Source organism: Salvia splendens, chromosome 20, assembly GCF_004379255.2.
Source record: "Salvia splendens isolate huo1 chromosome 20, SspV2, whole genome shotgun sequence".
In the NCBI taxonomy this organism is placed as follows: Eukaryota; Viridiplantae; Streptophyta; class Magnoliopsida; order Lamiales; family Lamiaceae; genus Salvia; species Salvia splendens.
The window spans coordinates 16,705,486-16,777,574 of NC_056051.1; the positions used below are offsets into that span (position 1 = coordinate 16,705,486).

Genomic DNA, 72,089 nt, shown 5'->3' on the forward strand with positions numbered 1-72,089 from the left:
CGGCTGTGCGCGGGGCTTCCCGTCGGGCAGCGGCATCAGAAGTGAGGGAACCGTGAGACTCTTTAGGGCTCAAATAATATTGTATTTCATTGATTGCATAAAATGATAACAATCTATCCTATATATAATACTAGAATTACTACCCTAACTTATTGACCAAGAAAACAATATATGAAAAAAAATATTGATTGCCCAACATCTCGTTGATATCTTGTGAAATAACCTACGAACTTGATTGCCTGACGGGAAAGTCTCCCGCACACAATCCGTTCGTGCCGCCGCCGACCCTGAAATTGGGCGTCGGGAAGTTTGATTGCCGCCGAGAGAGAGATCGGGGCTGTTGAGGGAGGAAGCCCTTAACATCTGGTATCCTATATATAATACTAGAATTACTACCCTAACTTATTGACCAAGAAAACAATATATGGAAAGATATAGTGAATCAAAAGATAACTAAATACTAAGATATAGGGATCGTATCAGAGGCGCAACTTGGGATTAATTTCCCTTGGGGTTCTATTCTCGATCCCTGCCGACAAGGATTGGTCAATTCATCAATTTGATGTGACAAATGCCTTTCTACATGGGGAATTGCCGAAACCAGTCTTTATGGAGCCCCCGCCTGGGTTCACTGACGAGTTCTAGGGAGGAGAAGTGTGTAGACTACAGATTGCCGAAACCAGTCTTTATGGAGTCCCCGCCTGGGTTCACTGACGAGTTCCAGGGAGGAGAAGTGTGTAGACTACAGAAGACCTATATGGACTGAAACAGTACCCGAGAGCCTGGTTTGACTCACGTGTCTGATCATATATGTGGATGACATGATTCTTACCGGGGATGACACCGAAGAAATTGCGGAGTTGAGGAAAAATCTATTCAGCGAATTCGAAATGAAGATTTGGGGTCGTTGAAGTATTTTTTGGGGATAGAAGTACTGCGATCGAGGAAGGGAATCTTTATAAATCAGAAGAAATATGTGCTGGATTTACTTGCTGAAGTTGGGATGATAGATTGTAAACCCGCAGATACTCTAATGGTTCAAAACCACGGGCTACAGAGAAAGGAAAAGGCAAAGCAGACTGACAGAGGAAGATACCAACGATTGGTCAGGAAGTTGATCTATCTATCACATACAAGACCAGATATTGCTTATGTTGTGGGTGTTGTAAGCCAATTCATGCACGCACCCCAAGAGGAGCACTGGGAGGCAGTTTTACGGATTATTCGGTACTTGAAAGGGACAGCCGAACACGGGATCCTTTTTGAGAAGCATGAGCACCTACAGATACATGGGTTCACTGATGCTGATTGGGCCGGAAACCCAAATGATAGGAAGTCTACAGCAGGGTACTTTACTTTTGTAGGAGGTAACCTTGTGACGTGGAGGAGTAAGAAACATAAGGTGGTGGTACTGTCTAGCGCAGAAGCAAAATTTAGGGGTATTAAGAGTGGACTGACCTAGCTACTGTGGCTACAGAACCTTATGAAGGAGTTGGAACTTTTTTCATCCTAAACGTGCAAACTGTTCTGTGATAATAAGACGGCGATAAGCATTTCGGAAAATCCAGTCCAACATGATCGTACAAAACATGTGGAAGTTGATAGGCACTTCATAAAAGACAACATTGAAGCTAAGATCGTTGAGATGCCTTATGTCAAATCCGAAGATCAACTGGCAGACATATTGACAAAGGCAGTGAACTCGAAGTCCTTTCGGGAAGTATTGTGCAAGTTAAGTATCGGGAATCCCATTACTTAAATTGAGGGGGAGTGTTGGAGAAGATCACGAAGATCACAGAGGATATCCTCCTAATTACCGAAGATATGGGGGATCATTCTCTACTAAACATAGAAGATACCAAATCAATGTAATTAATTGTCTTCTTCCTTGTATAGTCTTCCCTAATCCTATATATAAGTGCTAATGTATAATGAACATATGAATGAATAAGAGGACTTCTTTATCGATCCAATTTACCGTTTGACACATAATGCTTCATGACTATACAACCTTTCATTTTCATGAGTATAAATAGAGAAAAGAGAGAAAAAGTTTTAATGGACATTGGTTGTGCATCGCACCTTTAATTTTCATGAGTATAAAATAGAGAAAAGAGCATGGTTGTTTAATAGAAAATGAATGAGACATATTTAATAGATGAACCAAAACAGAATAAGAAGTGTAATTATGTAATGCTTCATTTTGGACAAATTTAGTAAAATATAAAACTTAGATCTTAATTATGGTTCAATTGCCCATATTAGAGATAAGTTCAGATAAACTTAGTGACTAAAATTATGTAATTTTATTTTAGAGAAGGGGTGACCGCCACTACAATGGCGTCATTTTACTTATTGCATTATACTACATCAAATTATCGTGTATCCATATTACTTTGAATATTGATCAAAATTATTTACTTTTGATACCAAAAACTAGAAATTCACACTAGATTTGCAAAATAGAGATATTTGAATATTGATCAAATTTATTTACTTTTGATACCAAAAACTAGAAATCCGCACTAGATTTGCAAAATAGAAATATTAGAAATTTGTACGGTATTGGAAAAACTAGAAATTCGCACTTGCCTTAAGATGTACTCCCCCGTCCCACAATAGGAATCACATTTGGTGTGGACACGGGTTTTAAAAAATATAAAGAATAGTGGGTTGGTAAAATTAGTGGATTATGTAGTCCATTTTTTTTATATTGATTTTATAATAGAAGGTGAGTGACGTGATGTAGTGAAATGTATGACCTACTTACTATTTATGGTAAAAATGAAATGTGACTCTTATTGTGGAATGGATCAAAATGACAAAATGTGACTTTTATTGTTTCACGGATGGAGTATAAACTATGAAGTTGATCCATTGAGGACAAAAACATGTATTGAAATAACTAGAAATTCAAACTGAGCTTGCATGTTTCATTAGAAATTTCGCACTTTTATGTTAGTACTCCACTAAATTATAACGTGGGAAAAGTTAGTGAAATATAAATTTTATTATACTCCACTAAATTATAATATGAGTAATAAATAACATTAGTAAAAGATAAATGTGATAAGTATTCATAGACAAAGTTGACAAATTGATCTAGTTAATAACAGATGAAGGGAGTATATTTTTAAAATGTGAATTAGAAAAACCAGATTTATGCATATTTAGGTCTGAGTTTCTTAGTTTTTAACTTAGATTGTACTAATAAATTTATAATAATAAATTGAGGTGGAAATGTAATTCAAAAATTACAATTATAGTTTGTGTTAAGCAGAGAATTTTAATCAACAAAAATCCCTTTTTCTAGTACTGACAGCGGCACAAGTCTGTAGCAAAAAAAAATTAATGAATAATCCATTCCGTCAGATTTATAGACTCATGTCCATGAGTGCTTCCCTTATTCTCAGAGCAATAAGTCACACGGCGGATCCGGGAATTTTAATTTGGGAGTGAAAAAATAAAATATTTTAATCACATTTAATAGTTATTTTTTTTAGAGTGAACTGCATCAAATGGCCCTAACTTTTCGCTGTATAACGGCAGAGACCCCTAACTTTTAAAAATCCCACCAGAGGGATCTAACAAAATATGTAATCACAAATCGTGTATTTTCGGACCATAATACCCTCAGGGCTTGGAGGGCAAAACCGGCCTTTTGTATGGCCGCCACTGCTGCATGGACTGTTGATGGGACCTGCGAAAAGATTTGATGTGACTGCAAAGCATGGTTCTTGTCCCCTATTATTTTCAAACCCTCGTGGCTCGGACCTGCATTGTAATTTCCAATTTTGTAGCCATTTCGCCAAAACAATTAGGCGGTAGTTTCTCTTTCATTTTTCCCTCCAATCCACTTTAACTGCATCATTTTCGTCTACATAACCGTATCTCACCACAATTTTCTACTAATTCTCGGAAAACGCTGCTACCTTTCACGCCATTTTCATCAATGCCTCCAAAACGGAGACGAAGTTCCGGCCGTAGTTCTTCAAGGGGCAAAAAGAAGCCGCCAACGCCATCTTCTGCGTCACCATCACCTCCGGCATCACCTGGATACGGTAGAAGGGGTCGACCGGAGATAATCGACGTAGACCCAGAAACGTGGAGCCTTCGCGATCCTCGGTTGGATTTCTTTGTTCCGGAAGACGAATATAGTAAGGTCAAATTTAAAATTCCAAGCAAGCGATTTTGACTGTGATTTAGGGCTCCGAAAATTGGTTGTTTTGTGAAATTGTTTTGATGTCGTCGCGTTTGGGAAATTAGGACTTTATATGTGAAATTGTTTGGTTTAAATTTGGAAGTTTTCTAATTCTATACAAACCCCCTAACAGGGGACCATGTCGGGATGTTTTCTGTCGCTTTTCATCACGGAGGGTCAATCTTCGAAATCAATGGACAGAAGAAGTATGTTGGGGGGCAATTGACATTCTTCGACTATTGCTGGATTCGCCAATTCGAGCTCTTAGATCTTTCCGCAATGGTGTTGCGGTTGGGGTACAATAGGAAAACCATCTGTGAGTTCTATTACGTTCATCCAATGTACAGTTATGGTTGTATGGGCGTGGACATAGGAGGTCCATTGCTGCCCATTACGGACGATCCACATCTGGCCCCTTTTCTCGAAGTCGTAGCTACTAGCACAAAGCTTGTTCACATTTATCTCGTGGAGCTAACAGAGGCGGCCGCCTTGCTCAAGAAGCGAAGGGAAGAAGATGAGGAGCTTCTAAAATTTGTGAACGCTTGTAAAAAAACCAATGTGGTCATTGAAGAGCTTGACGAACCGGACCCAATTGTGCCGAAGAGTAAGAGTAAACTGAAAAGGAAGAAACATCAGCACGAGGAGCAGAGGAAACCATCGGCACCATTATTGATGCTTGGGTGGTACCCTAGGGATATCGAGTTTGAAGGGTATTTGACCAAAAGCTTAGAAGACAAACGTCGCGAATGGAAGAGGGAAGAGGATGCAGCAAGTAAGAATTTGATGGATGCATTTGCATTATATAGTGCAGACCAAGCAGAAGCTGTTGTGGTGGAGGTTGAAGAGAATGATGCAGTCGATGGAGTTATTGGACAGGGAGATGTCCATGAATGCGAAGATGGAGATGAGACTGAGGTAGAAGATGGAGATGAAGGTAGCAAAGGTGAACACGTTAAACAACATGAGGTTGAGGTTGAAGCAGTTATAGACCATGCAGAGGTTAGTACACCACTGTGGAATATGTTTGTGATTTATTGTTTATGTTTGGTATTCATATGTGATTCATCTTTTGGTCAGATTCTCCTGCATGAAGATGAAGCAATTGTAAACCCTGATAGCGTGGCAGAGGTTAGTGCACACCTTTTGTAATATAGTTGTGATTTATGCTTGTATGTATGGTGTTCATTTGTGATTTTATGTTAAATCAGATGGGGCAATCTATTCATAGTGAAGATGTTCAGCATGTTGACGATAGTGTGTACAACCCGACCCTGGATTTTTCAGCCGAACCGCAATGTCAACTGCAGGCGGAAGTTCCCATTATACTGGAGATTCCGGATGAATTGCTAATGCCCGGACTTGAACGTAGTGTGGAACAAGATGGACAGGAAGTGCATGATGGGCCTGAAGTGCATGTTGGACTGGAAGTGCAAGCTGGACCCGAGGTACAAGGTATTCCGGAAGTACATGATGTTCCGGGAGTAGAACCTCAAGAGGAGGTATACATTCCATCGTTTGAGTACGTTCCGGACGGCTGCCATCTACATAACGAGGGACCGCCGACTGATGATGAAGATGATGAGATGGACCATTTTATCTCGTTGGCACACATGTGCCGAGATGAGCAGCTTTTCACCTCATATTACGAATCCGTTTTCCAACAACAGGCGAGACAGGAGCCAGAGAATGCAGACCAGCCGGGGTCAGGGGGTCAGGGGATAAACGGCGGAGGAAGTATTCGCCTTATGTGAACAAGAGGAACATGACAGACAACCCACTTTTCGAGGAATAAGCTGTGGACGAGTTACAAGATGTTGATGACCTCGAGGATTTGGAGGGTTTGGAGGGTTTGAAGAAGAGCGGCATAAAGTTTACCCCGTTCAAGCTCGAGAGTAATGAGCTTCCGGTGTGGAAGCCGGGTGATGTTTTTAAGCATAGGGATTTCTTCTATGACGTGTTGAGACAGTACGCAATAATGACCAGAAGACGGGTGCACGTGAAAAGAAATGACGGCGACAAGCTTCGAGCCATTTGTAAAGGGCAAGGGTGTGAGTGATATGTATAGTTGAGGAAGCACGAAATACACAACGGTCATGATTACGTTGTGATGAATATGCAATGCGATCACGCGCACACATGCTCTCAGGTGTTGGATTCGAAGTGGCTGACGGCAAAGTGGCTAGGTGAGCGTTATATGGAGAAGATCAAAGCCAACCCTCACATTCCACTTGCAGCTATACGGCAGTGTGTCGATGAAGATTTTGGCCTGAAGATAGGTAGGATGAAGGCATATCGGGCCAGAGAGCACGCACTGGACGACATATTCGGCTCTGCGGCAACCCAATACAGAAACTTGTTCTACTACAAAGCCGAATTGGAGCGGATACACCCTGATTCCAGCATTCATATACATTATGAGAATACAAGGGATTCTGGCGCCGTGGGCCCGAGATTCCTGAGGTTCTACTGCTGCCTAGGACCATTGAAAAAGGGATGGATGCAATTATGTCGGCCAATTATCTTCTTCGACGCTTGTTTCTTGCGAGGGATGTACAGAGGACAGCTCATAACAGCAATGGGGATTGATCCCAACAATGGCTGGTGGCCGATTGCTTGGGCTGTGACTGAAGCCGGGAGTTATATCCAGTGGAAGTGGTTCGTGGAGTACTTGTCTGATGACCTAAACTTGCATGCAAATGGGCCACGATATGTGTTTATGTCTGACCAACAAAAGGTATGGTCGCTGTGATTTCAATATTGCATAATGTACGTGGTATGTGATTTTATTTTATCTGTGATTTGATCAATACATGATGTACTTGAACTGTGATTTTGTGATAATGTTTTGTTGTGTTGCATCAGGGGCTTGCAAAATTGATTGCTGAGGAATTCCCACCAACCGAGCATCGCTTTTGTGTGCAGCACATATACAACAATTTCAAGAAGAGATTTGTTGGAGAAAATTTCAAAGAACGTTTGTGGGAGATTGCCTCGAGTACCACCATCGAACATTATGTGGACAAGATGGATGCTTTGCAGACCGAGTATCCCCAAGCACATCAGTGGCTTTCTGGAGTTGCTCCCAAAGAAAACTGGGTTAAGACATTTTTCTCTCCACACACTTGTTGTGATGTGCTCCTGAACAACATTTGTGAGATATTCAATTCGAAGATTACATTGGCTCGAGAGAAAGCAATTATCAACATGTTGGAGGAGATTCGAACAAGTCAAATGGAAAGAATTCAGATCAGAGGCCAGTGGATCAAAAGTTACGATCACGCGGTCCCTCCTGTTATCAAGGAGATTGTTGACAAGTGGTACGCGAGGGCGTCATCGTAGAGGGCTACATGGAACGAACAGTCTTCGTACCAAGTAACTGGGCCGTCTGGCCAATATGTAGTCAACATGCGTGATTTCACATGCTCCTGCAGATTGTGGCAGCTAACCGGAATCCCATGCACGCATGCTATCGCAACAATCAACAAGAATGGCGACGACGTGACGCGATTCGTCTCTCGATATTATTTGAAGTCCACAATGATCATGTTGTATGAGAACGTCCTTTACCCCATCAATGGGGTGAACAATTGGCCCAAGTCTACTTGTGCTGGTGCGTTGGAACTGGCGCCCCCGCGGACAAAGCGACAGCGTGGTAGGCCGAAGAAACGGAGACGTGAGGAGCCCCAGATTCGTCTTCATGCGGACGGAGGTGAGTCATTGCGTTGCACCTTCGTGATGAAATGTCGTCGATGCGGTCAAGAAGGTCATAATAGGAGGACATGCAGCAATGATCCTCGGACAGATGCCCGTTCTCAGGTTGGGGAGACTTCGCAGCCCAACGGGTTGCGTGAACGTGGTGAGAGTACTTTGCCAGAATCGTCAAATAGTTGCCGAGAGGTAATATGCAATAAACATATATTCTCTAATTGTACACAGTGCTTTCTCGTATATACTTATTATGCTGTTAAGTGTTGCAGCCAAATGTTTCGAATCCGGGACCAAGCACTCGGACCAGGACTCAGCCTCAGAGATGCGGCCGCCGCGGTGATCAAGATTGACGGGCTTTACTTAATCTTAAAACTTTGTGTTTGTTTGGGATGGGTGAACAATTTACAGTGGCAGTGTTGATATGATGTGTATGGTAACTACGAGTTTGTATATTTTGGTGGCAGTCATGATATGATATGTATGTTATGTATGTTACAGACTAGTTTGTAACAAATTACTCTAGTATTTTGGTAGAAATGATATCATGACATATTTTGGTGGTATTTGATAAGAGTACTTTGTCGGTTTGTATCCATTTTTTACATAGTATGTGATTGTGATTTCAATCATAGTTGGGTAACTTCATTCGTGATTTCAGGCATAAAGAAAACAATCATTATCAGACATTTGTGATTTCGGTCATATTTTACTAACCTCAGTTGTGATTTCAGTCATAGTTGAGTAAGAGTAACCTCATTCGTAATTTCAGGCATAGATTAAAACAAAGCTTTGCAAAGCGTAATCAATCCACAACAGAAGATAACGACGGAGTGAACACGACATAGCTATGTTATAACAGTAGAAAAATTACAATACATAAGAACAAGATAGTGATTTTTAACCGTCGGAGAGTTTTTGCCGTTTTATCAATTGTTAGCGCCAAATCGTCACACTCTTCAGTTTTCATGCCCAGTTGTAACTTCAAGGTTTCAACCTCCTCAGTTTTCATGCACAATTTCTCCTGCAGAACACCTTCAAGTACCGATTTGGCTCGAACTTCAGATTCGAATTGGTCTCGCTCAAGTTTCACTATCTGAAAGTAACTGTCTTGACTTGGGGATAGACTCGCATCAACCCATCGAAAAAACTTGCAATCATCTTCCTGCATAATACTTCCTCATTAATCTTTATGCCAAGAAAATTAATGGAAAAATGACCAAAATACATGGTTTTAACCTTCCATATTGGGCAGCGATAGTAACGTCTACCCGGGTTAGCAGCCGTCCTAGATGTCACAAGCTCAGCATCAAGATCGTGATTACATTTCACAATTTCGGGACGATGCCAATTCCAATTGAAGCTTGAGCCGAAAGATTGAGAAGAAGAAGAAGAAGACATTGCAACACTACCTGAATTCAATTTGACAATATAAAATTCAAATCAGCAATGCAAGAATTCAACACGGCCTGAATTCAATTTCGTCGAAAAGATAGCACATAGCACATAGCACAAAAACTAAAATTTCCTCCCAACTGTAAACTTCAACCAAGAACAACAAAATTTTCCACATGCCCCGACTGTAACCCTACAACCATTAAATTCGACCAAGAATTGCAAATTAGTTTTTCATATGCTAACCCTACAACAAAAAAATTAACCACCAATTGCAAAATAAAATTCCAGCTGAAATCGCTTAAACCCTTGTGGATATCTTAAATTCAGCGAAATCCAGATGAAAACCCGTAATTTTCAGATGCCGAACAGATGCCGAACCAGATGCCGAACAAAATATAATCGCCTATTATGTTAGAGAGGGAAATATGAAAGACGAAACGGATAGGGAGGGAAAGGAGAAAGAAAATAGGAGAATGGAATTATGACGACTATACTGTTTGACAAGACAGCCCCAGCACATGCAGACTATGTGCAGGCATAGGGAGTAGGTGTAGTACGTAAAAGGTCTAAACTGCCCTTCAGCCCATTTGGGCATTTTCGTCCGAAAAATGACAAAATATACACGTTTTGTGATTACATATTTTGTTAGATCCCTCTGGTGAGATTTTTAAAAGTTAGGGCCTCTGCCGTTACACAGCGAAAAGTTAGGGCCATTTGGTGCAGTTCACTCTTTTTTTTTATAATAAACGTCATTGTATATAAAAAATTAAAAATGAAGATTGTTATCTTTATATTCTATAGATGATTATTTACACGTGATAGAGAAATAATAAAGATAAAATAAATGCATTATAAGATAATCAAACAATGTTTTATAAGAATAAATTAAATATATTAGAAGTTATGGATGTGTACGAAACAAAAAGATAAAATAATTAAATGCTTTCAAAAATTAAAATACATTTGTTAAATAATTATACTAGATGCATTATAAATCGAATAGGAAAAATTAAAATAAAAGAACATATTGGTACAAGAAAATAATGAACAGAGAAAATAGGCTAAAGAGAATAACAATATTGATGAAAACTAACATCTAACGGTACTGAAAAGAGAAAATAAATGAATAGATTGGTTCTAGAAAATAATAAACAGATGCACTCCCTCCATCCGCCCCAAAATAAGAGCCACATTTTTCTTCAATGTCAAACTATAAATGGGACAACCTAATACGTTTCATTTTGTTTCATTTTTAATGCAACAGGAGTATATTCTTTGTAATACTCCTATGGTTTTAACTAAAAAAATCAGTGAGACAATAAAATTGCAGAGATGCACAAACAGAATTGAGTGATTGACAATAGTCTAATGATGAATACAATTTTACATACAACACCAGACTATTGAGATAATTTGATACAGAGGCATATTCATGTGTAGCCGAGGGCAGCAGAGACTTTACACAACTTAGTTTCTCAAAAACAGATGATTTCATTTCTTGCAGTCACCATGTATCTCTTCCTCCATGTTTGTCTACAACAGAGCACAAGAACTGTGGGGGGAGTTTGGTCCAACACAGCCCCCATCTTGATTTCCCACATCCAATCAGCAGCGCATCTGTCACTCGTCACTTCACTGGTGGCGTTGGCACATCTCGCAGACAGTTGAAGACCTTACATTGGCGTAGGTGCAATGTTCACATGACCAATGGCCGGAATCATCCATATCTCTGGAACTACTTGATTTGGATGTACTTCCCTTGCCCTTACCGGATCTTCCTTTGCCACTGCCTCCTCCCTCAGTCTGCGAGCTGCCTGCCCAGCTGCTTACAGTGTGAGAGTCCACATCGGATAGACCGTTTTCCAAAGCTCGGACCAGGTTCTCAAAGTAATTCTTGGTTACACTGCAGCATAAGAATTGAAGTAGTCATATAGGGGCTCTCACAAGCCACTGCATTATTTTAACAAAACTTAACGAATTTAAATTACACGTGTAAGTAATGGTCAGATTTACAAGATCATAGAATTTGCAATGGTGTTGAAGGTTATCCAATCATTTTGATGGGAGTCAGCTGGAAGGAGATTTTTGTATCTGAAACTTTCTTTCATAATTCCAGTTTGAAATAAAGCCCATAAACACAAAGTTCGCAGAACTTGCATACTATCCCTATTCTCCTCCTTGCAAATCAGAGACTAATTGTTCACTATATGCTTTGAACTAGAACTTGAACTTGAACTAGAACTGAACTAGAACTAGAACTAGAACTAGAACTAGAACTAGAACTATACTCTCCAAAAGTTGCCCAATTTGTTAGTAATGAGCTTTAAATTTGTAATACTATTTAAAAGTACCAGACAGTAATTGTTCAGCACAAGTTGTACTCAAAGCTTATTCTCAAGGGGCGGCTATAGGTTTCCCTCATCACCAAAAAGACAATTTCTATAAACCATAAGTAGTTGGGATACACAAATTATCTAACAAAGAGGCAAGAACTCAATTTTAATTGCAATTCCTGAGCCCTAAGCAAGCACTCCAAACAGGCATAAGGCATATAAAAGGGTTCAGAACTGTTTGGAATAACCCAGTGGTAGTAACTTATGGTCCAATGGAGGGTAGGGGAGGGGACGGAGGAAGGGAAGTAGGCTGATTGTTTTTTATCGTTTTCTTATTTCGTTGACAAGGTCAAACAAGGAAATACTACAAAGCCCCAAACAGGATACTATTTCAAAGCACTACAAATTAAATAGACCAATTAGGGGGTAGATAAATGAATAATCAGTGTCAGTGTCAGTGTCAGTGCCAGGTAATCACCTGGTCAACCCAGCCAACTTTGTTCTAAATTCATTGAACTCTTGTGAAGGACCTTCAGAGTTGAGGTATCCCTGAAATTCCTTCTCTGCACACTGGTGAAGCCGTTCCAAACCAGACTCCGCCTCGCCTAAGGAACCCAGAAATAAATGTCACACAAGCACATGGAAAACATGCAAAAAAAAGTTCTGATTTACAAACCTTGTAGATACTCAAAGAACTGCTTCCTAGCAATTTCCTGCTCATTTAAATAAAATCCATATGCATAGGTCCATTTTAGGACTCGTCTACATTCAACAATCTGCAGAATGCAAAATGCAAGCAGTTAAAGAGAAGATATGTCTTCCTTACATGAAAGTATATTTTTGAATTCTACATGACCACTTCATTAATATGTTCAGACTGAACTAATGAAACTAGACCAGCAATTACAAAGAAACACAAAAAAACATGAGGTGCATCAAAATGCAATATTAACCCATGAGTGGGCATTGACTTTTGAGGATTACCTAGATAGATAAAAAGAGTGCTGAATTCATAGGATAAAAAAAGATTTTGATAACAGCACTGCTGTGCTGAATACATCAAATTTTATCTTTTTCAAGTCCAGTACACATATACCTTTTAGGCTTCTACTTCCAAAATGTAAATTTCAAAAATATGCTGCATGCATGTGTACACACTTTTGTAATAAAATAACATAATTGACAATATTAATGATCACAGTACTGAAGCTCTTACCTGTTGCCAAGCCTCTATAATGAACTTAAGTTGGGACTCAGGCTGGCGCTGCTTATCACTTAGCTTCTCTAACTGCAAAATACAGATTCGTCAATCATCTTAATCAGACCTTAAACCTTATTATTAAATGCAGACAGCCACTGAATAGTTGTATGCACTTCCACATAAAGAACCAAGCCTACTTCTCTGACCGCAGTATAATATAACTAGCATTCACCTCTCAATCAATATATATGCTTAGGGTCCAAAAGATAGATCAGAGAGATTCCTTACATGTACTGTTTGCATCTGATGTAGATTCTCAATTGCACGTTGCCTAGACTGCAGAAAGTAAAAATGTAAATTTAGACTTAACTCGTGCAATAGATAGAAATTGAAATATACCAACATTCAAAGCAGAGAAAAGCCCCAGAATTCTATTAATAAATAAATAAATAATAAAAACCTGAACATGAAAAATTACATAAGCATTTATAATGACCGAACACTAGAGAAATTAATCAACACCTACCGATTGGTTGGTAGCCCATCTTTCATAATAATGTGTATATCTTTCTAAAGAATTTTTAGCCATCTCTCTTCGTTTTTCAGCTTCATCGTACTGTAACAACGAAGCCCAGTTAATTGGATAGCATATAGGCTTGTATATTCTAGTGATAAGACTAACCAAATAACCTTACCACTCCTTCTTGCTTGGCTACTTCATAACGATTGCATGCATAGAAGCCACCAGTCCTTTCACCGTGTTCTGACCATGCGCCAAGGCATAACCTACAAGTATATGAATCAGATTGCAAACTGACCGTTACCACACACTTATAGAATATAATGAATTGCCAGATGGAGATAATTATAGCAGCAGTTGTTTTGAGTTTTTATCACTCATAAAAGGAGAGATTGAGAAGAAGACAAAGACAGCACATGGATGACAAATCATAAGTATGTGCACATCAAGCAGAAGGTGAACCACCAAAGTGTAGTGATCATCATGAAAAAGAGAATAAATAAAAATAACTAGTCTATTCAGTTTTTATCTCACTCAAAACTGCAAGTTGACAGGGAAAAGAAGGCAGACAACTACATGGATGATACAACAATATGTGCATATGCAAATAGAAGGTAGAAGATTCAGAAACACAAAAAATTTAGACTTCCAAGGTTCCCAAAAAGAACTCTTTTTTAGCCATTTTGGTACATGACAAAAATTAGCCCCTTCCCATTTATAGATACTACCCCAATACATCAATTTATTTACAATTTGTACCAACAAGGTCATCCATTTTCTCCACTCAGTATCACTCATAAGGTGGGAACCTTTCTCCACTCACAATAAACCAAATAACAACTACTTTAACTAAAACCAGTGTTACACCACCCCATTAGGACTATTTTTTGGGGCGGGGGATTTTAAATAAATAAGTTGATGACGTAAACAGAAAATGGGAAGAGGACATACCAACAAAACTCAAATTTACATGGTGGTGTGCATGTAATGTGCATGCAGCCTTGATTCTTCTCAATTGGCCGCTTGCACTTGGGACAAGGTTTAGAATTAGCCAATATCCTGCGATACAATCATATATACATAAGAGTAGAACTTGGACCATAGAAAAACACCATGTCAACAATATACTCCCTCCGTCCCACTCTAAGTGGAGCATTTCTTATTCAGCACATGATTTAGCACATGATTTTATGTAGTGTTGTTTTGTGAGTTAAGTGTAGAGAGAATAAAGAGAAGGAAAAATTAGAGAGAGTGATATTTCTATTTTAAGAAATGTGTCATTTAGAGTTGGACATCTCAAAAAGAAAAATGTGTCACTTAGAGTGGAACGGAAGGAGTATTAGTAAGATCTAAATATACTTATTGAGTTTAGATGACATAAGCATATGAGTAGTATCTAATCCTAGCAAAACCAGCGCACCAATTCATATTCTCAGACTCAGCACTATTCTTCATTATCCACTTGGACACAGTTCCACAATCAACTGGACGATGGGCTTCCTCAACACACTGCAAGGGTATACAAGAGCCCTTTAGAATTTATAATGCAATAACAATTCTCTATTTAAAGAGAGAAAAAAAAGCAAAATCTAAGGGAGAAGAAAATGGAGAAAGAACTAAGAAGGTGATGAAACTCACGTTCCAGCAAAAACTGTGTGCACAATGGCAAGTGACATCAAAGTTTCCACCATCAACAGTAAAATCCACAGCATAATCACAGCCTGGTGCTGGGCACCACTTTGTCTGTCAGCAAACAATGAGAATAAGCAAAGTTTCTAAGATATAAGGCATGTGAACAACATTTTAACCAAGACACACACAATTAAATTGAATTTCTTAGACTTCTAGTTCATGTTAAGAAAAATGACACCACCAAAGCAAAAGGAATATTTTGCAGAACGGAGAAAAAGAATGGAAAACAGATCATTCTGTGCCATTCATGTAAGACTTTATAAACAACTTTGCTTCTTTTGAATGAAGATCATCTTACGAATGTTACTACACTTTTGTACCTTCCTACTATCTTCAATAAATGATCTCAAAACGTAGCGCTTATATTTCTGTTCGTCATCTTTTGAAGCCAACTCATTCACCATATCATGGCCAACAGCTGCACCACAAGATGGATCAGGACACCGCAGATTCAAACATCCAGGTCCATCATTAATGGATGTTCTAATATAGCCTGTTGCACAGATGTAAAGTATTATTGATATATTCAGAATCATATATCTTCTAGGTAGAGGAAGGGACTCTTTCAACATACGAGATCATTAATGACCCTTATAATCCACCAGCCCCCTCACCCAATGCCCAATTGTTGCACCAAACAAAAAAACAAGGAAACTTTTAGGAAGTGAACGAATTAAACCTTGCCAACACCCAAAGCAAAAGGGATGGCCACAGGCAACAGCTCTCATTCTATTACGCGGGTAATTTTCAAAGCAGATCCCACAAGTTAGCTGCAGGAAGATTTAAAATTAAGTTGCATAAATATGATCATACAAAGAAACTCAATTGACAATTATAAGTACAATTTTCCAATATATTTTGATTCCAGGTGAAAACACAATAGATTATGGTTACCTCTTGATCACCAGGAAGGGGAGTATCACTCTCCAACAAACCAACAGTTTTGCGGACCTTTTCTTCATCTGCAAACCATTCATCATTCACTTTACTAACACTCCTGTGAGTCAAGAACATATCAAGAAATCTTTCAGATGGTCCATTAGTTTAACCCTTTAAGCTCATCCATTAGTTCAGCAAGAGAGAACAACATAAATATCATCAGGGAAACAGCCAATATTGCTTCACGTAAAAGGAGAAACTTGCATCTTGTAAAGTCAAAGGCTATTAAGCTATACTGATCTGTGCATGATTAGCCTTTGAAATGATATATGAAGCTATACTGAGCTGTGCATGGTTAGCCTTTGAAATGATACACAGAGGATGATATAGACTGAAAGGAAAATCAGCTATTCAGAAACAAGTTACCAGTTATAATGGCGGAGCAAAATGCTAGCATAAACCCTTGAAATTGAGAGGACAGTAGAAATTTGAGTGATACTTTCTTCTTGCCGTTGCCGTATATCATCTTCATTTAAAATGATGAAATTCTAGAAGCAAAGAGTATAAAAAATTCATATCCATTAGTAATAACTTAGAAAGAACAAATTCAACTGAAGAAGATAGATAAAACACTAAAACGCATTGTAAGTTAAAACGTCTATAGGGGCATATAATTGGAATTACAAAACAATGACTTTTGACCAAAATAATACTCCGCAAAATCAGCACTTCAACTTTGAGCCATAAGAAGAACACAAGACAACACAAATAAAAATTGCAAAGTTGCAATGCCCCTAAGAGTCACCAGAGAAATCTAACATCGCATTAGCTTAACTCTAAACATTAGCTATAAACCCACAAAAGAGCACAAAGAAGATTATCTCCAATTACTGAATTCAACAGCCATGGCCGTTCTAACACCCCACTTGAACTTCAAAACATAAAAAAAAATCACTTCAATTTCTCCGAAATTAACAATACTATTATCATTGACACATCGGTTTTCAAATAAAACCAGCTTAAGCACGTCTTACAGAAGAGCATCTTATCTCTAAAATGTTAAAGAGAAAAAATAAATCAGTGAAAAGATACAGCAAGAGCTCAAATTAACTCCTAATACCCACCATTCCCCAATCCAGCTCCAAGACAAAACATAAAAATAGCGTATTTACTAAACCCAGCCTAGCAGCAAATTGATTTCATAAGAACCTAGCTCAATCATGAATCTATTTCGGGAAAGAAGTATCCGAATAAGGAAAAAAATTACTCCGCTGTATTAATTGAGGGAAACATTGAAAATAACCTGTGACCTATGATAGTATACGGGGTGAGAGGAGGAGAGATCATCGAAATCGTCCGAGTCGTGGTCCATCAAGCCGTCGTAACTAACAACGACGCTATCCGGGTCGGTATCTCCGTCGCCGTCGTAGAAATCCTCGTCGTCGCACGAATCTTCCATCATCGCCGTTTCCATCTCATCATCTGATTCCATTCCTATCTTCTTCATTTAAATTAATCTGTATACAAGCAAATTTACAATGATAATCGAGCAAAATTAGCTCAAATTTGCAATTCCCGATTTGTAGATAGATTGAGGGGTGAGAGGGAGAGGGAGAGGGAGAGAGAGAGAGAGAGAGGGGTGAAAAGGAATACAATGGCGAATAGTGGTGGTGATTCCATGCTTTTTGTGTGAGTTGGAGGGGAAAAGTGATGGTACGATCGAGTGTGCGTTAGGTACAACATAATTATGCTGGGCTGATTAAAACTGTGTTAATTATATACAGTATTGAATTATTAATGTTAAGACTTATTGCTTACGAATCTTTCCAAAGCTGTTTTCAGTTTAATAATATTAGAGCATCCGCAACGGTGGCGCCGTAATCCGCGTCTGTCCGCGCCACTGGCACGGACGTGTCTCACCGCCGCAGCACTCGCGCCGCTGGCACGGCGCTGCTCGATGCTGTTTTCAGTTTAATAATATTAGAGCATCCGCAACGGTGGCGCCGTAACCCGCGTCCGTCCGCGCCACTGGCACGGACGTGTCTCGCCGCCGCTGCGCTCGCGCCGCTCGATGCATCGAGCAGCGCCGTGCCAGCGAGCAGGTGACGTGGCGGCACGCGATTGGGCAACGGCAAAACCGTTGCCTTTGAATATTTTTTATTTATTTATTTAAAATTCGTTATTTAATTATAAATAACGATAAAAAATAAAATAAAAAATTATTTTCCAAATCCCAAAAATATTACCGTTTTTTTGCCCATTTTTCTGAATTTTTTGGAATTTATTTTTATTTTTTCCCTCAAAATCATCTATAAATACACACATTCATCATCCATTTATCATCTCTCATTCATCTCTCATTCATAATTCTCATACAAACTATCAACACATTCATCTCTCACTCAAAACATCAAATAGATTTCACCCATCTCATGGCGGAAGCGGAGCGCGAAGAACAAGAATACTACGCCGAGGATGAAGTCGGAAGCTCAACAACGAGGTCTCCCCCACGCCGAGGTGAGCATACGACGGTTGGCCACAAGATCGAGACAAGGCACACAATGCGCGATACCCGAACCCACATTCAGCTACAAGAAGACCTAATCAAACACATGTGGGCGAAATTCGGCAACGAGTAGTGGTTTTTTTAATTTTTAGTATTTTAATTATGTGATTTTTAATTTTTATGATTTTAATTATGTCGTTTTTATTTTATTTGTCATTTGTAATATTATTTAGGTTTTTTTAATGAATTTTAGTATTATGGAAATGTTTTTGTTTAATTGAATTTTAAATTAATTGTGCTCGTCCTTGCGGAAGAGCACATCTGTGGGTGTTGTGCTCTTGCCAGAGAGCAGACAGAAAAAGTGGGGCCGGACCCACAACCGTACCGTTGGCAAGAGCACGGTTGTGGATGCTCTTATGCAATTGAGAGGCTAAATATTCTGAAACATTGAATTTTTCTAATGATATTAGCGGGAAAATATCTATGTATACATATATAAAAATAAAGTTTTAGAAAAATAACATAAGTGTTATTATGAATATTTTAATAAAATAAAATAAAAAATACTTGATAATAATAAAAGAAATACATCTCTTAATCTTCTCACCATTCTACAATCAAAATGGTAATTAATGCTACAAAAAATTGTCAATAGAATCGAAGAGACTGTTAAGTCAATTTTATTATCGTATATGAAACAATATGGATCTAAGCAAATTTCTATAAATACACATTCACAAAATAACTTTCAAACAAAATTCCAACAATAAAAAATGAAATGAATGTGGGTCTTGTTATGTGTATCATTGAATTTGGAACTGATAGCATAAAATAATGCAATGATTTAAGTCACTAATTGTATTATTAATAGCCCTATATTAAGGGATTGTATCAATCCTTGATTTATCTATTTTCTTGTTTAGTTTAGAAAATCCTTGTATATATTGTGCAGTGTGTGATGAATATTCTGAAGGCAAATACAATATTTACATTCACATGGTATCAGCCTAGGATACTGAAACCTAAATCTCTTCTCGTTCTACATCTCTGCTGCTCTCCCTCAATTCATAGGCCTTAAGCCATGGCTGCTTCTTCAAACCCCTCTTCTGATACATTGCCATATGGTACTTTGATCCATATGCTCACTATTAAATTATCATCGACAAACTACTTGTTGTGGAGAAGCCAAATCTACCCACTTCTCATTGGTCAAGGGCTTATTAGCCTAGTTGATGGATCACATCCAGCACCACCGACTGACGTGGTCGCTGACGGAAACTCAACACCAAATCCAGCATACTAATCTTGGCGTATTGATGATCAGAGACTTGTCAGTCTCATATTCTCTTCCTTGTCCGAGGAAGCAATGTCTGTGGTGGTAGGCTTCACCACTGCTCGTACTGTTTGGCTCGCACTAGAGCACACTTTTAGTCATCAATCTAAGGCTCGAGAACTCTGTCTAAAAGGACAACTTTAGTCCATCAAGAAAGGAGGTCGTTCGGTCTCTAAATTTGGATGAGATTTCAAACTCGTTTGCGATCAATTATCTGCAATTGGGCGATCCATTGATGAAACAGACAAAATCCATCTATCTATGAAAGGACTTGGCTCTGACTTCTCCAGCTTCTCAGCAACTCAAATGGCTAAGTCCCCATTACCATCCTTTTCTAATCTTCTCAACAATGCTGAAGCTTGGGACATGTTTCAACAAACACTTGAATCAAACATGTCGTCCCCAGCTGCTTTCACCGCGCACACATACTCTCGGTCTTCTAATAACCAAATGTCTCGTGGTCGCGGTTCTAGTCCGGAAAAGAGTGGTCGTGGTGGTTTTAGCCAAAAGCGCCAGCTTCACTGTCAAATATGCAGGACAACCGGCCATTATGCCAATGTTTGTCCCGATCGATTCAATCGTGAGATTGGTACTACCACACCTGTGGCCAACATTGCTGAGGCTTTCTCCGCATCGAGTATTGCATCTGATCCTCCCATCTCTGACTGGTACTTAGACACGGGTGCATCAGCGCACATGACTCCACTCATCTACGTCATACGCAGGTTCAGATTCAGTTGTAGTCGATAATGGTGCCTTATTACCTATCTCTCATATTGGCACTTGTTATTTGAATAACTCTATTCATCTGCCTGAGGTGTTAGTTGTTCCCGGACTCACTAAAAACTTGCTTTTAGTGAGCAAATTAACTACTGATTTACCTCTTGATGTGGTTTTTACTGATAATTGCTTCAAAATTCAGCATCGGGAAAATCAACACATTTTGGCTCAAGGCAGTCGTATGGATGGTCTGTACGTGTTGGATGATACTAAGTCAGCTCTGGTTGCAGCTCGTACGCCTAAAGCATCTTTTGAACTGTGGCACTCTCGGCTTGGTCATGTTGCATTTGATGTAATTTCTTTTTTACATAAAATTGGGAGCATATCTGTTACTGCTTTGTTACCCAAACCGATGATTTGCGACGCTTGTGAGAAAGCTAAAAGTCATCGATTACCTTTTGTTCGTGACGAAAAACGATCGTCTTCTATTTTAGACATTGTGCATTGTGATTTATGGGGCCCTGCGCCGGTTAACTCTGAATCTGGTTTTCGCTATTATGTTATTTTTGTGGATGATTATTCTAGATTTACATGGCTATATCCATTGAGACATAAATCTGATTTCTATGAAGTGTTGCTTTTTTGTTGAAAATCAGTTGTCTAGTCGTATTAAAACTTTTCACAGTGATGGGGGCACAGAGTTTACCAATAAAAAGGTGCAGATGTTATTCCGGGAGTCGGGCATACACCATATATTTTCATCTCCATATACGCTTGCTCAGAATGGACGAGTGGAACGTAAACATAGGCACGTTACTGAAACAGGTCTTACAATGTTATTTCATTCCTTTACTCCTATGAAATTTTGGATGGAAGCTTTTAGTAGGTGTTAGATGGAAAATCACCCTTTGAGTTATTATTCTCAACTGTTCCAAACTTTGCACACTTTCATTCGTTTGGCTGTAGGGTTTATCCGTGTATGAGAGACTACAGTACAAACAAGTTTGAGCCACGGAGTAGAGCTTGTATTTTTTTGGGTTACAGTAGCTCGCACAAAGGGTTTCGTTGCTACGATCCTTCTACTTTCCGCATCTATATATCTCGTCATGCTAAATTTGATGAGTCATCTTTTCCATTCTCTAAGTCTCATGACAGGCACAATTCTCAATTTCTTCCTATCTCAGAATTTACTGAACCAATGTGATTGGATGGTCCATTGAAATTGCAGCTCCCAAATGTAAATCCTGATTCGGCTCGTCAACCAAGTTCTTGCAATCTATGTGATGAGCCTCCTCTACTTTCTGGATTACAGTCACACACCAACCAAGATGAGCATACTATAAACACTCACGAGATACCCACTATTCCACACGAGACACAGTCACAACCCAACCAAGAAGAGCCCAATATCAAAAATCAACAAGTTAATGAGTCGTCTCTCGATCCTATCATTGAGCCCGCTCCACAAATTGAGATGAATCCACTTGTTCCTCCACCAATTAAGATGAATCCAATTGTTCCTTTTCCAAGAGTATCTTCTACTCATCCTATGCAAACTCGATCACGAGCAGGTATCATCAAGCCAAAGTACATACCAAATTATGCATGTACTCGTTTATTTCAGGCTCTCATTACTGTGATTACACCTCGTGGAATCAAGTCTGCCTTAAAAAGACCAGAATGGGTTGATGTACCAAAGTAGGAACTTTCTGCCATGGCTCTTAAGGACAGTTGGGATCTTATTCCTCGTCCTAAAGACGTAAATGTTGCGGGATCCAAATGGGTTTTTCGAACGAAATTCAAGGTTGATGGCTCACTTGATCGCTATAAAGCCCGTCTTGTTGCACAAGGCTTCACACAACTTCCGGGTTTTGATTACTGCCATACTTTCAGTCCAGTTGTTGGAGCTTCTACAATTCGAGTCATGTTATCCATTACTGTTTCCAATAATTGGCCTCTACATCAGTTAGATGTCCAAAATGCCTTGCTGAACGGTGTTCTATCCAAGCCAGTATATATGGAACAACCCCCTAGCTTTATTGATCCTCAATTTCCAAATCATGTATGCCGTCTTAAAAAGGTGATATATGGCCTAAAGAAAGCTCCTCTTGCGTGGTATCAACGACTCAGTGATTTTCTCGTACAAGTTGGATTTTTCTGTAGTCGTCCTGATCCCTCACTGTTCATCTATAATCGTGGCTCGTCCACTATATATCTCTTGATATATGTTGATGATATAATTCTGACAGGAAATTCTTACGATGACTTGAAATCTTTCATCTCTCGCCTTCATCAAGAATTTGCCCTCACCGACCTTGGAAAACTTGGTTATTTTTTGGGTCTTGAAGTCACTTATACTTCTTCTGGCATTTTCTTGAATCAGGCTAAATATGCTCGTGATATCCTTCAACGAGCATCTCTTGAAGAGTCAAAACCTGTCTCTACACCCTTGGTTGCAGGTTGCCAACTTTCAACGGACGGCCAACCATTTGAGGATCCTACTTTATATCGGTCATTAGTTGGATCGCTACAGTACCTGACAATTACACGTCCTAATTTGTCCTTTGCTGTAAATCTTGTTAGTCAGCATCTTCAACATCCTACCATTGCTCATTTTCAAGCGGTAAAACGAATTCTTCGCTATGTAAAACACACTCCAGCTTTTGGCTTAAGTTTTACACGTAGCTCTTCATTTTCTCTTGTTGCATATTCTGATGCCGACTGGGCTCGTTGTGTTGAAACTAGACGATCTACTTATGGCTATTCTATTTTCCTTGGCGGTAATCTAGTATCTTGGAGTGCCAAGAAACAACCCACGGTCTCTCGCTCTAGCTGTGAATCCGAGTATCGAGCTCTTGCAAATACAGCTTCTGAAATGGTGTGTGTGCTCCAACTTCTTCGTGAGCTTCAAGTCCAGTTGTCTTCTTGCCCGACTCTTTATTCAGATAACAATAGTGCTATCTTTCTCAGTCAGAATCCGAGTTCTCATAAACGAGCTAAGCACATTGATATTGACTTCCACTTTGTTAGGGAGCTTGTTTCCAATGGTCAGCTAGAGACTCAATTCGTATCATCAGACTTACAGGTTGCAAAATGCTAAGATTTTTCCAAATTCGACCAAGTCTGGATTTTGGCAAATCCAGATCTCTGAAAAGGATAGATATAAAACAGCCTTCACAGTTCCTTTCGGACATTATGAATGGAATGTCATGCCTTTTGGGCTAAAAAATGCCCCCTCCGAATTTCAAAAAATCATGAATGATATCATGAATCCTCTTAGTCATTTTAGTATTGTCTATATCGACGATATTTTAATCTTTTCCCAAGATATTGATCAACATATCAAACATTTAGACACTCTCTTAAAAATCATAGAAAAAAATGGATTAGCTATTTCCACCCCCAAATTAAAACTATTTCAAACCAATATTAGATTTTTAGGACATGAGTTTAGCAAAGGAACTTTAAAACCTATCAGCAGGTCGATTTCTTTTACAGACAAATTCCCCGATGAAATAAAAGATAAAAATCAATTACAAAGATTCTTGGGATGCCTGAATTACATTTTAGACTTCTTTCCTAATCTTAGGGAGACTTGTAAACTTATTTATCAAAGGCTTAGGAAAGACCCCCCTAATTGAACAGAGGAACACACTAATATTATCAAAACCATAAAACAAGAGGTAAAAACTCTTCTATGCTTAGGCATCCCTAATCCAGAAGCCTTTATGATCATAGAAACAGATGCCTCAAATCTAGGTTATGGAGGAATTTTAAAACAAAAAATTAATTCAAAAGAACAATTAGTTAGATACCACTCTGGAATCTGGAATAATACACAGATGAATTATTCCGTTATCAAAAAAGAAATTTTATCCATAGTTTTATGTATCTCAAAATTTCAAGATGACCTTTACAATATTATTTCAAAAACAAATATTTGCCAGGTGGCAAGCTATTCTTTCTGTTTTTTATTTTGAAATTGAATTTATAAAAGGAGAAAACAATTCTCTACCTGATTCTCTAACTAGAGAATTTTTACAAGGAACAGTGATGGACTCAACAAGGAAGAAAATACAAAGTGCTAAAGACTATGAAGTCTTCTCTTCAAAACTTACCTCAAAAGCCCTTGTTTCACCCTCAACTCCTGTCACTCCTCAAAAATCCAATCAAATTATCCCAAACCGATTCTCTCCAATCCAAAATATACCGGAAATTCCTTATAAAACAGTCCTTGCTTCAAACCTATCAAAACCCACTAATATCCAAATCCCAAACACTCCTGAAGTATACAAATATACTGCCAAAGATTGGCATGATGATTGTGGGATGACTACTTTTTCTGAATATCCAGCGAGTCTTTCTCAAAAAGATTTTATCAGAAATCACTTTCCAAATCCTTCCCAACTTTGGGAATCCGATGATCGTTTTAAAGATCAAAAGTATTATGAGTTCATTCTAGTGGACTCTGATTCAGTGGAAATAACTCACAATTACGATAGATCTAAAGAGATTGAATACTCAAAATGTGTTATCAAAAGAGTTCATACTCCTACCACTTTTGGTGGTCAAAGTGAATACAAAATGTTCCCAGTTAACCACCCAGCTCAGGGGTATAATTACATTGATTATAAGAATGCTTGGTTTAGAGCTTTTTTAGTTAGACCCTTCAACCACTCTTGGTTCATAACTTTCCTAGGAATTTTGAATTCAGCGTGGAAGATGATGAGCTTTTGATAATTTTTTAGAGTCGAAAACTCTGCAAAGACATTAAAACCTTCTTGAATTTGAAGAGGAAGAATTTGGATAGAAGACCCCATTTTTCTCCACCAATCAACAAACCAGACGGGAGGTTGTTTATCACAGTTGTGGTGGAAAGTTATGAACCTAAAGTGGTTGAAGGGTCTAACTAAAAAAGCTCTAAACCAAGCATTTTTATAATCAATGTAATTATACCCCTGAGCTGGGTGGTTAACTGGGAACATTTTGAATTCATTTTGACCACCAAAAGTGGTAGGAGTATGAACTCTTTTGATAACACATTTTGAGTATTCAATCTCTTTAGATCTATCGTAATTGTGAGTTATTTCCACTGAATCAGAGTCCACTAGAATGAACTCATAATACTTTTGATCTTTAAAACGATCATCGGATTCCCAAAGTTGGGAAGGAATTGGAAAGTGATTTCTGATAAAATCTTTTTGAGAAAGACTCGCTGGATATTCAGAAAAAGTAGTCATCCCACAATCATCGTGCCAATCTTTGGCAATATATTTGTATACTTCAGGAGTGTTTGGGATTTGGATATTGGTGGGTTTTGGTAGGTTTGAAGCAAGGACTGTTTTATAAGGAATTTCCGGCATATTTTGGATTGGAGAGAATCTGTTTGGGATAATTTGATTGGATTTTTGAGGAGTGACAGGAGTTGAGGGTGAAACAAGGGCTTTTGAGGTATGTTTTGAAGAGAAGACTTCATAGTCTTTAGCACTTTGTATTTTCTTCCTTGTTGAGTCCATCACTGTTCCCTTGTAAAAATTCTCTAGTTAGAGAATCAGGTAGAGAATTGTTTTCTCCTTTTATAAATTCAATTTCAAAATAAAAAACAGAAAGAATAGCTCGCCACCTGGCAAATATTTGTTTTGAAACAATATTTTTAACATCTTTTGTAAGAACTTCTTTTCCTGATTTGCAATCTATTCTGAGTAAGAATTTTTTATTGTAAAGGTCATCTTGAAATTTTGAGATACATAAAACTATGGATAAAATTTCTTTTTTGATAACGGAATAATTCATCTGTGTATTATTCCAGATTCCAGAGTGGTATCTAACTAATTGTTCTTTTGAATTAATTTTTTGTTTTAAAATTCCTCCATAATCTAGATTTGAGGCATCTGTTTCTATGATCATAAAGGCTTCTGGATTAGGGATGCCTAAGCATGGAATAGTTTTTACCTCTTGTTTTATGGTTTTGATAATATTAGTGTGTTCCTCTGTCCAATTAGGGGGGTCTTTCCTAAGCCTTTGATAAAGAAGTTTACAAGTCTCCCTAAGATTAGGAAAGAAGTCTGAAATGTAATTCAGGCATCCTAAGAATCTTTGTAATTGATTTTTATCTTTTATTTCATCGGAGAATTTATCTGTAAAAGAAATCGACCTGCTGATAGGTTTGAAAGTTCCTTTGCTAATCTCATGTCCTAAAAATCTGATATTGATTTGAAATAGTTTTAATTTGGGGGTGGAAATAGCTAATCCATTTTTTTCTATGATTTTTAAGAGAGTGTCTAAATGTTTGATATGTTGATCAATATCTTGGGAAAAGATTAAAATATCGTCGATATAGACAATACTAAAATGACTAAGAGGATTCATGATATCATTCATGATTTTTTAAAATTCGGAGGGGGCATTTTTTAGCCCAAAAGGCATGACATTCCATTCATAATGTCCGAAAGGAACTGTGAATGCTGTTTTATATCTATCCTTTTCAGAGATTTGGATTTGCCAAAATCCAGACTTGGTCGAATTTGGAAAAAATCTAGCATTAAAGAGTCTTCCTATTAAATCCTTTTTGTTGGGGATTAGATACGTAATCCACTGTAGAACTTTATTAAGAGGTTTATAATTTATGACTAGTCTAGGTGTTCCTCTTTCAAGTTCTGCTTGTTTAACTACATAAAAGGCAGAACAACTCCAAGGAGATTTTGAAGGCCTTATAAGTTTCTTATCTAATAATTCTTTAATCTCCTTTTTACAAATTTCTAAGAGTTCTTGTTTCATTTGGATTGGTCTTGATTTTGTCGGGATATTTTCTTCATTGAAACCCTTTTCATAAGGTAATTCAATGACATGGTGCTTTCTATCCCATAAGGCATTAGGGATTTCATTACAAACTCGTTTGACAAAGTTGTTTTCAATTTCCTTAATCTTTGAAATGATCTTAGGAGTTCTAAGTTGGTCTTCAATTCGTTGAAAAGGTAATTCTTCTTTTAGAAAACCAATTTGTTTTTGTTTTTGGGTAATATTATTAATTTGTCTGAATATAGAGTTATTCTGAAGATTAAGAATTTCTTGCTTCATAATGGGAGAGATGAACTTAAAATTTATTTCTCTTCCCTGAACTTTGGTGGTAATACCACTATCATTGACATAGAAAGGATAAATTTGAGTTAGGAAAGGTGTTCCAAGAATCATATTATATGTGATATCTTCAACAATAGTAAAGATATTCTTGAAACAATACCCATTGTTACAAATATGAGCTTTGGATATTTGATTTTTAAAAGGTTATTATTAGCAGTATAAAGTTTTTCTTTGGATTTGTCACAATATTTAGTAGGAACGATACCTTCTCTGATAATATTATGGTCTGCTCCTGAATCCACCAAGGCCATAATACTGGTTTTGAAGTCATTAACCGCAAGAGTAATATTAACATGCCATTTTTGGTATTCAATTTCTCGGATAACTTTTATAGAATTATTTTCTGGATCAAGATTCTTCCAGTTATCAATTTCTTTATTATTTTCAATAATAGAGAGTCTAGTCTCTATTTCAAAGTCCTTTTCTTTTAATTCATAAAATTCTTTATTAATTTGTTTTTTAAGGCTATTAATTTCACTTTGGAGGTCTTTGGTTGTTATTTGTTTAGATATGCTTTGATAGGGATATTTATCCCAAAGTTTATTTAGACTAAATTATTCATTGTGGTTTATCCTCTTAGAAGTAGAAGGTTCTTCAAGAATTAAATCTTTTAACTTATTAAGGTAATTATCCCTTATATCGGTATCTGGGATTTCTTGGATAAGATCAAAGATGACTTCTTTCTTTTCTTTGGAAATGACTTGGATACAATTTTTGCAAATATCTTTTCCATGTTCAATACTACTATGATAATCAATTTCGTCAGAGGTATTTAGCATCTCTTCTATTTCTTGATCGGACTCACTTTCTGAGTTAGAAGAGTTATCCTTTTCTCTTAAAAGATTATTGATTTGTTTACCTATTAGTCTAATGTTCTTCTTCTTTTTCTTCCAACATTGGTCTTCAGTGTGTCCTAATTTTTTACAATACCAACATTTTATATCACTTTTTCCTTTATCATTGGTTGGTTTATAAGTTCTTTTAGGTTTTGTTCTTCTAAATTTATTTTTGTAAGGTTTATATTCAAACCTTTGTGATTCTTTTTTAATCTTCCTAGTCTTCCTTTTAATCTTAGAAGAAGGGGCTTCAATCTTTTCAATTCCAAATATTTCACAGAAACATCCTAATTCGCTCTTCTCTTTCTGTTTATCTTTTCTGTATTTGTTTTGTATTTTTATTTCCATGCATAGGGCTAAGCCTTCTTTCTTGATAAAAGCAAATAATTACCCAAATGTAATATTTTCAAAAGGAATATTCTCAGAATCTATATCATCTTTGATTTTTTGTATTATTCTTTCACTAAAAAGTTTGGGTAATCCTGCAATGAACCTTTCTTTCCAGAAAGCTTGATTACAGTCATTTCTTTTGAGAACCTGGGTTATGAAGACATCCTTATACCACCTATAATCAGATAAGGAGGGGCATCTAAGATTAGTCAGGACGATGAAAGAACTGTTATATTTTTTCTCTTGGGTTTCCTATAAAATACATTGAAATAGTGACTACAAGGAAATCACAAGCATCGCTTGTTTATTTTATTTCTCCGTCTTGGTCTTCAATACTCATAACATGGCTTAAAATTTGTTCCTTGCTTCCAAGATCTAAAGCATTATCCCACCAATTTTTTAATTGATCAGTAAAACCATTAACAAGAAGGATGCAAGCTTCTCTTTCAGAAATTCCATTGTATCTATAAGCAATCTTTGCCATTCTCATTTCTTGCAAAGTATTAAGGATTTCATACTCAGATTTTCCATCTATGTTCCATTCTGTTATTGAATTTCCGTCGTAACTTGATTTATGAAATTGTTTTCTTTCTTCATAAAGCATATCTGCGGGTGAAGGTCTATTATAATAATTTTTGTTACTATTAAACTTTTTTCCTTTAAATATCATGTTTATCTTAAAGGGGGAGTTATCAGACTTTTTGAAAACTTCTTCTAATTTTTCAACAGAATCATTCTCCGTATCAGAGGAAGAACAACTTGCTTGTTCAGAACTTGATTCATGATTTTCTCTGATGACATTAGTATTAGAGGTAATTGGCTCACCAAGTTTTTCAGAAATTTTTGTTAATAATTTTTCTGTTTTTGGATTAAAAGTTACATTCTTATTTCTAAAAATATCATTACTTCTGAAAAAAGGTCTATAAGTATCATTCAGGATACTCTGTTTGACGGGTGAAGGGCTCTTGGTGGAAATAGTATCTAATTGGTTAGCAATAGTGTTAAGAATTTGGTTTGAATAATTATTCTGCTGGATAATTCTCTGTAATTCTTCATTTTCAGCAGGATTTTTTTCATTAGGCTTTTTAGTTTGTTTAAAAGGGTCTGCAATAATTTCACCTTTATAAGTTTGAATTTTTAAAGATTGAAGAGGAGGATGAACTGCCGAAATGATAGTACCATTATTTGACAAACACCATTTTTTTATAAGACTTTAATTAACTTCAATGGTAGGTTTTTTTAAAACAATCACACCAATCCTTCTGAAGAGAGGTATATTGCTATAAAATCATAAAAAAGAAAGTTTGATTTTATTCTTTTTATTTCATTCATCCATTCATTCTTTATTTTGCTTCTAATCTTATTATCTAATTTGTTAAACCATCTTTCTTTTTCTTTGTAAAAAGGAGAACTTATCTCTTTATTCAAATACTCCATATCTGGTGTAAATTCTTTATTAAGATTTATGACCATAGTACTTCTAGTGGGTGAGTAAGGGTCACCTATATTTTCTTCAACCGGGGAGTTTGACTGTGGTATAGATGTTTTGAACGTCCCTAGGATACTGAAACCTAAATCTCTTCTCGTTCTACATCTCTGCTGCTCTCCCTCAATTCATAGGCCTTAAGCCATGGCTGCTTCTTCAAACCCCTCTTCTGATACATTGCCATATGGTACTTTGATCCATATGCTCACTATTAAATTATCATCAACAAACTACTTGTTGTGGAGAAGCCAAATCTACCCACTTCTCATTGGTCAAGGGCTTATTAGCCTAGTTGATGGATCACGTCCAGCACCACCGACTGACGTGGTCGCTGACGGAAACTCAACACCAAATCCAGCATACTAATCTTGGCGTATTGATGATCAGAGACTTGTTAGTCTCATATTCTCTTCCTTGTCCGAGGAAGCAATGTCTGTGGTGGTCGGCTGCAACACTGCTCGCACTGTTTGGCTCACACTAGAGCACACTTTTAGTCATCAATCTAAGGCTCGAGAACTCCGTCTAAAAGGACAACTTTAGTCCATCAAGAAAGGAGGTCGTTCGGTCTCTGAATTTGGATGAGATTTCAAACTCGTTTGCGATCAATTATCTGCAATTGGGCGATCCGTTGATGAAATAGACAAAATCCATCTATCTATGAAAGGACTTGGCTCTGACTTCTCCAGCTTCTCAGCAACTCAAATGGCTAAGTCCCCATTACCATCCTTTTCTAATCTTCTCAACAATAATGAAGCTTGGGACATGTTTCAACAAACACTTGAATCAAACATGTCGTCCCCAGCTGCTTTCACCGCACACACATACTCCCGGTCTTCTAATAACCAAATGTCTCATGGTCGCGGTTCTAGTCCGGAAAAGAGTGGTCGTGGTGGTTTTAGCCAAAATCACCAGCCTCACAGTCAAATATGCAGGATAACCGGCCATTATGCCAATGTTTGTCCTGATCAATTCAATCGTGAGATTGCTACTACCACACCTGTGGCCAACATTGCTAAGGCTTTCTCCGTATCGAGTATTGCATCTGATCTTCCCATCTCTGACTGGTACTTAGACACGGGTGCATCAGCGCACATGACTCCTACTCCGGCACAACTCCACTCATCTACGCCATACGCAGGTTCAGATTCAGTTGTAGTCGGTAATGGTGCCTTATTACCTATCTCTCATATTGGCACTTGTTATTTGAATAACTCTATTCATCTGTCTAAGGTGTTAGTTGTTCCCGGACTCACTAAAAACTTGCTTTCAGTGAGCAAATTAACTACTTATTTACCTATTGATGAGGTTTTTACTGATAATTGCTTCAAAATTCAGCATCGGGAAAATCAACACATTCTGGCTCAAGGCAGTCGTATGGATGGTCTGTACTTGTTGGATGATACTAAGTCAGCTCTGGTTGCAGCTCGTACGCCTAAAGCATCTTTTGAACTGTGGCACTCTCGGCTTGGTCATGTTGCATTTGATGTAATTTTTTTTACATAAAATTGGGAGCATATTTGTTACTGCTTTGTTACCTAAACCGATGATTTGTGACGCTTGTGAGAAAGCTAAAAGTCATCGATTACCTTTTGTTCGTGACGAAAAACGATCGTCTTCTATTTTAGACATTGTGCATTATGATTTATGGGGCCCTGCGCCGGTTAACTCTGAATCTGGTTTTTGCTATTATGTTATTTTTGTGGAGGATTATTCTAGATTTACATGGCTATATCTATTGAGACATAAATCTGATTTCTATGAAGTGTTGCTTTTTTGTTGAAAATCAGTTGTCTAGTCGTATTAAAACTTTTCACAGTGATGGGGGCACATAGTTTACCAATAAAAAGGTGCAGATGTTATTCCGGGAGTCGGGCATACACCATATATTTTCATCTCCATATACGCTTGCTCAGAATGGACGAGTGGAACGTAAACATAGGCACGTTACTGAAACAGGTCTTACAATGTTATTTCATTCCTTTACTCCTATGAAATTTTGGATGGAAGCTTTTAGTACTGCCGTATATGTTATAAATCGTTTTCCCTCCAAGGTGTTAGATGGAAAATCACCCTTTGAGTTATTATTCTCAACTGTTCCAAACTTTGCACACTTTCATTCGTTTGGCTGTAGGGTTTATCCGTGTATGAGAGACTACACTACAAACAAGTTTGAGCCACGGAGTAGAGCTTTTATTTTTTTGGGTTACAGTAGCTCGCACAAAGGGTTTCGTTGCTACGATCCTTCTACTTTCCGCATCTATATATCTCGTCATGCTAAATTTGATGAGTCATCTTTTCCATTCTCTAAGTCTCCTGATAGGCACAATTCTCAATTTCTTCCTATCTCAGAATTTACTGAACCAATGTGATTGGATGGTCCATTGAAATTGCAGCTCCCAAATGTAAATCCTGATTCGGCTCCTCAACCAAGATGAGCATACTACATCAGTTAGATGTCCAAAATGTGTTATCCATTATTGTTTCCAATAATTGGCCTCTACATCAGTTAGATGTCCAAAATGCCTTGCTGAACGGTGTTCTATCCAAGCCAGTATATATGGAACAATCCCCTAGCTTTATTGATCCTCAATTTCCAAATCATGTATGTCGTCTTAAAAAGGCGATATATGGCCTAAAGCAAGCTTCTCTTGTGTGGTATCAACGATTCAGTGATTTTCTCATACACGTTGGATTTTTCTGTAGTCGTCCTGATCCCTCACTGCTCATCTATAATCGTGGCTCGTCCACTATATATCTCTTTATATATGTTGATGATATAATTATGACAGGAAATTCTTACGATGACTTGAAATCTTTCATCTCTCGCCTTCATCAAGAATTTGCCTTCACTGACCTTGGAAAACTTGGTTATTTTTTGGGTCTTGAAGTCACTTATACTTCTTCTGGAATTTTCTTGAATCAGGCTAAATATGCTCGTGATATCCTTCAACGAGCATCTCTTGAAGAGTCAAAACCTGTCTCTACACCCTTGGTTGCAGGTTGCCAACTTTCAACGGACGGCCAACCATTTGAGGATCCTACTTTATATCGGTCATTAGTTGGATCGCTACAGTACCTGACAATTACACGTCCTAATTTGTCCTTTGCTGTAAATCTTGTTAGTCAGCATCTTCAACATCCTACCATTGCTCATTTTCAAGCGGTAAAACGAATTCTTCGCTATGTAAAACACACTCCAGCTTTTGGCTTAAGTTTTACACGTAGCTCTTCGTTTTCTCTTGTTGCATATTCTGATGCCGACTGGGCTCGTTGTGTTGAAACTAGACGATCTACTTATGGCTATTCTATTTTCCTTGGCGGTAATCTAGTATCTTGGAGTGCCAAGAAACAACCCACGGTCTCTCGCTCTAGCTGTGAATCCGAGTATCGAGCTCTTGCAAATACAGCTTCTGAAATGGTGTGTGTGCTCCAACTTCTTCGTGAGCTTCAAGTCCAGCTGTCTTCTTGCCCGACTCTTTATTCAGATAACAATAGTGCTATCTTTCTCAGTCAAAATCCGAATTCTCATAAACGTGCTAAGCACATTGATATTGACTTCCACTTTGTTAGGGAGCTTGTTTCCAATGGTCAGCTAGAGACTCAATTCGTATCATCAGACTTACAGGTTGCTGACATTTTACGAAAGCTCTCCATCGCCCTTTGTTTGAATTTTTCAGAGACAAGCTACGTGTTGGACCCCATTCGACGTCTTGCTTGAGGGGGGTGATAGCATAAAATAATGCAATGATTTAAGTCTCTAATTGTATTCTTAATAGCCTTCATCAAGGGATAGTATCAATCCTTGATTTATCTCTTTCCTTGTTTAGTTTAGAAAATTCTTGTATATATTGTGAAGTGTGTGATGAATATTCTAAAGGCAAATACAATATTTACACTCACATGAACTAATAAGGGTGAACATTCCGGAACAACTCTGAATTTGGTATGGTGAGTATTTTGTGGAAATTCAAAAAAATCTTCAATATTGGACTTTTTATATAATTTTATAGTCATGGACTCTTATGAACAAGTTTGGCGTATATAGAAAATTTTTACCCATTTATTACAAGCTTAATATCATAAGACGTCCATGTCATGTTGACTTGAATCTACACGGATTCTCATGGTCTTTGTCGAAACAGAGATAAAGATCGTGTTTAAAGCATCAACAATCATACTGAAAAATTCATTTTTGGTGCTAAAAATTGCTCCAATGGAGTTTTAAAACGCATCTTATTTAATCTTTTTGTGGTTTTAAACAGTAGCTATCCATTTATGAGTTTGCACGATAGCAAATGCAAAATAGTTTTTACACATTATATGAATATTGAATTTAAATCCCTGAATATTTATCATCAAATATAGAATGGGAGATACTTACTTGGTTCGGTTGGTTGAAGGCGGAATAGGCCGTTTTATCATTTGGAAGAAGCAGGAATAGTGTTTGATGAAAACGGCGATTCTAGAAATAGGTCAACTTTATATAGTTGGTGTAATGAGGGTAATTACATGATATATATATATATTATAATGATAACCCCAATTTCCATAATAACCCTATAACCAAATCTGAATCACACATTATTAAAATCACGCGGTTGATATTCAAACTTAGATTTACTTCATAAAAAAAAGCGCGGGGTAAATATGTCATATCGCTCATGATAAAATTTACGTATCCAAATTTCGCTCATTTAATTTCTGAATTTCGCTCATTTTATCATTTTATCAGTCAGTCAAAAGTATCATTTTATCAACTCAGAGTATCATTCTATCCGGGAAAACTATCATTCTATGCAATAAACCTAACATATATCATTTTATCAGTCAGTCAAAAGTATCATTTTATCAACTCAGAGTATCATTTTATCCGGCAAAACTATCATTTTATCAGTTTTATGTCATTTTGTCACGTTAAAGTATCATTTTATCAGCTTATATGCAATTTCTTCAGCTAAACTATCATTTTTATAAGGTTACTGTCATTTTATCCGCTTAGATTATCATTTTATCAGGTAAAAGTATCATTTTATTAAACAAAAATGTCATTTTATACACCAAAAATACCTATCATTCTATCGGCTGAAAGTATCATTCTACCCGACAAAACTATCATTCTATCGGCTGAAAGTATCATTCTATCCGGAAAAACTATCATTTTATCAGTTTTATGTCATTTTGTCACGTTAAAGTATCATTTTATCAGCTTATATGCAATTTCTTTAGCTAAACTATCATCTTTATAAGGTTACTGTCATTTTATCCGCTTAGATTATCATTTTATCAGGTAAAAGTATCATTTTATTAAACAAAAATGTCATTTTATACACCAAAAATACCTATCATTCTATCGGCTGAAAGTATTATTCTACCCGGCAAAACTATCATTCTATCGGCTGAAAGTATCATTCTATCCGATAAAACTATCATTTTATGCAGTAAACCTAACATTTATAAGCTAAAAGTATCATTTTATCAACTCAGAGTATCATTCTATCCGGAAAAACTATCATTTTTATAAGGTTTCTGTAATTTTATCCGCTTAGATTATCATTTTATCAGGTAAAAGTATCATTTTATTAAACAAAAACGTCATTTTATAAACCAAAAATACATATCCTTCTATCGGCTGAAAGTATCATTCTACCCGGCAAAACTATCATTCTATCGGCTGAAAGTATCATTCTATTCGGAAAAACTATCATTTTATGCAGTAAACCTAACATTTATAAGTTAAAAGTATTGTTTTATCAACTCAGAGTATCATTCTATCCGTCAAAACTATCATTCTATGCAATAAACCTATCATTTTATCATCTTATCATTTTATCAGTCGGTCAAAAGTATCATTTTATCAACTCAGAGTATCATTCTATCCGGCAAAACTATCATTCTATGCAATAAACCTATCATTTTATCATTTTATCAGTCGGTCAAAAGTATCATTTTATCAACTCAGAGTATCATTCTATCCGGCAAAACTATCATTCTATGCAATAAACCTATCATTTTATCATTTTATCCTTCAGTCAAAAGTATCATTTTATCAACTCAGAGTATCATTCTATCCGGCAAAACTATCATTCTATGCAATAAACCTATCATTTTATCAGTCAGTTAAAAGTATCATTTTATCAACTCAGAGTATCATTCTATCCGGCAAAACTATCATTCTATGCAATAAACCTACCATTTTATCATTTTACGTGATATTTGGCAAAATTCAGAAATTAAATGAGGGAAATGACAGTTTTACCCCCGCACTTTTTTTTATGAAGTAAATCTAAGTTTGAATCTCAAAACTATCATTCTATGCAATAAACCTATCATTTTATCATTTTACGTGATATTTGGCAAAATTCAGAAAATAAATGAGAGAAATGACAGTTTTACCCCCACGCTTTTTTTTTATGAAGTAAATCTAAGTTTGAATCTCAACCACATGATTAGAAATATGAGTGGTCCAGATTTAGTTATAGGGTTATTACGATATTTAGGGGTTATCATCTGATCACAACTATATATATATATATATATATATATATATATATATATATATATATATAGTTGTGATCATATGATAACCCCTAAATCACGTAATAACCCTATAACCAAATCTGGACCACATGTTTTTAAAATCACGCGGTCTAGATTCAAATTTAGATTTACTTCATAAAAAAAAGGCGCGGGGGTAAATATGTCATTTCGCTAAGAGTGATGTGTTTTGTAAACAAGAGTGAAGTAAAATCATGCTAAGAGTGATGTGTTTTGTAGACAATAGTGAAGTAAAATCATGCTAAGAATGATGTGTTTTGTAAACAAGAGTGAAGTAAAATCATGCTAAGAGTGATGTGTTTTGTAAACAAGAGTGAAGTAAAATCATGCTAAGAGTGATGTGTTTTGTAAACAAGAGTGAAGTAAAATCATGCTAAGAGTGATGTGTTTTGTAAACAAGAGTGAAGTAAAATCATGCTAAGAGTGATTTGTTTTGTAAACAAGATTGAAGTAAAATCATTCTAAGAGTGATTTGTTTTGTAAACAAGATTGAAGTAAAATCATGCTAATAGTGATGTGTTTTATTAACAACAGTGAAGTAAAATCATTTTAATGGTGATGTGTTTTGTAAACCACATTGAAGTAAAAAAACGACAACATTGTAAAATTTTTAATAAACAGTAACTCTGAATTAGCTGATAAAATCGTATTATCAAGATATAAACAACGAATTGAGGTCCTTGTGGAGTTGGCAAACAAAAATTAGATATATGAAAATGATTATGAAATGAGATAATCGTTGCTAAATTTATCCAATCTAATTCAAATTATATTCATATATATTCGTACTTTTTTCAAATTTTGAATGACAAATTATGAACCTTTCCATTCTTATATCTGTGAAATCGAAGATAATATAGTGGACTATGTACATATCATTCAATGATATAATTGGTATCATAATTTGATTCAGTTATATCTTTTTATTAACATTTTTCTCTCATTTTCTTCATCCCCTTTGCATCCTTTTATTATATCTTTTCTTTTTCGCCATCAACAATTGCGGACGGCCGCTGCATAAGCGGCATCAGCTCTTGCCATTGCTTCGCTGCCTTAATAACAGACATCTTCGCTAGAATTGATCAGGGAACGCCGGCAGGTTGAGGTCGAAATCCCGGTGGCTAACAGTGAGCTCCACCCCTTCCGACCAACTGGCGGCGGTGGCGCCATCGTAGTGGCAGCGCTTGTGCCCTCCCAACGCCTGCCCCGTGGGCAAGCGCTTGCGGCAAATGGCGCACTCGTGGACTCTCCCTCCGGCGCTGGAGAAGGGTGCCGTCAGAGAGGAGGTGCAAGCTGCTCCGCCACCTCTTTCGTGAGAGAATGAGAGAGTGTGTGTTTGTGTGTGCGCGTGAATAGTGTGTATATGAAAATATGAGAATAAAGTTAATTTCCTAAAATACCCCTATGCAGTTTTTATTAACTAACAATATTTACTTATTTTGGTCATTGGATTAAGATAATGAGTGGCTTAAATTTGTTCTCTAGTTATACACTTACAATTAGTTATATTTTGATCACTAACACACACACACACACACACACACACATATATATATATATATATGTGGGCAAATTGGTAAATGTACATTGTTACAACCGCCCAAAAACGGTAGGTCCGAAATTCAAGCGTGATTTAGCCACGACCTTCCATCTTCTCTGCTCATTTCTCACACCAAATCTCTCTCCCCTCAATTTATCAACCCAATTCGTCTCCTCCACTTACAGCCACTTTCAAAACCCTAGCCGCCACGGACAATCTCCACCGATCGTCGTTCGTCGTCTATTTCTTTCGAACATTCATCCACGTATTGTGCGAGCATTTCTGGAAGTCGACGAAGAGGTAGGGTTCAAAGAAGTTTAATTTATGGGTTCCATCCAACGTTTATCCCCGATTTTCACCGCCTATCGCATCACCCAGTCGGCGTTTCACAAATTTTACCCCCCAAAAATGATCTTTTCAAAATCTTACTTCTTTGTGGTTAGGGTTGACTCGCTAATTGTTTTTGTAATTATTGTGTGGGTTACAAATGTTTGTTGACCCATTTTATGGATGAAATCTCGTAGGGGTTTGATTTTTTCTGTTCGTTTCCCAGATTAATAATGACGAAAACAGGACGTCCTTCAACTTCACAACAATCGCAATCTGAAGGTGGGCATTATATTTCAGTAGCATGTCGAATTACCGGGTGATTGTAACTGTATATTCAATGGGTGAATGTAGTATTTGTATGTTCATTAATTGATTGAATCTGTACATTACGTAGCTGTATATATGCATTATATAATTTGTTTTATGCATCATGTGACTGCAGTTGTACATTGGTCAAAGAGTGAATGCAGTATTTGTATGTTCATTACTTGGTTGAATCTGTATATTACGTAGCTATATCTATGCATTATATATTCTGTTTTATGCATCATGTGACTGCTGGTAGTGCATTGGTGAAAGAGTGAATACAGAATTTGTATGTTCATTACTTGATTGAATCTGAACATTATGTTACTATTTCTATGCATTATATATATATATTGGTTTTTGCATAATGTGACTGCTGTTGTACAAAGGTGAAAGAGTGAATACGATATTTGTATGTTCATTACTTGATTGAATCTTTACATTAAGTTACTATTTCTATGCATTATATATCTTGTTTTTTTTCATTATTTATGTAGTAGTTTACATTATTTGTCGTATTTGGCATTATTTGAATGCTTGCTGAGTGATGTGGGTGAAATGTTGAATGCAATATACCTATGTGCATTATTTGACTGAATCTGTACATTATGTAGCTGGTAGTTTACATTATTTACCATTTATTAGGCATTATGGGACTACTTGTGTACATAAGTGAATGGTGAAAGTCATATTCCTTTGTACATTATTGGATTGCTTATGTACACTAGTTATCAAGTATTATACATTATTTATCAAATATAAGGCATTATGTGATTGTTGTTTACATGAGTGAATGGGTGAAAACCAGAACTTCCGAATCTGCTTGTATAATATTCCTTAGTGCATTATTTGATTGAATCTGTACATTATTAAACTAGTAATATACATTATGTATCGAATATTATGCATTATTTGACTGCTGTGTAAATAGGTGAATGAGAGAAAGTCATATTTCTTTGTGCATTATTCCATTGCTTCTGTACACTATTTGTCAAGTATTATACATTATTTACCAAGTATTATGCATTAATTGACTGCTTGTGTAAATGGGTGAATGGTGCATTATTTAATGAAAATGTGACACAATATTGATAGCTTCCCATTTAAATAATGTTCTGATGTTGTATGTTGGACAGCAGCGAAGCAGCTGAGATTTAGGAACAATGAAGTGAAAAAAATCCTAGATAAATACTGAGAAAGCAGATGGATGAAGACGAATCTGTACATTATTAAACTAGTAGTATACATTATGTATCAAACATTATGCATTATTTTACCGCAGTGTACATAGGTGAATGGGTGAAAGTCATATTTCTTTGTGCATTATTTCATTGCTTTTGTACACTATTTATCAAGTATTATACATTATTTACCAAGTATTATGCATTAATTGAGTGCTTGTGTACATGGGTACAATCACCACTGTATAAAATCACCATAAAAACATCTCATCCAACTTTTACATTATATAACATAAATGGTCCATTACAGAAACTAAAAAAACCATTATAGAGTAATATATGTACATTATGGGTATCACTAACCTAGCCACGACGAAAACTAAGACCTAAAGGAATGCATCATACTCGCGGTCCTTCGTAGAGTTTGTGTTTCACACAATATACTACAACCCTAGCCCCCATAATTGGGGCAACCCTAGGGGAACGAAGAAAACCTAAACCCCACCTTATCAAAACATGGAAATCATGTTTCAAAATAAACATAGTGAGACACGATGACACAAAACACGAATTGCATGCTCTACAACGAACGAATACTGTAACTGATGTGGATTGAATTTAACATCTTCAATACGTAAACAAGAACGGAAAGAGAAAAATTACCTTCTTCCATTATCGAGAGAACGATGACTGCCACAACGCCAACAGCAGACGTTTATAATACTGAGCATGCGTCGACCAAAGCAACACCGGTAACGGACGAGCGAAAGCGTGAAGAGAAAGGGTAGGGAGAGGGAGAATTCTGGAGCGTGAGATTGGAAAAAAAACCGCAAAGATTTTTGAGGGAGTAAATCATGGAAATTTCCTTAACAACCATATTGTTGATTCTCACTATTGCCCTTTACGATTTTAATATGGATTAAATTTAATGATTTCAACAAATAAGTTAGGCCATAGGATTTGAGTAAATAAACGCATGAGATTTAGAAGGAGAAAGGAGAAATTATGGGAAAAGGAAATGAATACATCCATATATATATATATATGATTGTATTCAAATCCTTTTCCCCTTATAAATCCTTTCTCCTTCTTAATCTCATCCATCGATTTACAGTGATCTAATGGTTTAAATCTTAATATGAAATTATAAAATTTTCTTAATTTTTAACGTGTAAAGGGCAGAATAGGGAATACCAATTGGAGTTAGTTATGGTATGGTCCATGATTTCCTCCGTTGAGGATTTCTGCACTTTCTCAACTTATTTTCTTCAGATTTCGCTGGATTCTTTCTCCATTAGTCGGGGGTTAATTTGGGTCGATCACACTGCGTGAAATTTGTATTTCACAGATTCGTCGTTTCTGTATCAAGCGCATACAGATTTTGATTTTCCACGATTGTTCGATTATCAATGGAAGAAGGTAATCCACCCGATTTTCGCTCATGTTTATTGATTCCGATGTTTTCAATTTTTACTCAAAAATTAGTCGCATTACCTAATCTGTGTAGATCATGAAATTCGTGTTTGATGGTGGTGTGCCTCTTTACTATTTTATCGAAATATGATTGACGTTTTATGATTATGGGGTGGCTACGGTGCATACGTATTACTAGGATTGTTATTTCATGTGACATGGGCGTTCAATAATTCCCCCAGTGTTGCCGATTTCTGGGACTAGGAGTGTTGTATACTATGAGATTGAAAACATGTATGTATGTCCGCGAATTAGAGCCATCCCTATAGTCTTTGATTTTATATTGACTTAGTAGTTGGACAAAATTATACATGTAATGTATCAGTATGATTATATAATGCACTCTTTCTGTTCGGTAATGTATTGTATATTTCATATAATGCATCTTCAGCTTAACATGTGTTGTTTCGTGTTCATAAACAGTTAGGGTTGTGCCTGCCTGTTCTAGGGAATTAAAGCCTGTAGTTGGTCAGAAGTTCCAATCATTAGATTTTGCACTCGCGGTTTATGATGTGTATGCCAAGGCCGTTGGTTTTGATACGCGCAAACAAGGGGTGAGGAAGGTGGAAGATGTTACAACCTGGTATTATGTCGTATGCAATAGGGAAGGCCATAAGAAGTCCAACGAGGATGACCAGTTGAATGCTCGTTCCGGTTTCTCAATGAAGCGCCGACGCTTATCCAAGAGATGTGGTTGTAAAGCGAGTATATCCTTCAAGTATTTCTCTGATAATGGACATGCAGGTTATTCGGTACAGGATTTCAACGAGGTTCATAACCATGATATGGTTGAGTCAGAGCATCAGCAGTTTATGTCTGTTAACCGTCATTTGGATGACGTTCATCAGAAATTCATACTTGATTGTTCAAACGCGAATATTGGACCCACACTGACATTTAAGGTGTTGAAAGAAACTCTCGGTGGGTTTGACCTCGTCGGTTGTACGGTTGGTGACATCAGGAATGCTTCACGCGACATTAAAGCATATGCACATGGATTCGATGTGCAAATGGTGTTGGACGACATGGCTAAAAAGAAGGAAATGTCTGAGTCGTACACATATCATTATGAGGTTAACGAGAAGAACCAGTTGGTTGCTTTGTTTTGGTGTGACAGCTTGATGAAAATGAATTACCATATGTTTGGTGACATTGTAGCCTTTGACACCACGTATAACAAAAACAGGTATGTATGTTTCTACAATAGTATGTGCATTATAATTAGGTTTGCATTCATTATAATACTATTTCAGTTGCATTATTCAGATTTGATTATCTTTTAATTGTTATTTATATTAAGTGCATTATAAAGATATTTGCATACATTACGACACCGTTAATGATTCATTATATTTTCCTTTTATTAATTTAATAACACGGAAACGATTGTTTATGAAGGTATTGCATGATATTCACTCCTTTCACGGGAAAGGACAATCATGGAAGACCTGTAACCTTTGCGGCTGGCTTGGTATGCAATGAGAAAACAGGGGCACTTGGCTGGTTGTTTAGACATTTCGTTGAATGCATGGGCATAGCACCGAAGATGATTGTGACAGATCAAGACAATGGAATGTGATCAGCCATTGAAGAGGTTCTGGTTGGCACGCGACACCGATGGTGTATGTGGCACATAATGCATAAGTTGGCCACCAAGGTTCCAAATAGGTTGTTGAGGGATGAAGCTTTCAAGAAGGAATTCAGTGCATGCGTTTGGTCGGATGTGCTTGAGCCGGACGAATTTGAAGAGGGGTGGAAAAGAGTTGTGGAAAGTCATGGGTTGGAAGACTTTGACTGGTTTAACTCGTTGTACGAACACAGGCATTTGTGGATACCGGCGTATTTTAGAGATTTTCCACTGGGTTCGATGATTAGGACTACGTCCATTTCTGAATCGGAGAACAGTTTCTACAAAAGATTTTTGAAGCCTCGTGCGAACATAGCCGAGTTCTACTTGAATTTCAACCATGCCGTTGAGTTTCCGCGAAACAGTAGGACAACTTTAGACTACCACGATGCCACTGTTTTGCCCATTTTGGCCACTACCTTGTCGTTCGAGAAACATGCTTCGACGCTATACACCGATACTATGTTCAAGAGAATACAGGAAGAAATCGTTGAGGGTAATGATAGATGTCGCGTGCTAGGATTTTCTTCGACTGAATTTGTTGGCACATATAAGCTCGGGGATAGCAATCGCAAATCATATTTGGTGACTCATGATAGGAGTGATGATTCATATTATTGCGAATGCAAACTCTTCGGTAGGCATGGATATTTGTGCAGTCATATTTTTTTCCTGTTCAGGAACAATGAATTGAAGAAAATACCTGATAAATACTGCCAAAGCAGATGGATGAAGACTCCGCTAGCCAAGGCGGTCCATGGGGAGTTTCATGATGCCTTTCCTACCAGGTCTGCTGTTGACGATAGGCAAACAGTGTCAAAGCAAGGCATTTCTATGTTCTACGGTTTCCTCCGGCGATTTGAGAGGGACATTGAATTGGTAAGGGCATTTGTAGGCGGTGTGGAAGAACTTGGTAATTCTATACAAGCTGGGAATCCGACAACGTCAGCATCTGAAAAAGGCGAATGATTGAAGAGTTTTATGGTATGGTGCGGCCTGAAGTGGTTGAGGTCTATCCTCCAGATGTTGTCAAGACCAAGGGGCATGCAAGCAGCTCAAAGAGCCGACTGATTTCGAAAAGAGAAAAGGCTCTAAAGGATGCTAGTAGGCCTCTAAGACGGTGTAAGGCTTGCGATGAGATGGGCCACCATGACTCCAAAAATTGTCCGATGCTTAAAGAGATGGAGATGGAGAAAGAGTTGGGGAAGGGCAAGCGTACGCTTTGATGTATTGTATGGATTTATTTAGCGGGATTATTTTATTTTATGCGTCTTTTTTCTTATTCTGTGGTGTGTTAGAATTTTATGTTTCATCAAACTTAACTTAACTCAGACATGAAAGTTTTTTTGAAAGTCCATGTTGCTCATTTGCCGTTTACAATTTGTTATTAGGCCCATCACAAACAAATGTAAGTGTGGTACCAAATAATGCTGTAACACTAAACACATGATGAACCAACATAACATAATAGTGCATATAATAAGGAAGATTAAATTCAATAGTTAGTACCGCATACACCATAATGAAAAAAAGCAAACATAATGCATTAAGAATAGCCACTAATGTACATATTAAACCAAATAATGCACACGAAATAATGCAGGAAAAATGGAAAATAATAAACGCAGTAAAACAAATAATGCATAACCGAACGATGCGTGAAGATTCCAAAACATTGTGCCAGTGCTTGGTTTGTATTGACCTCCATACATAACGTGTATATGTACTGCATGGTTGTTAATTACAATTACATAATTTTGTAAGTTAAGTATATTATTTTCCACTTATTGTTCATTATAAATAAAATACATGAATGTGAATGCATTATTATCTACTTATTTTATGTTAGTATGCAGTGATGTCTTATTAGTTTGTACCACAAGACAAATACAAGCATTGTGTTAATGTAAACATTCATAAAACTGGCACAGGCCATTGTTCCCAAGAAGCATACTAGTAGAAGTTCTAACAATTGTACTTTGCAAAAATAAGATATCCATAAAATTCAAGAGTTTACTTCAATGCTGCCATTACTTGTCCCATCACCATTTGTATAGTGCATAGAATATATCAATCCAGCCCGTACTGGTCGACCCAATTTTCAAAGTTGAATTCCACCAGCTTCTCTTTCCAAAAATGCGTGGCTTGCTTCTGGTTGTCACCACCTCTAGTGTTGTAAGCACACGTCAGGAGGGTCCTTGCATATTTGATGCGGAACATCTCCAAGTTTTTGGTTCCATTTGCATTAAGGCCACAATCCCAGACCTTCTCCCTTTCACCAAAAAAAGTTTCCATGTGCCGCATGACGTAGATACTTGCCTCGTCAATGAAGTTGTTGTTCCTCCAAGGCATGGTTACCACGTGGGTTCTGCATTTTCGCACCTGGGTTGCCATTTTCGGAACTTTGCACCTCGTAAGTGCTTCAGCAAGGAAATTTTGCTGTACCACCAAACAAAGATGTTTATTTCTTCAGTTTACTAATAACTATGTTTATCATATGGCAGCCTATTGTAGTAAACTTATTACTTACCAGAAGGGGTGGTGTCTTGCCATACTTAGCTTCGAAGGAGGCGTGTGGTTCTGCCAAACTATGGTCTAAGATATTCATTTTGCCATGCGGCAAATCAAAACAAATCACATACTGATGCGCTGTACCCCATATGGGGAAAAAGATCTGCACAACGACGGGTTATTTTCGTAACTAATGATTCATAATGTGTCAATGTGATTCAATCAATAAATCGAGATAGTACTATTCATAGTTGCTCATGTAGTTATAAATTGGAAAAAAACTACATACCTAATGCACAAATTTACAAGCTGTAATGTGTAGTTAGCCAAATAATGCAATAAGACATAAACTTGAGAGACTGTTTCAAATTAAATGACAACAACGTACAATGTAGGCCAAATAATGCACAAAGCAACACACACTTATGTCACGACCGCCCTTACTAAGGATAGTGAAGACCGGGAAAACGTGACGAGGGGAGGGACTAAGGAGCGGGGAAGAAAAGGGGGATGCAATGAAAGACAACAATAAAGGACGAGATTGAATATGAAAACCCAATTAACTTCAAAAAGAAATATTTTGGTCTATCGAATAGTTAAACAACGGATTAATGTCTCAAGGTAAATAATGTCGTAACGTAGTGTGGGAAAAAAATGAAATACTTTATCAAGAACGATTCGAAACAAGGAAGCGGAAAAACAAGTATCAAAGGAGAGTCATAGGATGACGCCCATGTATGAAGACACGACACATCCAGGAATTCCTAAAGCTCACTCAACATCCATCGCAACATCCCGCTCAACCTGCAAAATTTTAAAAGAAATGCAGGGCGGAGTACTTGTTGTACTCAATGGGCTCATGCCGAAAACATTTTATAACAGTTATGTCATCCATACCAGTGAACTCGAGTTTTACATGTAGTTAAGAAATATCATCGAGAACACAAAAACATTTTCATAGTCTGGCCAGACAAAACAATCTCCCCACTTTCTCATCAATCAATCATTCACATCCTCTTACCATAGTGCGACGAAAGTGTGGCCACACTATTCGCCCACGAGACCGGCCGACTTGCAAGGACGGCTCCCGATCCCACCTGTGTACACAGCCTGATAGGGTTTGCGGCCCTACTCAGACTCGAATTCGTTTATCATAGCCCTATAGCCTAATGGAGCGAACTCACAAACTAGGCATCAAGCACAATCTCAACATAGCTCTATAGCCTAACGGAGCAAGCTCAAACGAACTAGGCATCAAGCATAATCTCAACATAGCCCTATAGCCTAACGGAGCAAGCTCAAACGAACTAGGAATCAGGCAACAATCTCAACATCAAAACAATCATGGCATGACATAACAGTTTAAACCACCCTTATAGCTCCACAATCATATTTTTGAAACATAAAAGAGTTTAGTAAAAGAAAGCCCACCTCGATTGCTTAACAACACAATTCCAACTTATGCAACTCTCGTTCCTCGAGCTCACGTATGCTCAATCACCCTTGCCAACGACAACACAATCAGCTTTCCATAAACTTATGTTATCATGCTTGTCCTATTGTTCCTTTTTATCGTTTCCCTTAAATTACCCGTCCCATCATTCATCGACATAAGGAAAAACATGCCATAATATTTCTCAACGTGTCACACATAATCACGTCATAGGATACTTTCCCAAATCATACATGCATCATATAGTTCATCAAACTTAGCAACAAGTGATATTTTTACATAACAACAAAACTGGTAGAACTGCGCGGTTGGTTTGTAAAAATCACCAAATATTCATCCGACCTCATATTAAGCTAAAATTTGGTCACAACCCATTAGACACATTCAAGTTCATTCAGGTAAAGTTTCACACTCAAATAATGTCATTTGGTCAGTCAAAACATTAATACCACTCTCTGGTCGGAATATAAAAATTCTGGCAGCATTGCGCAGTTCATTTGAAAAATTCACCATAAATTCATCCGATGTCCAATGAGGCTGAAATTTTTACAAGACTCAGAAGACACTTCAAATATTCATCTAGTTCAAGAATAACATCAAACGGAGGGCATTTGGTCGGTCAAACAGAATACGAAACTTTCTGGGCGAGAACACAAGTTTCTGGCAGAATTGTGCAGTCAACTTCAAACATTTATTAAAAATCTATTTTTCGACAAAAATGGCTGAAATTTACAAGAGACACATAAAACACCTTGAAATTTACTCGGTAAAATTTTCATATCAAAATTCGATCATTTGATAGGTCAATTACACATCAGAAACCGCTGTTCAAATGTCACAGATTTCAGGCTCACAAATTCGAAATTAGGGTTTCTTCCTCAATCATCCAAATACAATTTTTCATGCTTATAACACACAATCATGCTTAAAAAGGTTCTCATAATCATGTTCTCATATAATCACACATCATTCACCAATGAATCGTTCAAACTTCACACATATTCATTCAAAATCGCATATTCACAAATCTCCTCATACAAAACACAAATTCCCACCGATTAATTATGCGATCTATGATTCCTATACTCACTATATGCATGAGGAAATCAAGAACAAGGATTCAATGGAAAAGATGAGAAAGAAAATTCAAATATACCTTTCTTGTTCAAAAACAATCGGTAGGAAAGATAATTGATGCGATTCTTCGATGAATCTTGAATTTCCAACTCCAAATTGATGCAAGAACAAAGGATTGGTGAAGAATTGGTGGAGAAGGAGAGGAAGAGAGGAAAAAACGTGTGGGAGAGAGGAGAGGGAGAGAAAAAAGCGTTGAAATAATGGGGCAAGGGTTTGGGTTTCTCCCTTTTTATATTCTAGGATTAATTCTCCACTTAAATAAACAAAAATAAAAAATAAAACAAATTGTGGAGTGAAAATAGGGAAAAAGGGACGTGTACTAGGGGAGTATTTTAAAAAAAATATATTTAAATCCTTAATTAAATAGGAATAGGATTTAAATTAGTAGTTTCTTGTAGGAAAAGACTCCCACAAAATAGGTAACAAATAAATTAATCCCACAAGTAATTGAAAGGCATATGGGCGAAAATTATGTAGAATAGCATATGGATAATTTGATTTGGATTTAATTTAGATAAATATCCCAAAGCAAATAATTAAATCCAAGAAAGAAAGTATTATTTCCAATGGATAGGAGGGCCGAAAATTCCAAATAATATGGCTAGAAATATATGCATGATCCCACTTAATTTAATTCACACATTGGAAGCTTAATCACATTAACTCACATAACCCACAACAACTAATTATACATAATTAACTCAAACACATAGAGACTCAATTTCCACAAAAGAAATTCTTAATCAACATCCACATCAATAAAAAAAGCCATCAAATAAAAATAAATAAATAAATAAAAAGTCACAATTTTCCGGGGTGCTACAACTTACCATATCATAAGCATCCCATTGAAGGTTTCCCATACTTAGCGCTTCTCCAAACAGTGTGGTCCAGAAGGTATCAAGTTGACGCTTCTCATTCCATTCTGCCGGAACGTCGACAACGGTTTCCTTCTGGAAATTATTTTGTAAACTAGTTACATACTTAAAATTATTTCGTTAGGTAGAACATGAGATTATAACTTAGATCACTCACGCAAGGATTCGTGGAGAAGAATAGCCTTGACACTGTCTCTGGGGCTTTTAGCTGCTCCATGTTGTTCAAATAAGAAGCCCATGTGTCTACAATTGGAGGGCTGATCATGTTGAATGGCGCAAATGATTGGAACTCACCATGCAATGTTTCCCTGTCTTTGTAGACAACGGAGTCCCTGAGAGGCATTAAACAGTTAAACAACAATGAATTATGTATTACATAGCACAGGAGCAAAATTACCAAACTTACTTGTTTGTTGCTACCGTGCTTAGCACCCAGTAATACAGCTCTATGTCCACAATGTTGGCTTTGGCTGTAAGTCTAACAGCGCTCTCATTGAATGGCGACCTTGCTGCCGGACTTGCCTTTTTTATTCTAGTCGCCGCCCCGGTCACCGCCTATACATGAAAGTATGGATATGTAAAATACATTTTTAACACACTTGAGCATACGAACAGTCCATTAACTCTTTGAATTAGGTATAACAGCATCATCATGATGCATGAACGAATATATTTAATGCATATCTATATGTACATAATGAACGGTTTATATGAAATAATGAACATGCAAACATTACATTCACTCGCTGACCAATGTACAAAAGCAGCCATATAACGGGGCCAACATACAATATAATGCAATGTTATAAAAACATAATGTACACATTCAATCAATTAATGAAAAATGCCATATTGTTATTCACACATAGACCCATGTACTATATCAGGCATACATCGCCTGCCACATTACAATAAATTCACAATAATATATAAATAATGTACTCATTCAGTCAAATAATGCAACCATTAATTTTGCAATCTAAGAGTTACACGTTATAATTTATTGTATTTCAAGGCAATACACTTTTTCTTACCACATCTCCCGCCTCCTTTTGTATCACCTTTCCCTTTCCTTGGTCATGCGGAACCACAGTAGGCATCACCACCTCCTTCACAGTAACACCCGCTCCAGACTCGTCAATAACGGGCCCCTTACCCTTACACTGCGGTTGTTTCTTTTAATAAACAATAAAGGACAAAAAAATGCATGTTAACATGTTTATAATGTAGAATTACATGTATATAATTCCATTTTACACTTATACCTTACGAGGCAACGGCTCTTTCCCCTTCCTTCACTTTGCTGCGGCCCCCTTACTTTTTGGTTCTGTGTTGTCATCCTTTACATAAAATAGGAAGTTAGTGAGGACGGTATGTCAACGAAATCATGACATTATATAATTCAATTTATTTTTAAGAAGCACAAACCTTGGCACTGTCCCCTCCAGCTCCACCTTTCTGTCCTAATGCTCCTAACTTTAGGCCCGCTGTCGATGTCTTGATTTTTCTAGTTTGGCAGGTACCGTCTGCGTCTATCCCTACCACAAATGGCAGACGGACAGCTTCTCCTATGGAAGCATTCACCTGTGCCTTATTGTAACACAATTATAATGAGTTAATATCGAAAACCATTGACAGTACTCAACGATATGTATATGGATGCCTACCTCAGTAGTGCTCCGCAATTCCCCGCCGTGCGCTAAGTCTGATGCTGATGCCGGGTGTTGTTGTACATTAACACCTGCACCAGCGTTTATGATACCCGGGATATCATAAACAAACGGCTCGGGCATGGCCATGCCTCCTTCGAAATCTTCACCTCCCGGCTGCCCAAGAATTGGAGCTTCCTGTGCAATGTCAACAATTGGGGTCTCTATGCCTCCAGTGCCACTCCCCCCAGCTCCATCTAACGGTTGCGTCGCAAAAGGGTCAGGGCAATCGAAGCCATCTAGGACAAAAGACGGCCTGGTGGTGCTCTTGTTCATTGTCTTTTTTTTTTATCGTAGGCTGCCATCATTTTTTCTAACTCAGCGATCCATTCGGGACTAAACTCTTCTTCATCATCCTTAGCCTGGGTGAGTCTAGTGATAATTTCCTCGTCCGCCACCACATTTTGATCATCAATTCCAAGTAGCTTTTTCACAATCTGGTTCCCAACACGGAAGCACTCGTCATCCAGCAACTCCACTGGGATTTGATTGAAATCATCCAACCAAGCAGTAATTGCGCGTGCCATCAGGGTGCTTGAAGCAACAAATTGTTTTCTGAAACTGTATGCTTTGCGTTGGCCTGGTGTTGCCGCCTCTCCTCTGGTATCCAATTCCAACTTCTTACCTTCTTCTTCTTCCAACCACTTATTATTATCGAGCTGTGCTTCTAGCCTCCCAGTTCCGTACTGGCCGTGCTCCACGTCAGCCCTTTGCTTCAAAGCCTCGGCTGTCCAACCTTCGATCGTTGGCCAGGAACGGATCACCCTCCTCCTGCAATGAACCACCCGGTCCACATATGCACCCTGAAAATAACAGATTTATAATGTAATTACAGTAATGCATAATGTAATGCAATAATTACAGCTTTATAATGTAATTACAGTAATGCATAATGTAGGAAAAGGGGCATCTAATGCATATTTTAAATCACATACCACCAAAAAGTAGATTGGCCCGCTAAAATTCACACTCTGGCGGTTTTCCCAGCTTGGATAAGTAGCCTCGAGCAAAGAAAGGACGTAACCACACCAGTTTAAGTTTCTAATTCCGTCGACATCATCAATGAAATTCAGAATCTTGGGCTTGCAATGGCCATCAGATGGGGTCTCTATCAATGCATTTTCCAGCAGGAACATAAAGAGCTTCTTGAAGACCTTGCCGCCATTCACCTCATGCATCATCAGTTGGGATATGTCCTTTGGGGTCATTTTAAAACGACCCTTCCCACATCGAGCAGCAACCATGTCGTTGAAAGCGAAGTTGCTTTGATGTTCCATTGGCCGTGAAATAGGTGTTCGCCCTCGAGGAAATCCCAACGTCAAATGGACGTCTTCCTCATCTAGATCAAGGCTTCCACCCCCGACAATCCAATCTGGCATCGAGCTAGATTAAACGCGCTGAGCACCCAATAGGCAAGGTGACCGGGAATCTCCTTCGCATCGAAACACAAGATAGACTGAAATCCAAGTTCGGCCACGGCTTCCTTTTGCTGCGGCGTTAGACTCTTTAAGCAGGACAAGAACTCGGCAGGTGTACGTCGACAATACAAATAGTCGTCCCTTCTGCCTTTGTTCTTTTTGTCATCACATTCATTTTGCGCAGTACTAGTTGTTGCTTCCGTTAGTCATGCGCGGAACTTTTGGGCGATTCCAACAGGCAGTAGATCATCTAATGCGTCTTATATGTCTATCCTTAACTGCTTCGTCCCTGTCCAGTAGCACCAACATGCATCATGAAACGTGCAATATAAGGAATACCAAAAAGATATATATTGTATAAATAAATGCACCAAATGAACATGAAAATTACAATAAAAACTTTCCAATGTCTAGCAACAGATATAATGTATTCGTTTAGGTAAATACTGCAGTGACATATAGTTATATTAAACAGAATGTAACAATTACTACCTTACTATTTGACTATCTAAAACAGAAGTAAACATAATTCATGCATATAGGAAAATAATGCATTACCATATGCACGTAATGCAGAGATTATATAAGGTAATGAACTAACAAATATTCCAGTTGTTGTTTGACAATTTAAAACAGAAATCAACTTAATACATTCACATAGTCAAATAATGTAATCACATCGGCAAATAATGTAATACACTCTTGTACAGAAGCATCAAAATAATGCCTAAAAATTGATACATAATGCATTTTAATAATCAAATAATGTTCAGAATAAATCAACAAATGCACCATGAATATTGCAATCACCCATTGTCACATGTCCAACAACGGTCACATAAAACATAAACCATGATAAATAATGCACTAAAATAACTAAATAATGTACAGATCCGGTCAGGTAATGAACATACAAATATTCCATTCACCCTTTGACCCATGTACAACCACAGTCACATGATGCATAAAACAGGACAAATAATGCATTCAAAAAGCCAAATAATGAACAGAATCACTCAAGTAATGAACATATAAAAATATTTCGTTCACTCTTTAACAATAAAAAACACCAGTTACATGATGCATAACACAGGATATTTTGATGCATATGAATACTGATATAATGTGCAGATACATTACAGTAATGAACTCACCAACATTGCATTATTTTATACAATAATGTCCACCACTATACGGATAATGGATACAGAACCAAAATTAATGCACACGTTTCTGAAAATAATGTACAAACTCAACTAAAACATGTGGGATTGAAATCCAAATATATCAAGCACAAAATCAGAGCAAAAGTCCAGGTATTCGAAAAGCAAATAAAAACAGAATCTCACCCTCTTTCGCCGATTGTTGGGAATTTGACGGTCGTCCTCTTTTAGACATTTTGTAATCTGCGCAGGACACCGAACAATCAAAACCCTATAAAATTTTGTCAACAAATGCGCGCGGTTTATGGTAATCGTTTGAATCGTGGTGTGGGTGATGTGTGATTGGCGAAAGTTGGGGAAAGGTTTCTTAAAAATTGTATAGTAAACCATTAAAATAACAGTCTGCAAACCCTACCTCCTCTTAGACCGCAGCGAAATTTTGTTCAAAACAGGAAGGGTAATTGGAAATCAAAGCAAACACCGGTTGAGATTTCGAGAAAACGGCGTGATCTTGAATGGGGGCGGCTAGGGTTTTGAAAGTTTTTGGAAAAGGGGAAGACGAATCGGGAGAGAGAAGCGGGAGAGAGATTGTGAGTAAATGCGATTGATGATGAATGTAGTGTTGAGTAGATGGAAAGTAGTGAGTAAATATGTCACTTCCCTCATTTAAATTTCTGAATTTCGCTCATGATAAAATGATAAAATGATAGGTTTACTGCATAAAATGATAGTTTTGCCGGATAGAATGATACTCTGAGTTGATACAATGATACTTTTACTGATAGTTTTGCTTAGAATCTCTCTTCATATTCTGCTGGTAAGAGCTGTGAACAGAGTGGTTCTTGCTTCTGATGAGTTTCGCGAACTTTTGCCTTCGGATGATCCCTTGTGGAGAAAATGCATAGATCCAATGGATGCTTTGGCCCGCTCGACTGTCAAGTATGCTCAATCTGTGGAAAGAAGAATTAAATAGAGAAAGCTAGCAAGTTCATGTCAATGTTAATATATATTTCTGAATGTAACATTTATTAAAATTATCCGTACATGTACGTTGTAAGCCTGTAAATCTACATTCAGATGGGCTATATAAGCAAAGAACTCAAACAATCAATTTATCATGCAAAAGTATCATTTTATCATTTGAAACTATCATTTTATCCCTTCAAACTATCATTTTATGATGCAAAAGTATCATTTTATCAGCCAAAAATCTAAAACTATCATTATGAAACAAAAATATCATTTTATCAGTGAACCTATCATTTTTGCCCACTGAAACTATCATTTTATTCCCCGAAACTATCATCTTATCCAACCAAAGAACTCAAACAATCAATTTATCATGCAAAAGTATCATTTTATCATGCAAAAGTATCATTTTATCATTTGAAACTATCATTTTATCCCCTTAAGTAGGCCAAAAGAAGCTGCTGAGCATTTGATGGACCATGCCTCACGCTATTTTGAACTCAATTAGTAACAATTCTATATATGATCATACCGAGCTAGGATCTTCTTCACTTATAAAAATTAGCCCAATTTTGAATGATTTATATAATGCTCAACTCTTTGCTTATAGATTAAAATTTGTTGATTACTTGGGTGTGCAGAATTTTTTATATATTTCATTACTGTGAGCATGAAACTTATTTTACACATAATGAAATACTTTTGATTGAAAGAAATGGAAGATGAGCACATATTTTAAGATTCATCTAATGACAACGACGGAAATGCGATGAGTAGGAGACTACGGCGCAGCGGGTCGCGGATGCTCGTGACGGACAGCAGCTATGGTGACGGAGTATCGTAATTTGCCGAGCAGTAGCGTCAGTGACGACGTCGACTACACCGTGACAGCAAGCAGCGCTGCGTCCTGACCGAGCTGACGATTTCTGGAGCGGAGCGATGGGTTGTTGGCTGCTCCTCGAACTGGACAGCATCGCCACCACCACCAGAGGCCGTAGCTGCAGCGCCACCACCTCCGCCTCCAACAATCACCTGAAAGACGGCAGATTTAGGAGTGACAATTTTGCCCTTAATATATCCGAAATATGATAGTTTTGTTAGATTAAATCTAGACCATATATTTTAAAAATGTGTGGTGGAGATTTAGTTATAGGGTTATCACATAAATATGGGTTATCATTACAATGCACCCCTATATATATATATATATATATATATATATATATATAGGGATGTATTCATTTCCTTTTTGTATCTTTTGTTCTATTGTTCTTTTTAATCTCAGCCCCACGATTTTGTCATCCGACGGTTAGATTGATGCCACGTGTCATTTAATAATGCAGATTTTCAGTTGAATAATGCACACCGACTAATAATGCACCATTATAGTGTAATAATGCAGATCATCACAACCATCCAATTCAAGGATCCAAGGGTTGTGATCTGATAGAAGCTTGGACTGAAAAGCTGCGAAGGACCTTAACACACCCCTATATATATATAGAGTTGTATTCAATGTCGAACCAATTTTAATGACCGAACTAGAGAACAAATCATGTCCACCCATTTTCATAATCTGATGGTCTTAATTAATTCTCTCAAATATTATTAAATATTGTCTACATGTATTATAATATTATGCAAGTAACGTATGGGGGCTTATTTTGTAATTGTAACTTTGGCAGTTATTTTGTTTTCCTTGATTTCAGACAAGTTAATATGGCAATGATTTTTACACGATTTTACTGCACTCTTCATTTGCAATTCAATCTTATAATATATTCAGACACATTAATATGATAATGATATTCACACGATTCTAATCCACTCTTCATTTTCCATTGAATATGCTAATTGCACAGTTTAATCTGTCTATATAAACTAATCTCAATTCCGTTCATTCGCAATCTTCAACTATCATCTCTCTACTTCTTCGTCTTATTTGGTTGTATGGATTCGTCAAATAGCTTTACGCCTAGAACGGACTTTACTAGTACATCAATGGACGACTCGAGCAATCCTTCTCACACAACTGAATTTTCTCCCGAACCAAGAAACATTCGTTGAACTACTTCTACAGAAAATATTAACGACAGTCATGGGTCAATATTCGATGAGTTACAATCTCAGGTTGGCAGCTCACTTTTTGATTCTGACTCTGAATCATCCGAGGATGAAGAACTAGAGCCAGGTAGTAGGAATATTTGTTCTGTTTATCGCAGTGAATATCTTTCATATAAAAAATATTGATGTATAATTTTGTTCGTAGTAGTGAAATATATTTCATACTGGATGAAACAAACTTTTTTTAGTGACATACATCCCTGAATGTCCTTCCCAAATGAAGCCACATATTGGCAGGTTTTTCATACCTTGGATGATGCTACAGTCTTCTATAACAAATATGCACGGCAGGTAGGGTTTGACACCCGTAAACATGGATCTAAAAGGGTTGGAGATCTGGTTACATGGCTATACGTTGTGTGTAGTAGAGAAGGTGAGAAGCGAGTGAAGTATAAACAGCTTGAGACTAAACGTAGACGTTCTTCTAGAAAGTGTCTTTGTAAGGCTAAAGTTGCTTTTAAGTTTTGTAAGGGTACTGGTTATGTTGTTAAACAGTTTGAAGAGCGACATAATCACGATATGGTTCAATTACGTCATAAGCGATTTATGAGGCTCAATCGCAATATCGACCTAGTGCATCAGAAATTCATAGCAGATTGCGCAAGTGTAAATATCGGTCCCACGTTGACTTTTAGTCTGCTTAGCGAGGTCTTAGGTGGTTTGGATTACGTCGGATGCACCATTGTCGAGGTTCGCAACTATAGGCGTGATCTAAGAGCATATGTGGATGGTGCTGATGCGCAAATGGTATTAAATGATATGAAGCGGAAGAAGGAGATATGTTCGTCGTTCACCTACGACTTTAAGGTAAACTCTAAGGGCAGGCTTACACGTCTTTTCTGGTGTGATCCTATTGCCAAGCACAATTACCATTTGTATGGTGACATTGTCTCTTTCGACACAACCTTCTCAACAAATAGGTACGACCAATAAGTAGTCACTGTTTTAGATTGCTCCATCTTTTTTGGTTATTTATGTTTATGTTTAAATGATGAATTATTTATAGTTCCAGTTGATATAACATAATTACGAGGTGAACTATTTTGTCCACTATGATATGGGTACTTTTTTGATGGAATGTAGGTATTGTATGATTTTTGCACCATTCACGGGCAAAGACAATCATGGCAGACCCTTTACATTTGGTGCAGGATTGTTATCGAAAAAGAATGCTCCTTCTTTTGAATGGTTGTTCGAAAGGTTTGTTAAATGCATGGGCGCTGCTCCCAAATTGATCATTACTGATCAAGATTTGGGAATGAAGGTGGCTGTCGATAGTGTTCTAGTTGATACAAGACATCGATGGTGCATGTGGCACATCATGTTTAAGGTCGTTGAAAAATTGCCCAAGAATCAGCTCCACAATGAGGATTTAAAGAAGGAGTTTAATAAATGTGTGTGGTCGGAGTTGATAGATCCTGAAGAATTCGAAGAAACCTGGCACGAAATTATGGAAAAATACGGCCTTACAAACAACGAGTGGTTTTCGACAATGTTTGCCAATCGAAAATTCAGGGTATATCAACAACATACTATTGTTTTTATGTAATACTGTGCTGTACAAATTTTGCTTAGTTATGAACTATTTCAAGGTATTTATGAATCTATTTACATATGCGATGATATACATGTTCTAGCCTACTTCAGGGATTTTCCAATGAGTTCATTGATTAAGACCACCTCTGTATCCGAGTCTCAGAACAGTTTCTTCAAGAGGTACACTAAGTCTCGATGTAATCTAGTCGAGTTTCTTATGAATTACAACAATGCGATGGATGCCCAAAGGAGCAATAGCAACAGGTTTGAATATCATGACTCCAACACGACCCCAATGTTGAAAACAAATTCTGCACTTGAGAGGCATGCGTCAACAATCTACAGTGACGGTGGGATTAAGGCAATTCAGGAAGAGATTGAGGAAACAATTGATATTTGCACATTGGTAAAGACTTCAATCGAGGATGACGCTGAAATATATGTGATCAATGACAAGTTCTCTAAGGACTGGTCCGTGTCTTATTCCATCTCTGGCGATTCATATGTATGTGGGTGTAAACTATTTCAAAGACTTGGACTCGTATGCAGCCACATTTTTTGGGTATTACAAAACAAAAAATTGAAGATGGTTCCTGATCACTTACATGGAGGACGTTGGTTGAAGTCTAATTTTGTCAAGCCTGTTCATTGTGGTTTTGTTGACGATATTGAAAAAGCTCTCATTATCGATGTGGCAGCACAAGAATGGAGGGATATGTATGGTGATTATTTTGAGGTTGCACATACTATTAAGGGAAGCTTTGACCAAATTTGTGCATCCAGACAAATTTTTGTTGAAGGAAAAAAAGCGATATTGGGCAAGGGATTGTATTGTCTATTAGTGATAAGAGGCAAATGATTGAGAATTTCTATGGGTCTCAAGCCCCTAGCGAAATAGATGTCCATCCTCTCGACGTTGTCAAAACCAAGGGTTCAGGAAGACGGCCTCTTACACGCCTTGAGCAAGCAATGAAGCTGAAGGCAAAGCCGGGTCGTAAATGTGCCGAATGCGGCGAGGTTGGTAATCATGATGCAAGAAATTGCAAAAAGATTAAGGAGAAACAGAAGAAAAAGTAGTACAAGATATCTTTCGTCACTATGTCTTGATGTATTGTCTCAGTTTTTTAACTTCTTTATATTTTACTTAGATGAATATATTTTCTGTTTCGATGAATATAGTTTCATAAAAAATGAAGTAGTTAAGCTATTCTTTTTACGTTTTGGATGGATGAACTAATCTGATGGTCTGATGAATAAATATTTACACAGAATGAATAATTTTTTATATAGAGTGATCTCTTTATATTATCATTTATGTTTTATTGAACTCATAAAATGTTTTTTCATATTGTAGTCAATTTAATTCATCGTAAAACCATGTTTCCGCATCCCCCAGTATAAAAATTCCATAATATATTCTTATTAATTCATTATGTATTGAAATGTTTCACCATTTAATCACACTACTTTATCTAATAAAAATCTCTAATAACTGTACTACACAATATACCAATTTTGGTTACTTTAAGCAAATAACAAAGGAAGATTTAGACTATTCGGTTTACAGTTTACGTGGGAAAAATTGTTCCGATTTCAAATATCAAAACATCACTTCTTCTTAAGGTAACATGCTATCATTTTTTCAACATCAATGTCCTTGTTTTTGCTTTCCTCTACGTAGTATCTCGTTGTGATGCGCTTGTTGTTGAGGCATTCATGACTGATTATTGCATTCATCAAAGTTGAACAGTATTTGGCCCTCAAGCTCTGCAGTAATCCTTTGCTAGTTTTTTTTAGCCCACAATTTGAATATTCAACACGCTCACCCTTGTACGTTTCCATGTGTCTCATCAGAAAGACACCACAATCTTCAGCATTAGTTGTTGTCCTGCATGATATTGCCATCCTTTCTATTCTTGCAGAGGAAATGGTTTTGCATTGTTGTACAAGGACAGTCTTCAGCATTAGTTGTTGTCTAATCGACTAGAAGATGGTGTTGACTTTGCACTAGCAGGAGGTTTGCCTATGTTTCCATCTGTAAGAAATGGATCATAACAACACCATCAAAGAGATCAAATAATCATTTCATATCATCATATAATCACATGTATTCATCTTATTCACACAATTGTTATGACCTATACACAAAAAGAGATTAGAACCAATTCATCTTAAAATGAACACACTTCATATATCACACACATAAATCATTCACAAACCACCAACTGACACAAATAAGAAGTAAATACTTCATCAGATGAAGGAACGATTTCATTTTATAATTAAATAAAATCAGCTAAATCATTCTCATTTTCATCCAATAAATACTTCAGCTGATGTTCAAAATACTTCAGCGAACAATTTCATAACTTCAGTTACATCAGAACACTTTAATGAACTAAAATCAAACGAAAAAGTGTGGACCAAAATTAAAATTCCTGAATTGTGGATAGCTCACCAGAACGGTTTGGTTGGATTTGATTTGCGGTGGACCGCGGTTTGGTATTAGGAGGGCGTCCCGATTTACTTTTTCCAATTGAATACAATTGTACTAGAATCAGAAAACACAAAATCAGAAAACAAAACGAGAATTTGAAAACAAAAAATCAGGAAATATAAAGGATGAACTAAATTACCATATGCACTGAACTTTAAAACGAGAATCAGAAAATATAAAGGATGAACTAAATTACCATATGCGCTGAACTTATTTGAAGAACTACGAGAATTTGAAAACACAAAATATAAACAAAATTAACAAATGCTTTGAACTCACTGACTCCAGATGAAGTTTTAGAGTGCAACATCCGCTCATCTAAAACCAAAATTTTCGAGGTTAGGTTGTAAGGTTTTCGTAGATTGTGTAAAATACTGAAGAAAACAAATACCGTTCAGTTTTCTAGTTCTTGTCTCCACCATGTTAAAATTCCACAGATAAGCTGCGGCGGAGAATGCCGACGGAAGGAATTAATCGGTGAATGAGTGAAGAGAATGGGAGTAAGACACACCGCGTTGGGGGAGAAGAAAGTGGGAGGAAGATGAAACGTTAAGCGGGAAGACTGAAAGGGTGACTTTTGATTTTACCCTAATACAGTCTCCCTTGATTGATGCTAAATTCATTTTTACCCAATTACACTCATTTACAGAATGACTAAGATGTCCTTTGGCTGAACAATTTAATTCATAGGATGAATTACGAATTTAAGATGTAAGAGCTCTAATCTCAGCCACTAAATTAAAATCAATTGGCTAATATTTAGTCTCTAGTTCTACACTAAGAAGGTGTTGTGGGAATAAGGGGACCCTATATATATATATATATATATATATATATAGAGTTTTAATCTATCAAAAGATGCCCCTAAGTACCAAAATACAGCCCAATTATCAACCGTTCGATTTATTATTTAAGGGCTATTATTTGGCGTAAAAGTTGTTTCTTTTGTGTCATAACAAGTGCGGATTAGGTCATATGAGGGTATTTGCGGGATTGCAAATATGTGGAACCGTCGTTTCCATTTTTAGTGGGCAAATTTAATGGGAGTGATTAAATATATTTATTTTGCGAATTTTATGGGATTCAACAAAGATATATCATCAAAACTTAAAATGCGTGGGAGTGAAATTGAAGAGAACAATTGAATCCCTGCTCTGAAACCCTATTCTTTCAACAATTACTCTCCACTGATTTCTATTTCACGGCGTCTACAACAATGGTGGAAACTCGGGGGGTCTGAAACCGAGAGCAAAGAAGGAAGTTAAGGGTTTTTCTTGTTGCGCATTTGTGTGATTTGCTATAATCTGCGTGAACTGAAGTTCGTTTCTCATGTTTTTGAGGAGTTTATGAACGCGTGCCTGGAAAGAAGAAAAGCGAACCCAAAAAGGACCCTCCAAAAGGTATTATGTGGTCAACTGTATTTGTTTAGGAAGAATTCTCTCTAGAAATCGTCACATTTAATTGATTGCGAATACAAACAGTTATACAACGAATGTGGTTTTGGGAATAAGCTGGAAATTCGAAATTCGAACATAAACAGGTTTAGAAGAAGGGTAGAGGAACATCTGATGAAATTACTTTCAATCACATTTCTGTACAGTGAATATGTTGATTTCCTATGGTCAGTAAAACCATGACCTATTTGTTGCTAATAAATGACATATTTATCAGGTTAATAAATTGTTTTGTTGTTGTAACCGAGTTTATACAGAAATGACCTGAATTTTGATATTAAATGACGTAATAGGCATGTAAATATGACATATTTATTTTCTAATATAATTGTTCAGATATTACTATGCTTTTATTACGAATTATGCTGGAAGTATGTATTCATTGTACTTTATATGTTGTTATGTGTATCCTATTTGTGCTATCAGGGCCACTAGAAAATGAGGGATCAACAAAGTGTGCAGCAACTGAAACTACTAATGTTGGGAGTAAGTATACAACAGAAAATGTGAAATGTAGTAATTAGAAATGAAATGTTTTGGAATTACTTTACATATGATTATCTAGATACTATTATGATGTATTTTGACGTTCGGTAAGTAAATGACTCATTCAAGGTATTGCCATGCTCTAAATTGATTTTGATGGCCACTTTGTGATTTTAGGGCCAACGGAAAAGGCATTGTCAGAAAAGGGTCTAGCATCGGACACTGCAGATATTCATGGCCGGTTACATTGATTATTTTATTCACCAATTGAAATGAAGGACTGTAGAATTTTCCATTCATCACCTTGTTTTTGTAGTTTAGATATGTCATTGGATTTTATGTTTGACATTTTATTATATGTAATGTGACAAATTAACTGAGTCAATAAGGGTCATTGTTATATGAAAATGTCTGGGGCTTGAAAAACTGAAATACAAGTCATTCTTTTAAAAATTATATAGCATAATAATGGCATATTCATGTCATATCATCTATCACAACATAGCAACGGTAAAAAGGAGTCATAATAGAACATAAAAAAGGTATACATGAGTCATAAAATAGGTATACATGAGTCATAAAATATGCTATCACAGAATAACCACAGAACCACACCCATATGTCATTTTTAGACAATATGGAGGTCATTCTTAGTTGGTTTTAGGTCATGATAGTAAACATGACCTAAAATCATCTAAAAATGACATCCGTATTTTTCAAACCCGGATTTTATCAATGGAGTGATGAAGGAGAAGATGTCGCATGACAATCTGGTACATAATATATACACGATTAATTCATATTGAGGATGAAATAAAAACTTGTAGACGGTTGTAGAAATAGCCGCACGATGATGATGAAAAAATTGCAAAAGTGAAGTCTGGGTTAGAATTAACGGGGATTTAAAGATGAAGATGATAAAATCGACTAATTTATTGGATAACATTGATTCTGGTGAAGAAAATGAATTGTGGTTAATAATTTTTCACGAAGATATGGAGTGAGAGATAGAAATCTTAATTGAAATAAGAATATTGCATGATTGTAGAAATTACCATAACAAGATGAATAATGATGTACCAAAATTAGCCTTCAACGTTTTTTTTTTAATTTAAAATGGATGAGAAATCAAATTAAAATAGACATCAGATCTAATCCTAAGATGAAAAAACCGTCTAATCCTAAGGTTAAAATTTGGTCTGTATTTCTTTATTTAAATGGATTCTTGTTTGGATCAAAATCCTATATGTGATTTTGATCAAAACAAGAATGAGTTTAAATAAAGAAATAGAGGCCAAATGTGGTCCTTAGGATTACTCGAGATCATCTTAAGATTAGAATATCTAACGGCTATATTAATTTCTGAAATATTATTATTTTAATTATTATTAATCCTATAAGGTTACTTATGTCATATCATGTAATCGTCTGTTAAGGAAAATCCTATAATGTTGTCTCTCACTAACAAATCATCTGCTTGAGTGATGAATTAACATTCCATAACTTCAACTCTTTCATATCTTCTATATTCATCAGACGATCTTCCATTATACTTATTTCCATGGAGATTTATTATTCTTGAGCAATTAGTTTCTAGATTTCGTCGTTGCATCAATCTGTTCCATTTGCATTTCATTTTCAATCCTATACCATCGTTCATCATATACTTTTGTATCAATCTGTTCCATCGTCGTCGTTGCCAGATCCATCCCATATATATAGTTTAATATGAACATTTCGATCAGATTTGTATGACGCATTCTGTATGACGCATTATGGTACTCCGTAGTTTTATATAATGACTCGATTATTTGATTATTATGACTCAATTTACCCAGAAGATGACATGACCCAAATATTCATTTAGTATGACCCAAAAGACTGAAGATGTTTGGGTTATCGTTTATTTTACTTCCGTTTGTTTGATACGAACATTTCGATCAGATTTGTATGACGCATTCTGATACTCCATAGTGTTATATAATGACTCGAATATTGGATTATTATGACACAAATTACTCATACTCTAACATGACCCAAATATTCATTTATTATGACCCAATGTATGTAGTAATTATCATCATATGGTATTTCGACTACAAGAAACAAGAGGATTGCAGTACCCTTAACCGATTCTATTTTTACTCAAATGACTAATGTATTATTCAATATGGCAACTTTAGGTCATTGTAAGTGCAGTTTTCAGTCATATTAATATTGTGGATGGAAAAAAAATAGGTGTTGTTTGGGTCATTTTTATTGTATTTTTCAGTCATATTAATATGACCTAATTTTTAAATTTGTCAATACCAGCAGAATAATTTGACAGATGAATAGCTTTGATTTCTCTATATTTTTACTAATTGGTAAATTACAGTGGATTACTAGTACATAGAGACTCCAAATTAAATACAGATGAAATAATATATATAGTGAAGTAACAACAACATCCAGCTGACATTTATAAAACATGGTTCAAAAATCGAGAATTACAAGGTCTAAACATCGTTTACTTAAAATAGTGGTAAACTATAAAGAAATGAACAAAAGTTTCAGTAGTTTTAGGTATGACATAACCATTGATTAAGATCCGTAGTTTGCTATCATCTTTTCTACGTTGATCTTTGTTTTCTTGCTCTCCTTTGCATAATGTTTGGATGTCGCCGCTTTATTCAATAATGCGCTATGATTATTTCTTGTAACCATCAACACACGATTGTATTTAGCTCTTAAATACTCAAAACCCCCTATCAATGCATTTGTGCATAAGAACGAGGTTAATACAGAGACATAAGCGTCATAAAACAACAATTGTGTAATAGAGATAGTATCACAATCATATCAAGTTATGATTTCTGTTTAATGTAAGGACCTTTTCCAGAAATGGGAACATCTTCAGCAGTTCCTTTCCCTCTTTCACCTTCTGCACAAATATATTTATGTGGTTTTGTATCTGAAAGATCATTAAATTAGTGTATAACATTAACACAAACAAAGCATAAAAATTATGAGTTTTTTCCATAGCATGTTTCCCATATGTCTCCTATTATAAAAGCATATCCCATCTCAATTCATGAGTACTTCAAAAGCAGAGGTTCAGAAGGTAAATACATATAACTTTAACCTTGTTTTGGGCCATCGATACCATGTCTCAGTTCAGTCGAGTTTTGAGTGGAACTTTGACCTATTGCTGATGAAAAAAAACCACAATTAAATACCATAGTGCCCAAAAAGAACCAAAACTACAATCCTTCAAATAATAACCTAGAAAATGTAGTCGACATACCTTTCTGTGCTTTGGGTTTAGCGGTACCTTCTTCTTCACAATCATTCTTTGATAGACTAGGTTACATCCAACCAATTGAAGTGAAAATTGGGTCAGATTTGAGTTAAATTTCAGACAATCGGTATACAAAATCTTACTAACCTTTTCCGTCATGCGTCGCGGTTCCAGAAGGTCGTGTGTCAACCATTGCTGAAGAAGGTGCTAGGTTTATCATTCTCGTTGATTTCAGAATCGTCAACTGTGATTTGTTCTTCGTTGATATGATAGATTAGGGTTTTTGTCACAGCCGATTTTAAGGTTTTTTGATGAAAAATGGGATGAATTGTTGGTGAAATAGAGTTAAATTCAACGACCGGCGCCAGAACCCAAGCACCAACTTAGCGTGTGGAGTAATGACTCCCATTTAATCCACTCATAAAAAACGGAACGACGGTTCATGAATTTTTCTATTCCTAATTTACCCTTCACATGACATAAATCGTTCTTATTATGCCCCAAAAGATTCAGTTTGCAATCCAAATCATGGTCATTCATCTACATATCTAACGACCCATATATGATTTGTATTTCTACACTTAGGGACTTCTTTTGATAGATTAAAACCATATATATATATATATATATATATATATATATATATATATAAGGATGTGATCATATGATAACCCATATTTATGGTGATAACCTAATAGAATATCATTTTTAGTAAAAATGATATTTTTGACCCATAAAATGATAGGTTATTAGGTTATCACCATAAATATGGTTATAATTTTAACGATATATATATATATATAGGGATGTATTCATTTCCTTTTTGTATCTTTTGTTCTTTGTTCTTTTTAATCTCAGCCCCAAGATATTGTCATCCGACGGTTAGATTGGTGTCACGTGTCATTTAATAATGCAGATTTTCAGTTGAATAATGCACACCGACTAATAATGCACCATTATAGTGTAATAATGCAGATCATCTGAACCGTTGATGAATGAGATCTAACGGCCCATATTAAGAAGAATAAAGGATCTAAGGGATGAATAGGAGAATAACGCTCCCCTATATATATATATATATATATATATATATATATATATATAGGGGAGCTTTATTCTCCTTTTCACATCTTAGATCCTTTTTCCTTCTTAATATTACGCGTTAGATCTAAGGCATCAACGGATCAGATTGATTCTATAAAACTGGTTCCGTGTTGCATTATAGAAGGTGGTTGTATGCATTACAGGGTTATTATTGACATTTGACGGAAAAGTAACTGCCACATTTTGGTATCTGCGAATAATGCACCACATGGTCACGAGTAATGCATATAATTGACTATATAATGCACAATATGTGAACTGAAATGCATACGAATAAGATGTACCATGTTATGATGTTTGGACACACGTTTCTTGTTTCCCCTAAGGGTTTAATAAGCTTAGGGGCTAGGGTATAGTACGTAGACACGTATGTAATCTTCACATGGTAACGAGTAATGGATATAACTGACTATATAATGCACAATTTGTGAACTGCAATGCATACGAACAAGATGTGCTGTGTTATGATGTTTGACACACGTTTCTTGTTTCCCCTAAGGGTTTAACAAGCTTAGGGGCTAGGGTATAGTTCGTACGCATTAATAACAAATTATAAAACGATACGAATAATTCACCAAATTGTCACGAGTAATGGATGTTATTAACTATATAATGCACAATATGTGAACTGCAATGCATACGAATAAGATGTACCATGTTATGATGTTTGACACACGTTTCTTGTTTCCCCTAAGGGTTTAATAAGCTTAGGGGCTAGGGTATAGTACGTAGACATTACTAACAAATTGTTGTTATTGGAATATACGTATGTGCATTATTTGGTTTAGGTAGTGCATTATGTAGCTGTTAATTGTCATTATCTCAGTATATTATGCATTATTAGAGGTATTGTGTATATGGGTTAATCAATGGATTGAAGATTACATACGTGCATTTAGTAATGTCTACGTACTATACCCTAGCCCATAAGCTTATTAATCCCTTAGGGGAAACAAGAAACGTGTGTTAAACATCATAACATGGTACATCTTATTCGTATGCATTGCAGTTCACATATTGTGCATTATATAGTTAATAACATCCATTACTCGTGACAATTTGGTGAATTATTCGTATCGTTTTATAATTTGTTATTAATGCGTACGTACTATACCCTAGCCCCTAAGCTTATTAAACCCTTAGGGGAAACAAGAAACGTGTGTCAAACATTATAACACAGCACATCTTGTTCGTATGCATTGCAGTTCACAAATTGTGCATTATATAGTCAATTATATCCATTACTCGTTACCATGTGAAGATTACATACATGTCTACGTACTATACCCTAGCCCCTAAGCTTATTAAACCCTTAGGGGAAACAAGAAACGTGTGTCAAACATCATAACACAACACATCTTGTTCGTATGCATTGCAGTTCACATATTGTGCTTTATATAGGCAATTATATGCATTACTCGTGACCATGTGGTGCATTATTCGTAGCGATTTCCAGCCATTATTAGATTACTATTGTACCCTCATAATGCACAAAATAGGACAAATAATATATATATATATATGGATGTATTCGTTTCCTTTTCCTATATTTCCTCTTTTTTCCTTCTTAATATCAGCCATTAGATTAAAGAAATGGACGGTCAAGATCAACATTGGGTAATTAATCCCGTGTTGCATTATTTGTCCTATTTTGTGCATTATGAGGGTACAATAGCAATCTAATAATGGCTGGAAACCGCTGCGAATAATGCACCACATGGTCACGAGTAATGCATATAATTGCCTATATAATGCACAATATGTGAACTGCAATGCATACGAACAAGATGCGTTGTGTTATGATGTTTGACACACGTTTCTTGTTTCCCCTAAGGGTTTAATAAGCTTAGGGGCTAGGGTATAGTACGTACGCATTAATAACAAATTATAAAACGATACGAATAATTCACCAAATTGTCACGAGTAATGGATGTTATTAACTATATAATGCACAATATGTGAACTGCAATGCATACGAATAAGATGTACCATGTTATGATGTTTGACACACGTTTCTTGTTTCCCCTAAGGGTTTAATAAGCTTAGGGGCTAGGGTATAGTACGTAGACATTACTAAATGCACGTATGTAATCTTCAATCCGTTGATTAACCCATATACACAATACCTCTAATAATGCATAATATACTGAGATAATGACAATTAACAGCTACATAATGCACTACCTAAACCAAATAATGCACATACGTATATTCCAATAACAACAATTTGTTAGTAATGTCTACGTACTATACCCTAGCCCCTAAGCTTATTAAACCCTTAGGGGAAACAAGAAACGTGTGTCAAACATCATAACATGGTACATCTTATTCGTATGCATTGCAGTTCACATATTGTGCATTATATAGTTAATAACATCCATTACTCGTGACAATTTGGTGAATTATTCGTGTCGTTTTATAATTTGTTATTAATGCGTACGTACTATACCCTAGCCCCTAAGCTTATTAAACTCTTAGGGGAAACAAGAAACGTGTGTCAAACATCATAACACAGCACATCTTGTTCGTATGCATTGCAGTTCACAAATTGTGCATTATATAGTCAATTATATCCATTACTCGTTACCATGTGAAGATTACATACGTGTCTACGTACTATACCCTAGCCCCTAAGCTTATTAAACCCTTAGGGGAAACAAGAAACGTGTGTCCAAACATCATAACATGGTACATCTTATTCGTATGCATTGCAGTTCACATATTGTGCATTATATAGTCAATTATATACATTACTCGTGACCATGTGGTGCATTATTCGCAGATACCAAAATGTGGCAGTTACTTTTCCGTCAAATGTCAATAATAACCCTGTAATGCATACAACCACCTTCTATAATGCAACACGGAACCAGTTTTATAGAATCAATCTGATCCGTTCATGCCTTAGATCTAACGCGTAATATTAAGAAGGAAAAAGGATCTAAGATGTGAAAAGGAGAATAACGTTCTCCTTTTAGTAATGTCTACGTACTATACCCTAGCCCCTAAGCTTATTAAACCCTTAGGGGAAACAAGAAACGTGTGTCAAACATCATAACATGGTACATCTTATTCGTATGCATTGCAGTTCACATATTGTGCATTATATAGTTAATAACATCCATTACTCGTGACAATTTGGTGAATTATTCGTATCGTTTTATAATTTGTTATTAATGCGTACGTACTATACCCTAGCCCCTAAACTTATTAAAGCCTTAGGGGAAACAAGAAACGTGTGTCAAACATCATAACACAGCACATCTTGTTCGTATGCATTGCAGTACACAAATTGTGCATTATATAGTCAATTATATCCATTACTCGTTACCATGTGAAGATTACATACATGTCTACGTACTATACCCTAGCCCCTAAGCTTATTAAACCCTTAGGGGAAACAAGAAACGTGTGTCAAACATCATAACACAACACATCTTGTTCGTATGCATTGCAGTTCACATATTGTGCATTATATAGGCAATTATATGCATTACTCGTGACCATGTGGTGCATTATTCGTAGCGATTTCAAGCCATTATTAGATTAATATTGTACCCTCATAATGCACAAAATAGGACAAATAATATATATATATATGGATGTATTCGTTTCCTTTTCCTATATTTCCTCTTTTTTCCTTCTTAATATCAGCCATTAGATTAAAGAAATGGACGGTCAAGATCAACATTGGGTAATTAATCCCGTGTTGCATTATTTGTCCTATTTTGTGCATTATGAGGGTACAATAGCAATCTAATAATGGCTGGAAACCGCTGCGAATAATGCACCACATGGTCACGAGTAATGCATATAATTGCCTATATAATGCACAATATGTGAACTGCAATGCATACGAACAAGATGTGTTGTGTTATGATGTTTGACACACGTTTCTTGTTTCCCCTAAGGGTTTAATAAGCTTAGGGGCTAGGGTATAGTACGTACGCATTAATAACAAATTATAAAACGATACGAATAATTCACCAAATTGTCACGAGTAATGGATGTTATTAACTATATAATGCACAATATGTGAACTGCAATGCATACGAATAAGATGTACCATGTTATGATGTTTGACACACGTTTCTTGTTTCCCCTAAGGGTTTAATAAGCTTAGGGGCTAGGGTATAGTACGTAGACATTACTAAATGCACGTATGTAATCTTCAATCCGTTGATTAACCCATATACACAATACCTCTAATAATGCATAATATACTGAGATAATGACAATTAACAGCTACATAATGCACTACCTAAACCAAATAATGCACATACGTATATTCCAATAACAACAATTTGTTAGTAATGTCTACGTACTATACCCTAGCCCCTAAGCTTATTAAACCCTTAGGGGAAACAAGAAACGTGTGTCAAACATCATAACATGGTACATCTTATTCGTATGCATTGCAGTTCACATATTGTGCATTATATAGTTAATAACATCCATTACTCGTGACAATTTGGTGAATTATTCGTGTCGTTTTATAATTTGTTATTAATGCGTACGTACTATACCCTAGCCCCTAAGCTTATTAAACTCTTAGGGGAAACAAGAAACGTGTGTCAAACATCATAACACAGCACATCTTGTTCGTATGCATTGCAGTTCACAAATTGTGCATTATATAGTCAATTATATCCATTACTCGTTACCATGTGAAGATTACATACGTGTCTACGTACTATACCCTAGCCCCTAAGCTTATTAAACCCTTAGGGGAAACAAGAAACGTGTGTCCAAACATCATAACATGGTACATCTTATTCGTATGCATTGCAGTTCACATATTGTGCATTATATAGTCAATTATATACATTACTCGTGACCATGTGGTGCATTATTCGCAGATACCAAAATGTGGCAGTTACTTTTCCGTCAAATGTCAATAATAACCCTGTAATGCATACAACCACCTTCTATAATGCAACACGGAACCAGTTTTATAGAATCAATCTGATCCGTTCATGCCTTAGATCTAACGCGTAATATTAAGAAGGAAAAAGGAT

General features: G+C 36.6%; 5 protein-coding genes across 8 annotated transcripts; 3 read left to right on the forward strand and 2 right to left on the reverse strand.

Annotated features, from left to right (window-relative positions):
* Positions 1 to 10,650: 10,650 nt before the first annotated feature.
* On the reverse strand, positions 10,651 to 17,630 carry LOC121782946 (probable E3 ubiquitin-protein ligase ARI8). 2 transcript variants are annotated; one of them, XM_042180959.1, is made up of 15 exons: positions 17,233 to 17,630; positions 16,356 to 16,477; positions 15,945 to 16,012; positions 15,730 to 15,820; positions 15,371 to 15,543; positions 14,997 to 15,101; positions 14,779 to 14,867; positions 14,310 to 14,417; positions 13,534 to 13,624; positions 13,365 to 13,454; positions 13,127 to 13,174; positions 12,854 to 12,925; positions 12,314 to 12,413; positions 12,116 to 12,242; positions 10,651 to 11,207 (listed from the first exon to the last, which is right to left on the reverse strand). In XM_042180959.1, exons 2-15 carry the CDS (start codon positions 16,459 to 16,461, stop codon positions 10,937 to 10,939), a joined length of 1,539 nt encoding a protein of 512 aa, XP_042036893.1. In that variant the 5' UTR covers positions 16,462 to 16,477; positions 17,233 to 17,630; the 3' UTR covers positions 10,651 to 10,936. The 2 variants fall into 2 exon arrangements, with proteins under 2 accessions (XP_042036893.1, XP_042036892.1); XM_042180958.1 differs by having other exon boundaries at positions 15,945 to 16,047.
* A 24,031-nt stretch (positions 17,631 to 41,661) lies between these two features.
* Positions 41,662 to 43,304, forward strand: LOC121781559 (protein FAR1-RELATED SEQUENCE 5-like). Its single transcript, XM_042179282.1, has 3 exons — positions 41,662 to 41,671; positions 42,149 to 42,911; positions 43,124 to 43,304. Exons 1-3 carry the CDS (start codon positions 41,662 to 41,664, stop codon positions 43,302 to 43,304), a joined length of 954 nt encoding a protein of 317 aa, XP_042035216.1.
* Positions 43,305 to 43,361: 57 nt separating this feature from the next.
* On the forward strand, positions 43,362 to 44,321 carry LOC121781560 (protein FAR-RED IMPAIRED RESPONSE 1-like). Its single transcript, XM_042179283.1, has one exon. The coding sequence runs from the start codon at positions 43,362 to 43,364 to the stop codon at positions 44,319 to 44,321; it is 960 nt and encodes a 319-aa protein (XP_042035217.1).
* A 927-nt stretch (positions 44,322 to 45,248) lies between these two features.
* LOC121781786 lies at positions 45,249 to 48,525 on the reverse strand. 3 transcript variants are annotated; one of them, XM_042179474.1, is made up of 3 exons: positions 48,473 to 48,525; positions 45,883 to 46,026; positions 45,249 to 45,791 (listed from the first exon to the last, which is right to left on the reverse strand). In XM_042179474.1, the coding sequence occupies exons 2-3, from the start codon at positions 45,958 to 45,960 to the stop codon at positions 45,423 to 45,425; spliced, it is 447 nt and encodes a 148-aa protein (XP_042035408.1). In that variant the 5' UTR covers positions 45,961 to 46,026; positions 48,473 to 48,525; the 3' UTR covers positions 45,249 to 45,422. The 3 variants fall into 3 exon arrangements, with proteins under 3 accessions (XP_042035408.1, XP_042035407.1, XP_042035406.1); XM_042179473.1 differs by lacking the exon at positions 48,473 to 48,525 and adding an exon at positions 47,295 to 47,356; XM_042179472.1 differs by lacking the exon at positions 48,473 to 48,525 and having other exon boundaries at positions 45,883 to 46,340.
* An 8,393-nt stretch (positions 48,526 to 56,918) lies between these two features.
* On the forward strand, positions 56,919 to 59,327 carry LOC121781561 (protein FAR1-RELATED SEQUENCE 5-like). Its single transcript, XM_042179284.1, has 5 exons — positions 56,919 to 57,634; positions 57,798 to 58,208; positions 58,290 to 58,755; positions 58,876 to 58,967; positions 59,051 to 59,327. The coding sequence occupies exons 1-5, from the start codon at positions 56,919 to 56,921 to the stop codon at positions 59,325 to 59,327; spliced, it is 1,962 nt and encodes a 653-aa protein (XP_042035218.1).
* The last annotated feature ends 12,762 nt before the right edge of the window (positions 59,328 to 72,089 follow it).

What these genes read in the sequence shown, in the direction of transcription:
- LOC121782946 (XM_042180958.1), bottom strand. Translation starts at nt 17,436, where the DNA reads ATGAAGAAGATAGGAATGGAATCAGATGATGAGATGGAAACGGCGATG. An exon ending in GAGTCTGAGAATATGAATTG is followed by an intron (nt 14,418 to 14,778) that starts GTGCGCTGGTTT and finishes ATTGTATCGCAG; the next exon opens with GATATTGGCTAATTCTAAAC. An exon ending in TAGCCAAGCAAGAAGGAGTG is followed by an intron (nt 13,455 to 13,533) that starts GTAAGGTTATTT and finishes TCGTTGTTACAG; the next exon opens with TACGATGAAGCTGAAAAACG.
- LOC121781559 (XM_042179282.1), top strand. An exon ending in ACCACGTATAACAAAAACAG is followed by an intron (nt 42,912 to 43,123) that starts GTATGTATGTTT and finishes TTGTTTATGAAG; the next exon opens with GTATTGCATGATATTCACTC.
- LOC121781560 (XM_042179283.1), top strand. Translation starts at nt 43,362, where the DNA reads ATGCATAAGTTGGCCACCAAGGTTCCAAATAGGTTGTTGAGGGATGAA.
- LOC121781786 (XM_042179474.1), bottom strand. Translation starts at nt 45,960, where the DNA reads ATGAATATCTTAGACCATAGTTTGGCAGAACCACACGCCTCCTTCGAA. An exon ending in GCAAGACACCACCCCTTCTG is followed by an intron (nt 45,792 to 45,882) that starts GTAAGTAATAAG and finishes TTGGTGGTACAG; the next exon opens with CAAAATTTCCTTGCTGAAGC.
- LOC121781561 (XM_042179284.1), top strand. Translation starts at nt 56,919, where the DNA reads ATGTCCTTCCCAAATGAAGCCACATATTGGCAGGTTTTTCATACCTTG. An exon ending in ACAACCTTCTCAACAAATAG is followed by an intron (nt 57,635 to 57,797) that starts GTACGACCAATA and finishes GATGGAATGTAG; the next exon opens with GTATTGTATGATTTTTGCAC. An exon ending in AACGAGTGGTTTTCGACAAT is followed by an intron (nt 58,209 to 58,289) that starts GTTTGCCAATCG and finishes AATTTTGCTTAG; the next exon opens with TTATGAACTATTTCAAGGTA.